General features: G+C 33.5%; 6 protein-coding genes and 1 long non-coding RNA gene across 8 annotated transcripts; 5 read left to right on the top strand and 2 right to left on the bottom strand.

Annotated features, from left to right (window-relative positions):
- The first annotated feature begins 5,147 nt into the window (after positions 1-5,147).
- LOC123654365 (iron-sulfur cluster assembly 1 homolog, mitochondrial) lies at positions 5,148-7,093 on the top strand. Of its 2 annotated transcripts, none has more exons than XM_045590274.1 (3): positions 5,148-5,257; positions 5,466-5,757; positions 6,676-7,093. In XM_045590274.1, exons 2-3 carry the CDS (start codon positions 5,466-5,468, stop codon positions 6,777-6,779), a joined length of 396 nt encoding a protein of 131 aa, XP_045446230.1. In that variant the 5' UTR covers positions 5,148-5,257; the 3' UTR covers positions 6,780-7,093. The 2 variants fall into 2 exon arrangements, with proteins under 2 accessions (XP_045446230.1, XP_045446229.1); XM_045590273.1 differs by having other exon boundaries at positions 5,148-5,266.
- Positions 7,094-9,342: 2,249 nt separating this feature from the next.
- LOC123654363 (polyadenylate-binding protein-interacting protein 1) lies at positions 9,343-14,578 on the top strand. Its single transcript, XM_045590271.1, has 8 exons — positions 9,343-9,475; positions 9,804-10,015; positions 10,214-10,366; positions 10,576-10,794; positions 12,143-12,247; positions 12,567-12,756; positions 13,642-13,771; positions 14,124-14,578. Exons 1-8 carry the CDS (start codon positions 9,364-9,366, stop codon positions 14,221-14,223), a joined length of 1,221 nt encoding a protein of 406 aa, XP_045446227.1. The 5' UTR covers positions 9,343-9,363; the 3' UTR covers positions 14,224-14,578.
- A 394-nt stretch (positions 14,579-14,972) lies between these two features.
- Positions 14,973-17,835, top strand: LOC123654364. The gene is made up of 2 exons (XR_006743230.1): positions 14,973-15,331; positions 16,648-17,835. It is a non-coding gene; the product is annotated as an uncharacterized LOC123654364 (long non-coding RNA).
- LOC123654362 (D-2-hydroxyglutarate dehydrogenase, mitochondrial) lies at positions 17,832-25,527 on the bottom strand. Its single transcript, XM_045590270.1, has 9 exons — positions 25,304-25,527; positions 24,762-24,909; positions 24,381-24,578; positions 23,928-24,121; positions 23,037-23,205; positions 20,720-20,849; positions 19,164-19,320; positions 18,637-18,799; positions 17,832-18,240 (listed from the first exon to the last, which is right to left on the bottom strand). Exons 1-9 carry the CDS (start codon positions 25,400-25,402, stop codon positions 17,978-17,980), a joined length of 1,521 nt encoding a protein of 506 aa, XP_045446226.1. The 5' UTR covers positions 25,403-25,527; the 3' UTR covers positions 17,832-17,977.
- A 3,001-nt stretch (positions 25,528-28,528) lies between these two features.
- Positions 28,529-30,777, top strand: LOC123654361 (ribosome biogenesis protein BRX1 homolog). Its single transcript, XM_045590269.1, has 5 exons — positions 28,529-28,770; positions 28,889-29,165; positions 29,516-29,799; positions 29,880-30,117; positions 30,542-30,777. Exons 1-5 carry the CDS (start codon positions 28,648-28,650, stop codon positions 30,745-30,747), a joined length of 1,128 nt encoding a protein of 375 aa, XP_045446225.1. The 5' UTR covers positions 28,529-28,647; the 3' UTR covers positions 30,748-30,777.
- A 1,490-nt stretch (positions 30,778-32,267) lies between these two features.
- Positions 32,268-48,676, bottom strand: LOC123654359 (choline transporter-like 1). Its single transcript, XM_045590268.1, has 12 exons — positions 48,365-48,676; positions 47,749-48,283; positions 47,394-47,566; positions 47,065-47,124; positions 46,818-46,985; positions 46,600-46,735; positions 45,937-46,072; positions 41,257-41,397; positions 40,874-41,036; positions 39,882-40,103; positions 37,390-37,520; positions 32,268-32,514 (listed from the first exon to the last, which is right to left on the bottom strand). Exons 1-12 carry the CDS (start codon positions 48,467-48,469, stop codon positions 32,511-32,513), a joined length of 1,974 nt encoding a protein of 657 aa, XP_045446224.1. The 5' UTR covers positions 48,470-48,676; the 3' UTR covers positions 32,268-32,510.
- A 3,685-nt stretch (positions 48,677-52,361) lies between these two features.
- LOC123654652 (39S ribosomal protein L55, mitochondrial) lies at positions 52,362-54,147 on the top strand. Its single transcript, XM_045590545.1, has 2 exons — positions 52,362-52,741; positions 53,947-54,147. Exons 1-2 carry the CDS (start codon positions 52,547-52,549, stop codon positions 54,088-54,090), a joined length of 339 nt encoding a protein of 112 aa, XP_045446501.1. The 5' UTR covers positions 52,362-52,546; the 3' UTR covers positions 54,091-54,147.
- Positions 54,148-55,807: the final 1,660 nt, after the last annotated feature.

The following is a 55,807-nucleotide window of genomic DNA, read 5'->3' as shown; positions in this document are numbered from 1 at the left end:
CTCTTTTTTATCTAATCCGGAACTAGACTTGTGTAAATATAAAACTACTGTATCAACGTACAACATTACTAGAATCAGCTTGGTTAAAGGCGTACCAGTAGACTGGTCTATGCAGGAACTAGTTGAGTTCTTAGAACGTCCCTCTGGTTGTGGACAGGTTATCAAGGCCAGACGTCTTAATAAAAAAACAATAAGCGAAGGTACTGTTACTTGGGTACCTACTCCATCTGTTGTCCTGACTTTCAGGGGGCAAATGTTCCCTCAAAAAATATATTCCTACCATACGTCCCTTCCCGTAGAAATTTATAAGTTCCCGACAATCCAATGTCTCAGCTGCTGTCGTTATGGTCACATAAAAACTCAGTGTAGGTCAAAGCCTAGGTGCTATAAATGTGCTCAGCCCCATACTGGTGATTCATATGAGGTTTCTGAAGACAATGCGACATGTTTACACTGTTCAGGCAAACATTTTACTATCAATAAGTTCTGTCCAGAGTTTTCTCGTCAGCAATCTATCATCAACATTATATATCGTCATATCGAGGTGAAGTGTAAAAAGCTTTTCCGTAAGAAGAAAAAAAGTAGCTGGATTAAGTTCTGTGAGTCCCTTACCCGCAGATCTCCCGCACACATAGTTTGATTGAATCTTAAAAAAATTCGTCGATCCATCAATTCCGCTAATCCCACATCCAATGATCCAGTGGCATGGCTTAACGATTTCACATACAAACTCGCCCCTCATTATTTCGCTTTCAAGGACAGCTTTCCAACTCCCATAACTCCGTCTGTTTCTAATAGTATGGACGCACCATTTTCTTTCGCTGAATTACAATGCGCATTGAACGGTCCTAAAGACTCTACTCCCAAAACTTTCTGAATATCATTAATGCTTGTTTCACGACAGGATTCGTCCCGCAACCTTGGAAGTCACAAACAATTATCCTAATTCTGAAACCAGGCAAAGACCCACTAAATTCTAATTAATATAGACCCAATGCTTTATCATCCACTTTGTGCAAAATTACTGAACATCTTATCAAAAATCGACTGGAATGGATAGTGGAAAGCAGAATAATTCTCTCGCCCTTTCAATTTGGCTTTAGAAAGGGTTTGAGCACCAAAGATAGTTTGAGTATTCTATCAACAGACATTCGAACTGCTTTTGCAAAAGGTGAGTTTCTGGTAGGTATTTTTCTTGACATCAGTTCTGCATATGACAATGTACTTCTTCCGGTGCTCAGGCAGAAAATGCTACAACTGAGTATTCTTCCGAGGATAGTGCATTTATAGCCTGTTGTCATGCCGAACCATAGTGGTTAAACACCAACACCACTCTTTTCACCCCAGACTTATTTGGAAAGGTCTACCCCAGGGCTCAGTCCTTAGTCCTCTGCTGTACAGCATTTACACTCACGATCTTGAACTGTCTGTTAATAGCTTTTGTAATATCCTTCAATACGCGGACGATATCGTCTGGTATCGTAAATCAAATTCCCAGGATGATACTACTTTTCGGCTAAATTCTGCTTTGCACTACCTAGACCAGTGGCTTTCGAACCATGGCTTATCCCTTTCCGTCCCTAAAAGTCACGGAGTTGTGTTCACAAAAAAGAGGAATATCCCGTCCTTTGACTTGTATATTAGGGGTCAAAGCATTCACTTCACAGATAAGGTCAAATTTTTAGGCATAGTTTTCGATTTCAGACTGAGCGGATTTTCTCATGTAGATTACATTATTAAAAAATGCGAAAGAAACATTAATACCCTTAGAGCAGTATCAAGTGGTTGGTGGGAGGCCCATCCTTACACTTTAAAATTAATTTACTATGCAATAGTACGAAGTCATATTGATTATGGAACATTTATCTTAGACCCCTTTAACAAGATTGACTCAGAAAAGTTAAATAGAATTCAATATAAATGCCTAAGAATTATTGTTGGTGCAATGAAATCTACACCAACAAATGCCTTACAAGTAGAGTGCGTTGACCCTCCTTTACATCTCAAAAGGAAATATCTGTGCGATCGTTATGTCATTTAAACTCTCCAAATATCTGCCCATCCCCTATGGTCGTGACTAAACGAGCTATCCCTTCTTTGCTCTAATAGTATGAGAACTCTCCAATCCTGCCTATTAGTCAGCTTTCTTAATTTCACCAGATTACCCTATCCTCTATCATCATATCCCTCTAACCCTCTTTTTAACACTTCCTATCAAGCTTTAGTATATCCCTCTCCCGTCATCACAGATCTTGGTCTAGTTAAAGGTGCATCCGATACAAAAACAAAGTTTCAAGAAAAGACTTATCAACATTGGTCAGGCTATCTTCACATCTATACAGATGCATCAAAGCTCTCCCCAGATAGTTGTGTTGGTGCTGCCTGCTGGATTCCCATATATAAAATTGTGCTACAATTTAAATGTCCTCCTCAATCGTCAGTGTTCACAAGAGAAGCTGTGGCACTGTTGGAGACAATTTTGTTTTTCGATTTCCCATAATATTCCAAAATCTTTAATTTTTAGTGACTCACTAAGTTCCCTGTTAGCGATTAAAGCTAACCCGTTTCGTAGTAAATTTAGAATTTCTATCGTTTTAAAGATAAGGGAGGCTTTACTCTCATGCTATCATTAAGGCTTAGAAGTTATACTGGTATGTATCATATCCCTGGCTATTCTGCTATTCCAGATAATGAGACTCTTGTGCCAAGTCAGCGGTTCAATTTGACTCATCGGAACATTTTTTAAACTTAAGTCAAGACCTGCGAGCACTGGCGAAAACTCATCTGGACAAATCCTCGGACTTCATCATGGGTTGAGTCAACATCAGTTAAGGGCAAACACTATTCTGACATTCAGCCTAATATTCCAAGGCGCCCTTGGTTTTTCCTTCATAGACATGCCGACCGCTGGGTAACATCAACAATTTGTTGCGTGCGCCTTGGTCCCTCATGTACTCCAGTGCATTTAGCAAAAATTAGGGTGCGTGATTAATTACTGTGTGAATGTGGCCTCGACGAAGGTTCAGCACCCCATATCCTGTTCAACTGTCCCAAACTCCCTTACCCAATTTGCTTATTAATGCTTGTATTTAGTCCTCATTGTACATTCTTGAGTAGATATATTAAACGTAATAGAATTAAATTGTAAATATATTAGGTGATTGTTCTAGCATAGTGTAGTTGTAAATAAATTATTAATAATATTCTTGTTTATGTATATAGTATATTTAGTGCTTGTATTGTTTTATGTTCATAGTTTGATCTATACTACCTACTATTTTAGCAATCTTCAAAATTCTACTGAGGTTGTTACCTCTAATTCACCGACCAATCTTTCCATCTTACGTGACATTGGCGAAATCATCTGTGCTATTCGGCACTAGTGAAAGCCATTAACTCTAAATTCATTCATGTTATTGGAAAGCAATTAGAAATATTCTCAGACTTTATACCTAGTGATAGAATAAATAAAAACCATAGACAATAGTGTCCTCTGATTTTTTTAGAGCTTAATACTGTTTAGAAACACTAAAATGGAAGTAAATAATATGTAATTTACAATTGTGTTACGCTATCGAAAAGACAACCACAAAATTATATTTACAACAATACGTGAATAAATAATATATACACTTCAGCCTATCGCAGTTCACTGCTGGACATAGGCCTCCCCAAGTTCGTGCCAGACATCCCGGTCTTCCGCAATTCTCATCCAGCCTACACCGGCAATCTTACGTAGATCGTCGGTCCAACGGGCCGGAGGACGTCCAACACTGCGTTTGCCAAGACGCGGTCTCCACTCTAGAACCCGTCTACTCCAACGGCCATCAGTCCTGCGACACAGATGACCAGGCCACTGCCACTTCAACTTGCTAATTCTGTGGGCTATGTCGGTTACTTTCGTTCTCTCGCGGATAGTCTCATTTCTAATCCTATCTTTGAGAGAAATCCCAAGCATTGCCCGTTCCATTGCACATTGAGCGACCCTAACCAGTCCCTTCGTCAGTGTCCACGTCTCGGCTGCGTATGTTAATAAAGCAGGACGCATTGTTCGAAGACTTTTGTCTTCAAATAATATATAATACAATAATAATAATAAATAATACTCGTCGAGCGCACGCAAGCCTGCAACTTGGGACACCGACGATCCACGGACACCATTGTTGCGCCATTATTCGGAGTGTATCCCAGACTTCGAAGAAGATAAGATTAGTGCAGCTCTCGGGCAGTTTAAAAACGGAAGAGCCCCGGGTGTTGACGGAGTTACGACTGAGCTCCTTAAAGCCGTAGACCGACCTGACCTAAAAGCCTTGGCAAAACTCTTTAACGCCATCATCCATTGAGGTACCACGAGATTCCATTGAGGTGGTCCATATTGTGGCAGTATTATTCTTTAAGAGAGGCGATAAGTCTCTATTGAAAAATTACAGACCGATCTCACTTCTGAGCCACCTCTATAATCTGTTTTCGAGGGTTGTTACGAATCGTCTCGCCAGAAGATTCGACGAATTACAACCACCAGAGCAAGCTTCAAAATGGCTACAGAACCGTAGACCACATCCATACTGTTCGGCAGATTGTTCAAAAGGCAAAAGAATATAATCAGCACTGTGTATGGCATTTATGGACTACGTGAAAACCTTCGACTCTGTCGAGACCTGGGCTGTCCTGGACTCTCTGCAGAGATGTCATATCGACTGGCGATATATCGAGGTACTGAGATTTATGTACGACGCGGCGACGATGAGCGTTCATATCCAGGACCAGAGTACAAGACCCATTTTCCTCCAACGTGGGTTAAGGACAGGGAGATGTAATATCACCGAAACTGTTTACCACTGCGCTGGAGGATGTCTTTAGGACTTTGGATGGGAGGGAACGAGGCATCAACGTCTACGGCGAATATATCTCTTACCTTTGTTTCGCCGATGATATCGTCATATTTGCGGAGACGTTGGATGAGCTAGCCCAAATGCTGGCCCGGCCTAAACGAGTCCTCCCGACGTGTCGATCTCGGTATGAACTTGGACAAAACGAAAGTTATGTTTATCAACCAAGTCGTTCCGAGATCGGTGTCGGTCGATGGTACCTTTACAGTAGTGTGGGTGTGTACTATTACAATGTACTCTGAATGTCACGTTTATGGTCAGTTTGACATTGACAAAAAAATCATTATTGAAAAGCTTATATGACAATTTTGACAATCACATCGTAATCGTAATAAAATAAAAAGTTACATATAGATCCACAATAGAAGGTGAAAATTGTGCGTAAAAAATTGTAAAAAAAAAAATAAAAAGTACTTTTACAATAAACATAACATAATAAAATTAAAATGTTTGTTCTTTGATATAATCTATCTTAGAAAACATTACTATTTTTTTATTTATTTGAGAGAAAAAAATTAGAAATGTAAAGCTCACTGCAATTTCAATTACATGGTTATAGTTATTATTTTCTCTTAGATGGCCACGAAAACTATAGCAAGTGCGACTGTGCGGGCAGTGAAGAAACGTATGTTGCCTTCTAGAACAGCTTTAATATTAACCCCATCAGCAGTACAAAAAGTCAAAGAAATTATGTCAAAAGAAGAGGCCAAGGGATTCATTGGCTTAAAAGTAGGAGTTAGACAAAGAGGTTGCAATGGACTCTCATATACACTAGACTATGCTTCTGCTAAAGGAAAACTTGATGAAGAAGTGAAGCAGGATGGTGTTACTATCATAATTGATAAAAAGGCACAGTTAACATTATTAGGTAAAACGTTCTTCATGAAATAAGTAGATGGATTTCAAATAGGTTCCAATTTTTTTAACATAATAGCTGCAAATAATTTTTAAAATATTGACTATATTAAAAATCCTGTAATTCATCCAATTTTAAATTTGGATTTGTAAATAAGTAATATACTGTAAATTTTATTTGAAGTCATAAATTTTTCAACTAATTTTTATAAATTAGAAACATATTTCTTATAAAAATAATAATATAAAATATATTTATAGATTAATGTTTTAGGCCTTATTATATATTTTGTCTGTCTGAAAATAATTTAAAATAATCTCAGAAGAGAACTTTATGATAAATACATAAAAATATTTCCTGCATTCAAAAATAATATATATAGTACACTAGCTGTACTCGTGACTTAATCCGTGTGGAATAGTGACTGAACAGCATTTTTGGATATATCTTTTGGTTTATTTTGGATTATAAACACCATCGTGTGGGTATTTACATGTTCAACATAATTTTTTTATTCGCCATAACTTTTTTATTTATGAGCCGATTGACATAAAACAAACACTTAAGGTTTATTGAAGCTTACCATAATATATGAATGAAAAACCCATCTATATCGGATAAGCTGTTTATGAGATTAGCATGCACAAACGCATAGACAAAAAGACAAAAATTCTAGCAATCATTGTTTTGGGTGATATTTGAATTGATAAAGGTCAGACAGTGATCCATTAAATTTTTATTACATATATGTATTGATGAAGAGTAGGAAGTAGAATTTTTTTTTAGTTTTTTAATTATTGTTAGTCTTGGTATATTGCAACTGGTGATTAATTAAGTAACAAGTAATTTAAATAAATTATATTTATAACAAGCATATACATATATATACAATACTTTACAATAATAATAAATAATTTAATTTCATTACAGGAACTGAAATGGATTTTGTAGAAGACAAGCTTTCAGCAGAGTTTGTTTTTAATAATCCAAATATTAAAGGTACCTGTGGTTGTGGGGAATCCTTCAGTATATAACCAAAATAGATGTATGAGTACATACATAATTAAAAAATCTTGCTCCTTGCATTATTCTGAGTATTTAAAAAATAAGTAGTGATAAAAAAAAACTTACATACAAAAAAATAGTATGGCTATTTTTGTACATAGATTTCATTTCTCCTTGCAAATAGAGCAGTGTTAGAAAAATTACTGTATAATGTATAGATAGTTGTAAAAATTTCTTAGTGATAAGTTGTCTCATATACTTTGATCATTGTAAACATAATTTCTTGTTGAATTGGTTTTGTCTTTAGTTTAACACAGTTGAAAATAAAATTATTTAAGCCAAACAAAGCCTTATTATTAAGTGCATTGGATTACATTAGGTAGCTACAATCTGTCTGCATCTGCAGTTTTAGTCGCTTTTCAGTACTGTAAAATTATAGGCCTGTTTCACAAATTGCTAATTTATTTCACACATAAATAACAAATAGACTATCAGAGATATATAAATTGAGTTCATCTACAGGAACTTTAGTTGCAATATTTCTCTCATCTAATAAACCATAACTTTGAATTTCAAATGTTGCAAGTGGAAATATCTAACAGAACAAGCAATGTTTGATGGGGAAATATAGTTGCAACTTGATTATTATGCACAGAATATTATTCATACATCTTGTACTCTGCATCAACAAATAGGCTAAAGTAAAAAGATTTGCAAAGACAACAACAGTTGATGTTTAAAACAAAAAAAAATTTTGGTCCAAAACGAAAGTTATGATTAAACTACAACTGTTTTTACAGTAAAACTACTTTTTAATGACATGTGAAAATTCCATCTAGCACTATTGTTCCGATTTCCACAATTGAGCGCGATTATGTGTCTCAAGCAGACTGTACGGTACTACACAAACAAGAAAATGCAGGTGTATGCATGCTCCTTGGACCCGTCCAAAGCTTTTGACCTTGTCTTGTGTAAAGTTCTATGGCATAAACTTAGGACAGAAATGAGTCTAAGGCCGGAGCTGTTATCGTTGTTGCAGTACTGGTACTGTAACCAGTCAAATGTCATTAAAGTGGGAAACGCTATGAGTGACCCCTACAAGCTTAACTGTGGAGAGGAAGGAGGTGGAAGGCTGTTCAACCTTTTTATCAACCAGCTGCCTTGGCAGAGCCGGTGTTGGATGCTCGGTTGATGGTGTCTTTATAAACAACATCAGCTATGCGGATGACATGGTTCTGCTTAGTCCCTCGGTCAGTGGCCTCCGGAAGCTACTCAAAATCTGTGAGGAGCCATGTTTGTGGAGGCTCGTGTGGATGACTTCTACGCGATCTTCCGAAAACGTATATCGTCTATGATGAGCCGGCTGGCGAATATTGACGTGCAAACTCGACAGCCCACTCTGGAGGAGCTGGAATGGTGCACACACATATACAAACAAGCGTGTGTGTACTTAGCCTTTTTTAGAAAATTTAGCTTTAGTTACCTAGTTCATAAGTTCATGTTATTTTATTTTTATTTTCTTTATTCTCTGTTTTTGTCTACTAACACCATTTTTGAATTGTTTGATTTTTGATTTTATTTTTACTTTATTTATTTTTATTTTTACTTTATTTATTTTTACTTATTGATTTTCTAATTTTGTTTCGTTGTACTAACCCAATATAGACTTAAAATTAGTCTGAAAAAAAGTATTATTATTATTATTATTGTTCCGGTAAGCTCATTGTTCCGTTACGCTCATTGTAAGTTTGCGCCGTATCTATCTTTCTTCCACTCGATTGGCCTATGCGTTCGAGGTGATTCGAGGCACGGTCGTATATTCCCTACTACTATTAGTATACATGTTCGAGGTTGTGTTCGAGGGGATGTTTTGTTATGATGTTGTCACGCTAAACTAACGTCCGTAAAATGGTCCGTAAACCAACTTTACAGACTTTTTTTGAGTTTATGTATTTATTTACTTTTTTTTTGAGTTTATTTACCAGACAACCAATTTTTATTTTTTCTCTAAATTGTCAGGCATCATCCGGTAACAATTTTACTATATTAAAGCAAATCACTGGTATTAATATAAGATTTGATCTGAATTTAAAGAAATATCTTTTAATGTATGTTATATAGCTACTTGTCGTAATTACTAATTAGTATTTTTTTTAAAAAGTCACAAAAATTTTGTCAAATCAAATTTCCCGCTCAATTTTGGTTGTAAATTTGCATTTATTCTTATCGTTTTATGAAAGTATAAAACAATATACCCACTATATTTTTACAAAAAAAATTGAAATAGCACTTTATGGTATCAGATTGCTGTCATTTTATTTTATGTTATTTAAAACATAAGATTCTGTATAATAATATAGCGAAAATTCTAAAAATATAATAATCATATTTATTCTGTGTTAATGACGTTGTTGTCTCCCTCGCTCAAATAAAACATGGAGGTGGTGTCGTGAAACGTTGTTGAAGTTATTTGCTTTTGTTTACGTGTCGAAATCAACGAACAAACACTGTGAAATAATACGAAGTATCTTCTTATACAGTTTATGGAAGTTATAAGGAAATTTATCATCATATTTTTTTCATTGAGAACTTATATTACATACTTTTCTTGAAATGAATAACGGGGAGGTTGGAGGATCTAGAGGTAGAGGCCGTGGTTGGAATAATCCCGATAAGCCACCCCGTGAACTTCGCCGGCCCAAGAATGTAAACGAGGAAAGCAAAGGTAAAAGTCTTTCATTATTATTATACGGTTTTATTTAACTGAGTAAAATGTTTCCTATCAATGTCGCTCATCATTAAGCAGTACGTAGGTTTATTACTAATTAGGTACATCTTGCGGTGAAAGTTTCAAGAATTTTCATTGGTGACGTCGGCGTAGTTTGACAGAAAGCAACCGGTTGTGTTACTAATAATATTATTAAAAATGTAAATATTCATTCATTTAAATTTACAAAATGCGGCTTTACATGTTGTTCCCTAACTTATTTCTTTTTTTGAGGAAATAAATTTGTAGAGAATTAAAAAAATAATATATATTAATTTTTTAACAGTTGAACTCTCAAAGTCAAAACTGTCAGCAGAAGCCAAGGAATGGTATCCTCCAAATTATGTTCCTCAACCTCCAGTGGTATACTCAGAGCCCTATAGAGTGCAGCGGTTTTCTTCTGTTCAAGACAGAATCCGACAAGCACAAGAGCAAGATTCTTATAATTTTGATGAGATGTCATACTCACTTGAAGAATCTGATAATATGGATTTAAGGGTGCTTAATTATTGTATTTATTATATTTATAGTTTGTATTATATTTGTAGATACCAAATATAGTTTAACAAAAAAAACTCTCCTTATGTCAATAAATATTTTCTTTTGTTAATTTAATATAAAAAAAAACATGTAATTTTCTTGTTTTTGTGAACATTTTTAGTTTATCCATTAATTAATATTTATTTTGTTGAACAGGAGAATATTGCCAACCTGATTACAGTTATGTGTGAGATAACAGTTGACCCGGGCAAATTTGACACTTTGTGTGGAGCACTCGTCGATTCATTTATATATACTCTAAATGATGTGAACTATACTCGACCCCTTGTTGAAGCTATTGTAAACCAGGTAAGTCTAAACGTAAAATATGTCCATTACATTAACATTATTTTAATTGCTCATTCTTTCTGTTAGATCACTCAAAAAACTTAAAAATATGATTCATAAAAAAATGTTTAAAGCAGTTATATAATAATTATGCATCATATTAATAAACTTTCATTTATTTTAATATACAAGAGATTTATATAAATTTTGATGATGAAATATTTTTATAGTCAATTGCCGAAGCCAATTTCCGTTACAATGGTGCCCGTCTATGCTCCATGTATGATTCAGTGGTACCACAAGAAGACTCCACTTTCCGTGCTTGTCTTCTCGAGCGTTGTTCTACAGAAGAGAACAAAATAATAAGTGGAATAGAAACGTCTGAAGAGAATATGCGGGGATTTGCTATGTTCTTAGCAGAAATATACACGCAACTTGAAGACAACCAGGTATAATACATATCATAATACACAAGTCACAACAATTATACTGTCCTAGTTTCCTGGTAATTTTCATACGCCTCTGTTGTAACAAACGGTGTCAAGATGTGGACATTGACGAATGGACTATTCCACAAGTTTAAAGTCGCTCAACACGCAACCCGTTCCGGTTTATGTTTTGGGGTCTCTCTCAAAGATAGGATTAGAATTGAAACTATCCGCGAGAACGAAAGTACACGACATAGCCCACAGAATTAGCAAGTGGAAGTGGCAGTGGGCTGGTCATGTGTGTCCCATGATCAATAGCCGCTGTGCGGCAAAATGGACCAGATGTGTCCTGGAGTAGAGACCGCATGTCGACAAACGCAGTGTGGGATGCTCTCCAGTCCGCTGGACCGACGATGTAAGATTGGCGGTAAAGACTGACGTGAACTTGGGAAGCATATGTTCAGCAGTAAGCTGCGATATGCTGAACTGACTGAGCGATTCTTTTTAAATTAAGATATAAAAAAGTCTTAATCACTTACTAGTCAATAAAACATTATATATATAAGAATATATTATGTACTTCATATATTCAAAAATTTGGTTAGCTTCTTATATGGTCTCTAAGCCTAAGAAATAAATTTAAATTTTGTTATTTATTCAAATAATGTCCATTTATTTATAAATATGTCCGTCTGTATGTGTCTTTGTCTATTTTTCATAAAGTATACATACTATATATCAATATCCATCTTTAAACTAAGGTACTATGATGTAACATTCGTTATGTGCATCCATCACATTCTCTGGTAATTAAATTTGCATTACTGTACAGAACAGACAAAATTAAATTATCTTTTATTCGAAATATTTTTACATGTAGTCAACATCAATTAATCTGTAAGTTATTCTTCATGTTCATTATGAAACATTAAAGGATATATTAACTTTAAACTGAAATTTTACATAAGAATATATATTAAACACAATTGAAACATGAATATTTACAAATGTGCACAATTTACATTTACATTTCTAAAGTTACAGTGTATTCATTATGCAAGCAACAGTCTATTTAAATTTTAAGTTTGTTCCTGTTATTGTTTCGACATTCCTGTAAAAAAAAAAAAAACTGTACTATGCAGCAATTTTATTTATTAAATCCACTGAGATAGGAAGATACTTTATTGTATATTACTTTCAAAGGTTAACTTTAATATAAATAATTTGTTGTTGGGAGTGTGACAATACTGTGTGATTGAATGAAGGTGGCTTATAATAATGGAATAAAATAGCTATACATTATAAGAAGTTCTGTTACAAGAACTTAACATGTGGTGCAAATTAACTAGTTTATAATACTATTTTACAGAGAGGCAGAATAAGATCATTGGGAGAAAGCCTTTGTAAAGTTTTGTTACATTTACTGGATACAGATAAGGAAGTTAATATAAAGGCAGTCTGTCAGTTGTTGAAAGTAAGTAAATACTATCTACTATATATACTATATAGAAAGCTATCAAATTAGTCAATATACTTATTAATAAGGCTAAAAGTTATTGTAGTTATCGCCACACGGACATCAGGCAACTATAGTAATAAAAAAGTCAGGTTTAATCTTTAAGTAAAAGAAAGAATGAGTATAAATAGATAAAAGCTTCACCCTCAACGACCTTTAGTATGATTCTCTCTCTTGTCGGGAGTCCAGAAACACAAATACACGCACAAATTCCCAGACCACGACAAACAGTTGCATGTAAAGTAGGAGTTTAAGAGAGCCGTATCCCTCGTTTCAGCTTTCGGGGATCGCGCTGGACGCGGACTGCCCGACGAGCATGCAGGCGGCGTTCGAGCGGCTCAAGTACCGCTCGCAGCTGCCGTGCGTGCGGCGCGTGCTGGCGCTGCGCGCGGCGCGCTGGGGGCTCGCCGAGCCCGAGCCCGAGCCCGTGCGCGCGCCCGACACGCGCCGCCACGCGCCGCCCGCCGGTACCACCACATGCACACGCTACACGCTACACTCGCAGGCGCGCACTCGTAGTCACGCTAACGCAGCTCACGCGCACGCAGACACGCACACACGTATACGCTCACACTCGCACGCGTAGTCCCACGCAAACGCAATACACGCGCACGCTGACACGCACACACATACGTACGAAAGCAAAAATAACGTTTGGCCCGCTGTGTTCTGTCCTAGAATTCATACCTTATTAAATGTTATGGATTCATTTCTCATGCGGATTATCTGATAATTTTGGATAGCTTAGATTAATTAGTTTTACTATCTGTAAATATTTAGTTCTTAAGTTGTGAATTGTAAATATGTATAATGTTAAATAAACCATTAGTTTAATAAGGATTTATCAAAGTAAGAGAAAGAAAGGTTGTGTGACAGGATATGTTAGTTCGACTGAATAAAAAGAAGAAAAAATTTAGACTACCACTGTCCAATATTATCTAAAACTTTTATATTGGTTTCGGTTATGGAGCTCTTTAACATTCCTAATAACATACCCAACAACACGACACTAGTTAGGTTGAATGTAGTACTAATAGAGGTATACTTTTTCTTGATTTTGATTTATATTCTGTATAGACACCAAACACATCCTTGCTACATGATATGATGCGAGTCATATATGGGCACAATTACCAGATTTAGTCTTTTATGCAAAAAATAAATCAAGTTTTTTGTTAATATTATATTTTCAAAACAGAAGTTTTAATAGATCACATTGTTTTAAGTTTCAAACCACTACACTCCTTACTAATTGGCATCAAGAATTTGAATGTTTATCATAATATACAAATTATGTATATATAGTAAACATAAGGAAACTCTCATCAGTTTTAGAATGTCTATTTAAACAGTGACAAATTCGGAGCCGGATGGCATTGTTGGCGGATACCTGGCGGACGGACAGTCTCTAACATTAGAGGAGTGTAACTTCTTGCAGAGCAACTTGCCGACCAAGCCCGCATCACTTGATGATGACATCCTGTAAGTTTTCAAATATGTCATTAATAGCTTATAAACTAATAATATTCAAGCTCAAATTATAGATGCTTATGTAGACTTACACTACTAAAACAGGTACACCTGTTTTATTTTCATTCACTTCAAGTTGTTTGGAAAGTAAAAATATTTGTTTTTGTAAAAGGAAGAAAATTAAAACAAGCATACAAGTTCCAACAAAAAACAATTCTATTACGATTGTAAAATCAGCTTCGTGCAAAAGAGACGGAATTATTGTTCGTTATACATATTCGTACACGCGCATTATATTAGTCTGACCTCTGACGCTGAGTTTTTATAAAACTATGTGGTCATCTAACGCTATAACGTACCGTAGAGAGGAGTTGGAGAATGAGGCGTGGGATACCGGTATGGACGCGGAGATGCAGGCGGGATACTTGGAGTTCCTCAAGATGTCGAACCAAATCAAGCGATAACCGACGTGCCCTACGATTCCGGAACAGACCAGATTGCGTCTTTGTACTAGGACAATTGTGAAAACTTGAAAAAAATATATAAAATCTTGCAAAACGATAAAAAAGAATTTCAGTGAAAGCTTATTATAAATTGCATCTATTACATAAAACAATAGTTTTTCCATGCCGCTGTATAAGCAATATTAAATTTAACGTAAGTTATACAGTAATGGTACCATTTTATCACAATAAATTATTCATATTTTAAAAGAATTTTACCTAGATACTTAAAATATTAAGTAAGAAATGTTAAGTGTTTGTCTAAATGACGTCATCATTCGTTCTCTGTAGCTCGAATATAATTATAATGCTTTCACTTAAGTGTTTTTTTTAATGAATTTTTGGACATAATGTGGTCTGTGAGCCTGGAAAAGTGTTTGCTTTACAATGTGACTATGTAGTAGTGTATAGTTGAACGTATTTTTAATATTACTAATTTGTAATCAAGCATGCAGTTACAGTACATATGGTTATAGACTAAATGTAAACAAGTACGCATGTAATGTTTCTTTTCTTAATTCAGAAAACTAAACTGTTAATGGAGTGAAACTTAAAAATTACTTTGACACCTTAAAATAAAAAATAAAATAAAACGCATACATTTTACTTTAAAATCAATAACACTTTAGTTCTCTTATTAAATACAAATTTCATAAAACATTATTTCTTAGTAGGCTTAATATTAAGAAATACAATTTTCAAAATGGTTTTTTGTTTAGTCTAAATGTATTATGAAATCTATTGAATATAATTTTGTTTAAATTGTAATTAATTCACTGGATATAATGTGAGGTGAAATTATAAAATTAACGTTGTCTATATACATTACATACATATTCCATAATCAATAATAAGAAATAAAAGCGGTGCTCTTATCACAAAACGCAATATGATAGGCCTTGACAAATATTTTGCGAAAAATATAATTAGAAATAATTAAATATTACACTTAGAACGTAATTTATACATTTTTAAAAGTCCATAATATCTCATTGAATTTTACTACCTAAAGTATGGCCATTTTTTCCGACGTTTATATATAGCATCATGTTTGGTTTGTTAGGTTCTTGTTTAACCCTTAATTACTCGCACAAAGAATATTACATTACTGCTCGCATGGGGTCACGGGTGACCCCAAATAGTATGAGTAGTTTTTAATATATTTTGAAATATATAAGTAAATGAAACGATTTTATTATTAAAGTGCTATGTTTATTTTATAATATCTATAAGTAATAACATGACTTACTAATTAATTATACAAAAACAAGTTAAAATAAAATTAATATCAATAATCAACAATTTGTACTTAGGTATACAAAGATCATAGTAAATACTCGTATTTTTTTGGAACTCTCCAAATCACTCTCGTTACACTGTTGTCAGTATATGTCAGAATGATCATAGCACACAAATCTTATACATTTCTTGCATTTTGTTGGTACTTTGCGATCGCATTTCCTTGGGCAGCTGTTGCAACGTTCACGTTTTGCAATGGTTGGCGGGACGCGATTTTCCAACTCGTGCTCTTCCATCAGACGTTTTTTTACCTTCTTAGGAGTTGCTCTGACTTCAAGTCGTAGTTTTTGGTTATTATGTATAAGTTCAACAGACAATTGCTGCAAGAAATTACGCCTCATGTGAGTACGTGATTTTCCGGTATTTACTCGATGTACAATGAGTGCATTTATGCCTGAAACATCTATCAGGTGGAAGGAAATGGCTAACGGCCACCGTTTGGTTCACCTCCCTACGTTGAATGTACCACATAAGTGATCATTGGTGTCCACTCCTCCATTAGTGCTGTTGTAAAATGTTATTATTTCAGGTTTCAGCTTGTCAGTTGAGGCTGGGTCGATATGAGCTACATGATGCATGGAAGATATCAACACAACAGCTTTATTTGGTTTTTGAACATAAGAAACCTGACCCTCCAATTTCTTCTTCATCAGAACCTCCTTCATTCTCTACCAACCATTGCGCAAATCGCTGTTCTCTCCTATCCATGACTAACTCTGACAAAAAGACAAAACTCGTAGTAAAACGGAATTTTTTGATGATTTCATTGTATAAAGATGTAAAAAACATATTTATAACAAACATTTATTCACTGAACATACAATAACACAAATATAATTCATAATACACAAAAAAAATACATAAAATAAAAAACTTACCTCTTCCAAAAAAGTAACGTAATTACTCGCACGGGGTCAGCGCTGAAGAGTGCAGCGACGCATCCTTCCACTCCTGTGATTTGGTTGCTAGTAAAATACAAACTTAGACGCACGTTATGAAGCTAGCGAGGGCGCGGGAGAAATTGGGCCGAGCCAAGTGCTTCATTTTTTAATCCGAAAATGCTTTGACCCCATGCGAGTAATTAAGGGTTAAAGATGTTTAAAACACACTTATTTTTATTTAATCCATCTCCTATAATGATGTTTAGTTCCCACCTTTGCCATAGAAATAAGCATTTTCTTCATTCTTGTTTACATTTTGTCTAAAATGCTAAAATTGTTTAGTGATCTCATTACTTTTCCATTTATTTTGTCTAATTTATAAACGCCATACTCTATATATCGAATATCTTCCTCACAACATAGAATTTTCGTGTAACTCAAATGACACTAACATATCCTAAATATTTCAAATGTATTGGCATGAAATTTCAATAACATTACTTATTATTATTTTAATAATGAGAAATCAGCACAAATTGTTTTAAACAAGATTTAAATCAAACTCTTTATTTTTATTTCATGGCAGAACAAAACATTCCGGTACACATAAACATGCATTTTTATGTTATGATTACTACTTATATGTAATTATTTTGCAGTGGCTCGCTAATACTCAAGAAATATTTGTATTATTTATAAAGAAAGGAGTAAAGAGTATACTTAATCTGGTCACGAATTATGGGTGTTTTTAAAACATGCGAAAAGAATTGTTTAGATGATTAAGGCCCGATCCGTATTACAGTGCTGATCTCAGTTCGTTCTTAGTCCGATTTCGACCCGGTAAAATATTGTTTAACGAGAAGCTATGAATTGTAGTAGTAGAATGCTTCCTAATCCTAACAGTCAAGTTCCGATCAAATCAAAGTCCAGCAACGATCCGTCTATTGTGTCTTGTTTACTGGATCCAGATCGAACCGAGAACGAACAGAGAATCAGCACTGTAATGTGGATCAGGCGTAAGTTTTATTGAAATGAGAACAATTTTTTTTGTTATTAAGGTCAACATTATGCCAAATTGTTACATTATTATTTGTCATTACATAATAATGCGTGGATGTTAATGGTTGGGATAGAGTAATCATGTCATGAACTTAGTGAGACCGTTAGCTGTAGCAAGTGATTGTGAGAAATTCTATGACCAGGATACTTTACGTAATTATTATTATTATTATTGTCATAATAAAACAATTTTTAAACCTTTTTATGCAATACCAGTTTTATTTATTTAAAGTGATTAGGCGGAATGTTTATAATATTCAATTGTAGTTTTGTTGCAGTGATATTATGAATGTTATAAGAATAAATGGATATTTTAATAAAAGTCATTTAAATATATTATAGTTTTATTTATGATTTTACAAAATAGACTAATTTCTATACCTCATTTTCCAACAATAACAGTTTGTTTAGTGTGAGCTTTAGATACGGATATTGTTTAAATATAACAAAAAAGAAGTGTAATGTAAGCATAAATATTAAGTAACTACATCAGGCAACACTTTGTAAGGGTTCAGTATACCATTGGGATCCATAGATTTCTTTAGATCCTTCATAAGATTTAGTGCTGTCTTGTCCTTACTGTAGTGTATGAATTGTGGCTTTCTAAAACCTATACCATGCTCTGCACTAATCGATCCTCCGACTTTTGCGACTTCTTCAAAGATAAATGGCTCCAACTTTGCCGTTATCTCTTTACTATATTCCGGCACTATCACGTTTATATGAATGTTTCCGTCACCTGTAAACAACATGTAATTTGATAAATAAAATATTTAGTTACTTTTTCTAGTGTGAAATAATCATTTATTTCTCATTTGATATGAACACCGGACAGATTGAGAGAATAAATAAAAAGATTTTATACTCTGCGTTTTCATAGTAGTCAACTAACAGTACTCGGAATAAAGTAAGCAGTCATGCCGCTTTGTATGTTGTATGCATATCATTCACAAAGACAAAAATCAGATAAAAACACATGACCACATACATACACACACACTCATGCACGCAGCCACACGCATGTACGCACACACGAACATGCGCACTCACACAGACAAATGCACACACAGCGCCGCCGCCGTCCAACGAGTGGTAAAGCACTCATGCTTGAGTAGCAAGAGCAACGCATACTCACCGACGTGCCCGTAGCCGTAGACGCGCGCGGGGTGCGAGAACCGCTCCCGTAATGTGTGCACGAGTGCGTAGTAGCGACTCAGAGGCAGCGACACGTCGTACTTGAACACGTAGCCGCCCGCCAGCCCCGCGCCCGCTATGCTCTCGCGGATGTGCCAGATGTTCTGCGAACGCGTACTTGTCTATTATTATAGTTGGGACGCAATGTTGTGACTTGCAATGGAAGTGTTATGGACCAGCATAAATACAAGCTACATGGGGGCGATATAAAAAATTATATTACGTATTTAAATTCCTTATTATTCACATAGTTTACAGTGCAATCTGATAAATGCCTAATAGCACAGTATATTGCAAATTAAAACAATAACAAGTATATTGCAAAGCAATTGCTATTGTGTAATTAGAAAATTAGTTTGTTAGATTAGATTAAGTTGTGTTTTTAATTATTGATTCTATTTTTGAAATGAAATTGGGCATTTTTCAAACTGCGTTAATTTTTTTATAATGGCGTCGTAGGTATATAACCTTCATTTTCGTAAGTTCCGACGTAACGGTTCCGTCCAATATGAGCCCCCTCTCCATTCCTTGTGTTAAGAACCGTGACAACTTCTCGTTGTCGTGAGCCTCGTTGCTTCCGTGCGTCTCCAACAGCACGTAAAACGGGTACTCTGCTATCGGATTTCTGTTCCAAAATTATTCTAATTATCATTATTTCTAATTACCATATTAGTAAATAAATCAATCATCAGCCAATTCTGTTCTGTCTAGACTGTCGCGTCTGTTTAATGAGATGTGTAAAAGATATAGATATATTTCGTAAACTCAAAATCTCAATTAAAAAATATTTTAATCAAAATTTATAAAAAGTAGGTATATTAGGAATCATTATAACCGAAATAAATGTAATAGGTACATACAAGTTATATGTCTTCATGTGTATGTTGTTGTGTTTGTTATATAACTACTACAAAGTTTTATTATCTATACAAATGAATAAAATTGAAATGTCTGTTTGTAATTATATATAAAAATTATGTTACAATGGCCATTTGTCTACGTTTGGACTCACTGTACTTATTCTACGTCTTGTTGTTGGTCTGTGATGTTTAATGTGATGGGTCACGTATCTTTTATGTTACTATCCTATTAACTTTAATTTTGTTTTGTTTTTCAAGTCATTTTAATATCGGCTCTCAACACTGCCTTTTTGTAACAGTACTAAGATGTATAGATATGAAAACCTATTATTGGCCATATTATTGTTTATTATGTTAAAATTTATATAGTATATACGAATTGTAACGCTGTCGGTTTTCAAATAAAAAAAATATTTTCTAACACACACGGTCGTCTATTCCCACGGTGAGGAACTTAATGCTTGTTATAGGTTACAGTCGAGTATTATTATGCTTCCTTTTTTTTAAATTCAATTCTCATAGGAAAAAACATGAGTATAAATAAACACAAATATCACACCCAGGCTCAGGCGGGAATCGAACCAACAACCCCCTGAACAGAAAGCAGGGCTGTAATCTGCGCCAAGCCGCCAACGGACTAGTCTAGTAGTAGTGGTGGTCATTATACATTATACAGAGCCATGTAAAATAACGTATAGATTTATTTTAAGTTTCTTTTAAAAATTTCACTAAAGGTCTATTTCACCGGTCGTGGATAATGCTATCTGACGGATCACGGTATCTAACAGATAAAAGTTAAAGTAAACTATCCTTTTGCCATCGATTTTCACAATATTTATGAGATATTGCTATTTGCGAATGTTAATCTAAAAGTTGTAGTTTATTAATTGAGGAAAACAGGTCCTTAGGACAGGCATCAGGACGCCTATTCTTCCTCTTGCTATTAAAGTCTGTTCGTTACTTATGTGCATGATAAACTTTATCCACAACCGATGAAACCTGCCCCAAAAAGAAAAAAAAATAACGAGCAAATGTTAATTTAGATAAATACTGCTTATCAAAATTACAAACATGAATGTTATATGAGAGATAAGGAAATATTCAACAAGCGAAAATATCCTAAAAGAAATTGAACATATGTTCTTATAAATTTATTTTACTTACGCCAGTTTGAAGCTGTCGAGAGTTGCGCTAATTGAGTCGTTGTCCGCCATTTCGAACGCAGAAAGTATTTCTCCTAAAGATGACTTTGCGTTTTGATATAATTTTAGAACATTTTCGAAACTCTCTACCCCTGTAATTAAATTAAATATCTTCTGTTAATTCCACTTTCTCTGTATGACCTAAGATAAGTATAAAAGATATTATGAAGTAAGTATAAAAGAACTAATCAACATAAACAAATATTTGTATTGTACGTCGGATGTTAATGTGTTTTTCGTGTTTTCGATCTTATATTAAGAGACGGCTGTTTGTTTTTTTTTTTGTTATGTATTGTTTTCGTTTACCCTTTTTAAGGAAAATTTATGGAAAGTTAAATTACATGTCATGTATTTTTTTTATTTATTTATTTTGTTTCAGACATAGTCCATAATATCTTAATGTTAGTATTACAAAAACAACTTATATCTAATATTAGTAAATCTATATAAATATATATAGAAGCAAAGAAAAATATCAAATAACAAATAAAATTAATAAAAGCAAAATTAATAGTTAGGGACACGACCCTCGTCAGTCAGAATGTAGCCGTATCCAGTGGAGCAGTATTGCCGAGTCCCAGCAGTCCGCCAGTGTACTCAGAATATCGTTCGAGCTGGTTCCCAGCCTCCGGAGCATGGATGCACACCTTTTACGAATAATGGCATTAAAGCTATCAACGCGCCTCGTAGTAAACATTTCAGAGGCACTGCAGTAACGCGGCAACTCGAGCAGCACTCTGCATTGTTGTACTGGACTCTCAGGACGTTGTACGCACACTGCGTATACCTGACCCAAAGGCTGCAGGTGTAGAAGGACTGGCAATATGCCTTAAACAGAGTTACCTTCACACTGTCAGTACACCTTGTAAACCTTCGGCCCAGCATGTTGCAGCCGAGCAGTCCGTTCATATACAGGTTAAATAAACGAGGCGAGGTCAAGCCCCCTTGTCTCACCCCACACCCGTACATTTCTGAGTGCGTGCCCGCCCACTTCACAACATTCCGTTGGTTGTAGTACCAGTATTCTAGGACAGATGCAACCTCGCAGGGTACATCAGTCTCCTCCCTTAACTTTGTCCAGAGCACATCATATCGTATTGTGTCAAAAGTCTACTATGTTATTTATATATGTATATTGTTAAGTGTTAGTTAACTGCATCTCAACTTCAAAAGTCTCTTATAAGCATTTTTTGTGTATCAGAATGTACTGATTGTGACTGTTGTTTCCTTTTTTGTCAACGATATCTCCATAATACCAATTTATTAACTTTAGGGAAACCTGTTATTGGCTATATTATTTGTTATATACTTTATGATAAGAATAGTATATAAGCTGTTGGTTTTCTGAATAAAAAAATAAATAAATAAATAAATAAATACAATGTCTACAAAAAAAAGCCTTTGATAAATCCAGCAAACAGGCATAAACTGGAGTTTTCCTAGCTATATAGTAGGTACTGTACAGTCTGCTTGAGGCATAGGATGGCACTCTCTGTAGAAAGACGCGGTCTAAAACCAAATTGAGAATCCTGAAGCTTAATATGCTATATCACGGGGTTCGTGAAACCCAGCAACGCTCGCAGGACGGCTATTTGACTTTGGATTCAATTTATTTGTTCTCTTCCAAAATTTACTAAAATTTTTACTCGCGTGATGTTGCGCTATTATACCTAACTTTATTTGATTTTCATTTTCTATCCGTCTGCTTTCCTTCATTTCGTCATAAACCGATCCCCCTTAGGCTTACCCGTAAGAAGCCAATTTTGATAGAATAAACGTGCCGTCCTGTGAGCGTCACTGACATGCATATTCCATCCCGTTACAGATCTATGTTTTCGAAAGGTAGGACTCACATAGAAGTTCACAGCCGCCTCTCGAAGTATCTGCACTATGTTATCATACATTCGTTTTAAATCGTGTCTATGTTTAATGTCACTACAGAAACCATCGGCGCATTCGCAAAAATGCGCAGGAAACACTATCTTTCTAAGTTCATGCTGACAAAATTTAGAGTAAGTATTTACTGGTCTGTTCTGAGCTTCTTTCACCCCAAATAACTTTATTAACCCATAATTTAATGTTTAAACACAATTTTTTTTTTAGTAATTTCATCCGTGTTCATATTTAATGCTTCATATGCCTCGTAAGGTGTATTTCGTTTTAAACCACATAATCTCCACCGATCAATTGACACCAACGCAATTGATATTACCGCACAGTTTATCGCATTGGAAAAGCTCTTAAGCTCTTAGCTTTAGGCAGTAAAATGGTTTACCTACCAAAGTACCCAAGCGATACAGATTTGGGTAACACGGGGCAGTGAATAGCGACTTTTGTGACAACACCCAAAGTTCCTTCAGACCCTATGAACAGATGCTTCAAGTGGTAACCCGTGTTGTCCTTCTTAAGGGTTCGAAGACAGTTAACAACTGTTCCATCTGCTTTGACCTGCAATTGTTTGACTTATTTATTCAAATATATGAATATTTTAACATACGATGCATATGGAATTAATATGATTACGTTAAAAAATATCCCTAATTGGAGGTGATCTGTAGATTACGTTTCTATTTTGTATACACTTATTTAAAGGTTGACGACGCGTTGGCGCAACGGTCACAGCACTGCTTAGTGGCTGTTGTGCTGACTGTTGCTGGTTCGATCTCCGCACATGATAAACATTTGTGATTGGCGATACAGATGTTTGCCGTGGTCTGGGTGTTTGTGCAGTCCTTTTGAGTCTCCCCACCTGTCTCGGAGAGCACGTTAAGCTGTCGGTCCTGGTTATCATGTACACCTGATAGCGATCGTTACTCATAGTAGGGAATATATCCACCACCCGTATTGGAGCAGCGTGGTGAATTAAGCTCTGTTCCTTCTCCTACATGGGGAAAGAGGCCTATACCCAGCTGTGGGATATTACAGGCTGAAGCGAAAATTTTAAGGGACTTTATTTATTTCATAGTGTTTTCCTAACACTAACAGTATGTATACCATAGCCATGGTCCACGCCATGGGTGTATTTATAATCGCGAAAGTTTGTACACGTTTCAGAATTTTACATTGTTATCTTTTGGGCGGTTTGATGAGTAGGTAATATAAGACAAATAGTAACAAACGGCCACTAATGTTGTTGAATGTAGGAGACATTTACCCGTAAATACACTTACGGCTTCCAGTCCTAAGACAGACCCGTGCAGGTTGCCGTATCTGAGCAATCTGAGACCTCCTGCGTTGGTGCTAACGTTCCCACCGATCTGACACGAGCCCTTAGCGCCGAGGTCTAGCGGCATTATTAAGTTGTGATCGCGAACATAATTATCTAGATTTTCTAGTACACAACCGGCTTCACAAACTAAGGCACCTGTGGATAATCGAGAAAATTTAACTAAAGTTGACTGTAAACGTACACCAATATCAGCGCCAAGTGGAAATCGAACCTGGATAGTCTGCCTTAATGGAGTTTTTCTCATTAAAAAGGTTGTCAGAATTAATCAATTCATCTAATATGAAATCCATTAACCATATATAATTGTACATTTTAGTGGTTTTTTTTTCAATTTACGACTATAAATTCGTAGAATAAGAGAAACGTAAATAATATTTGATCACCTTCTTTTTACCTGATATATCATCTAGGCTTATAATGTTGTTCATAAGACCAAAATTTAAAACAATTTCGTCGAAGACTGGAACTGAACCTCCGACCAACCCCGTGTTTCCACCTTGTGGACATATCGCTAAATGTTTTTCGTTACAGTACGAAAGGATTTGAGATACTTCTTCCGTAGTCTTTGGTTTTAAAACTAGCTGCGACTGTCCTGTCCAATAAAGATATACCGTAATATGCAACAGTGTTTAATTTTCTACACTCTAATTATCGTACATAAATAATTTGTTTCATAAATAATTTGTTTAAACAAATAATTTTCAAATAAAACTAATTGTATATTTATTTTAATTAGCATGTTTTTAAAACAAACTCTTTTTTAAAATTCACCAACCTCTACAATTTTTAATCCAATCTATATTAAAAGGTAGAACATCGGATTCTTCGGTAAGGACTCTATCTTCACTTAAAACAGATTTAAAGTAATCTACGTCCGTGGAGTTTAAGACGCCAAATTTTTTTCTTTTTACATCATACTTTTCCTATAAATTAAGACCCCAATCAGTTAAATATACAAAATAACTACTTGTATAAGTATTTCATTTTTTACATTGATAAATATTATTTATTCAATAATTGTAATATGACATTAATTTATCTTAAATTTTAATTTGATTTCAAATTAAAAAAATAAATATTGTTTATTTACTTAAGTAGATATATATACCTATATATAAAGTTTTACATTAAACTTTCGTTTTAAATAAAATTGTTATGTAGGTACTCGTAGCTACGATTACCTAGGTACCTATTTATCATGAGATTTTTTAGAAATACATTCGTTTTTAAATAGAGAACAAATAATAATTTAATATGTTACATTGCTTCAACTTAACACATATCTGTAAATATATAAAAATATATCATATCACTTACAGATGAAAATTGTGGTAGAAAGGTTGTCGAGTACTTAGCTTGTGAAAAAACATTAATCCTTTTAACGTTTGAAGTAAGGATTGTTATCAATTTTATCATTATGAAACAGCACAACGAAATTCAACATGCGCGAGTATTTATCTCAACTACGTAGTTGTATTGATGTAATTGTTATTGCTCAAGGCGCAAGTGTTTACAACACGAAATAAAAAAAATAATAATTTTCTTATTCTGGGGTTTACAAGCGCGTTTGTCTATATATATTATCATGGACGTAATGTTAGTATATTACGTCCATGATATACAAAAAATATATAAATTAGTACGTTTTTTCATGATGTGTCGTATTCGTCCGGGAGTCAGGTACAAAATTAGTCAATTATATCCTCTCATTCGAAAATTCGTAAAATGCATTAGGGATTTATATTATAAATATTCGCGACCGTCAACTGCGAGTCCGTGGCTGGCAGTGGAAGCCTCCCACGCAGAAAAAAAAAGTTTTTTTTAGTAATTTTTTAAAGGTTTGTCGGAAGTCATTTCCTCCCACTTTAAAGTTTGTCGGATTATAGTTTACTTAATATCTTGAAGAAAAAAATACCTTGAAAGGTTCCTTGAAAAAGTTTTAACGTTAGGTTAGTTTAAGTTTTACCAGCTGACGAACTATCCACCGACATACAACCAGCTAACGTTAATTTTCATTCATAGTAGCATATAAACTATCACCAGGTTAATTTTTAGCTGAAAGGAAATCATTAAAAATATAATGTTTTTTTTTCATGTTCAAGCAGCCAGCTGACTTATAATCCACCATGTTGTAGTCAGCTGACTTTATTTTTCTTTCAAAATATTAGGTAAACTATAATCATTTCGAAATATAATATATCTAATTGTTAGTTAAACGGAAATAAAAATAATATCGAAACTGTAAATAAACTAAAAATATTTTATTTGATAAATAAGAATTTATAGGTGTAAAATTGCAAAATATGTGACTTCACACTTGGCAGGGGTTCTCATAAATATGAAATACTAGCTTCTACGCGTGACTTCGTCCGCGTGGAACAAAGGCGCGCGCAATACTTGATCATTATTTTGCTGCGATATTATTTTAAAACTGCGATATCTCCTGAGATACTCATTGAAATCGAATTATGTAAAAGGCTATTTTGTTTTAAATTAAATACTTGTGATGAATAATGTATTTATTAAGATAAGGATTAATATCATGTTTATAAAAACATCTTTGCAAATAATGCATAATTTTAGAACAAACTTGGTTAGCATAAAAAAGGTTATAGTGAGCCAACCTTAAAAGATAGATATATGCTGTCGCGGACTTTTTTTAGAACTTTTTAAGAGGATCAATTCTATCATACATGATTTTTGCGAAACTTTAACTGTTTTCAGCGCACGCAGCGGAAGCTCTCAAAAGGAAAAAAGAACCCTCGATTTTGAAACATTCTTCATTGGTGCTCCGCTCCTTTTGGTCTTAGCGTGATGATATATAGCCTTTAAACTTCCTCGATAAATGGGCTATCCAACACAAAAATAATTTTTCAAAACAAAACCAGTTGTTTCTGAGATTAGCGCGTTCAAACAAACAAACAAATAAACAAACAAACATACAAACTCTTCAGCTTTATAATATTAGTATAGATATGGTCTCAATAATGTAAAAAAAAAAAACGAGAAGTTTGTGTGACTTAATTTATAGATGGTCCCTAATACCACACTATGTTGTATCTCCCTTTTCCACTTGCGTATATTTTGCTATTTACAAAAAAAATATCAAAAATATTCTTGTGTAAAAAGATTATGAACAAAATATAAGTTGTTCCCATTCATATTTAAGCCGAGGTGAATTGGAACGAGAAAAGGGGATGTTAGAGATAATAGAGGAAAATGCTGAATTGGCAAACAATTAAAATGAAGTTTAGTACATAAGGTACTACTACACCGTTGTAAAACAGTTTTATAAATATTACTAGCTGACCTAATAAACGTTGTTTTGTCATATATATATTATTAATCCCCTTATTCCCCCCATTCGTAAGCTAGGGGTATGAAAAAGATTGATTTTCACACAAAATTTCATAAAAATCGGTGCAACCATTTCAGAGGACTATGGTAACTAACACTGTGACCCAAGTATTTTCTAAATAAGATGTTTTTATTAATTTCACTACACGAACTACTTGTAGTTTTAAAGTCTTGGAACGAATTTTTTATAACCTGCTTCTTGTAATATTCTGTTCATAGACCATAATTTCGAAGTATATTACTTATTCTGAAAGTAATAATTAGCTGTTTATTACGTATGTACATATTGAAATATACAATAAAAGAAAGTAAAAAGATAGTCAAAATTATTCGTTAGAATAAGTAAATATTTAGAAGTGAAAACTTATTCTAATGCAAATTTTACCTTTCTAAGTAACCTTTAAAAACCTTTATGCATCCCTATTTATTTATTCTTGGCGTGCCTAGTATTTTCTATTTTTCCCTTACCGGACCTTTTGACCTCGTATCTAATCAAAATATATATTTATTTGTTATTGATAACTAATTTTGTAATCATCATCATCATCATTTCAGCTTATGTCCACTGCTGGACATAAGCCTTCACAAGTTCGCTCCAAATATGGCGCGAGCTCATGTGTTTTGCCCATAGTCACCACGCTGGGCAGGCGGGTTGGTGACCGCAGGGCTGGCTTTGTCTCACCTAAGACACTGCTGCCCGTCTTCGGCCCGTGTATTTCAAAGCCAGTATTTAGATGGTTATCCCGCCATCGGTCGGCTTTATAAGTTCCAAGGTGATAGTGGAACTATGCTATCCCTTAGTCACCTCTTACGACACCCACGGGAAGAGAAGGGGTGGTTATATTCTTTGATTTAATGAATATTTTGTAGATATTAATTAAATTCGGAGTCACTTAAAACACAATTTATTCAAGTAGGTATGTTTATACGTTTTTTTACACCATTTTATTACAAACTGGTATAGCGTTATTATAGTCAAAATAAGATATTGTACTATACGGTAAAATTAATCATAGTAATTTCGAAGGTTTTAATTTAATGAAAAATTAATCATTGCCGAATTTCATTCCCGGTTTCGTCCCTATTCATATCGCAATTTCTATTAACCCCGTATTACGCTCCGTGTATACTTTCTGAGTTGTCTATGAGCATGTCGAAGTTTTTACTCTTTGGTTTAACGTTAAGTTAAAGTTGTCATTGTCAATTGTCACGTTCTTTATTTCAAAGTCAAACTTTAATCTGTTTATATTTAACACGTGCTTTCAATTGAAATAAGTTATTAAAGTACGAAAAAGATATTTAGAATGGCTAAAATAAAAGTTAAAAAAATTAAGAAACAGGATAATCATGTAAAAGATAGCTGTAAAGAAGAAAATGTAGTTGCGCTACCGCCCGTTCGTATGTCTGACGACCCTGCACCTAAACAGGTATAATTTTTTTTTACAAATTTATTGATAAATAAAACGCTGATGCTAAAAATAATATGTTACTGTGTAATAAAACAGTATTAAATAGTGTATTGGAGTTTTTGCATTAATTTTATAGGTAAAATGGATCAACAGGCAAAGAGTACTGGTTTTTGCTGCACGCGGTATTAATCATCGTCATCGGCATTTAATGGAGGATTTAAAAAGAATTATGCCCCATCATAAAAGCGAATCCAAAATGGAAAGGAGTAAAAATTTATATGTCGTAAATGAAATTAGCGAAATGAAAAATTGCAATAAATGTATACTCTTTGAAGGAAGGAAAATGAGAGACTTGTATATTTGGCTTTCTAATATTCCTAACGGACCCAGCGCCAAGTTTTTGGTTGAAAATAGTAAGCATTATTTGTAGTTATTTTGTTATTGTTCTGTAGTGTTGTTTAAACAAAAAAAAAAAAAGTTTGCTTTAGACCGTATGACTGAAGTAAAACTTCATCAATTGCCCCTACAGTAATATATGAAACATAGCTATCTTCACTAACTTATATCTCCCTCTCAACTTTCGTTCGCCTTGCCTGTTCACACTTTTGTAATGCTTTCATCACGTGTTCACCAGCTTACTCCCCAAGTCACGCATGCATCAAGAATTTATCCTTCAAATATAATAAATAATTTAACCAAACATAACTTTTATATACTAATATTTGTAAAATAAGATTTTGCTCTGACTCAATTTTATTTTTAGTTTACACAATGGGTGAATTAAAAATGACTGGAAACTGTTTGAGAGGCTCTAGGCCTTTGTTATCTTTTGATCCGCAATTTACTAAGTATCCTCATTATAGCCTTTTAAAGGAATTACTTACCCAAATATTTGGAGTTCCAAAACACCACCCTAAGAGCCAACCGTTCTTTGACCATGTGTATACATTCATGATTTTGGACAATAGGATTTGGTTCAGAAATTATCAAATATTGTCTGAAGATGGAGGTTTAGCTGAAATTGGACCCAGATTTGTGTTAAACCCTGTAAGTATTAAATCAGACAATTCTAGTATAAAGACTCACTGTATCTGTTCATAAATAGTAAAGAATGGTATGTTTCTCAGGTGAAAATATTCTCGGGATCATTTGGTGGAGCAACATTATGGGAGAATGCTAAATATATAAGTCCAGCAAAGCTGAGGCAAGCATATAATAAGAAGGCTGCGAATAAATATGAAAGAAGAATTGAGAAGAAAGTGATGAACGAAGCCACTAGACCAGAGACTGGTTATCCTGATATAGAAGGCTCGGATTTCTTTAAAGGTGATCCCCTAAAGAAAGCTGAAGATGTTCTATTAGAAGGTACTGTATTTGTTGTTGAAGAGAATGTAATATTTTATAGTTTACTTGTGATTTCCCATGGTTTCACTCCCTTAAATTTTTAATTTAATTGCACATAAGGCCTTTTTTATATTTGCTAAATTTATAAACAAAGAAATGACAGAAACACTTTCTTTTTTGTTTTGTATTTTAATGTCACAGAAACCATATTATGTCTCTATTTTAGGCGAATATTAAAATTTAAAAACATTAACGAAAACTGATCAATTCTCTGAAAGTTTAGAATATTAATTGTTTTAAGTTCCAATAACTCTCAGTGATGTATCAGTCTCTGGCTAGAAATGTTATTTTATAAGTATAATTTTTTTAATTTTTATTGGACTACAACTAACTCTATTGAAATATGTACTATAGCTTATATTATTTATCAAACTTTTGTTTTTAGAAGAGATTAAGCAAGAAAAAGATTCAACAGCTAATGAAGGTGAAAATGAAATTCAAACTAATCCAAAAGCATTCAGTATGAAACTAACTAAAAGTAGACCTGATAAAACAATAAGACGCAAGCAACTTAAAGCAAAAAGTAAGGCAATATCAGATCAAATAAAGAAAAGGAAGAAAGTAATTAAGAAAAAAATTTTGAAAAAATGATTTGGAACAATAAAAGTCATCATATTATCACTCTTGGTTTTATTTAGATCAAAGCAACATTACAATTTAGATATGCTGATAATCCACTCGTCCATCCACTTACCAAATTATATTTTATTTATTAAAAAAATAATCCATACGTTTCTGTTATCTGATGCTAGACGCATATTATTATTAAATAGCTTCTTTTATTTATTTAATGGAAGATAAATTTTGAGGTAGTAAAATAGGGAAGAAGCTTTGTCACATTTGATTTATTAAAATTTATTATGTGTAGATAGATATCATTCTTTAAAAAAATAATCTCGTTTTAGTCTAGACTAGCATAATATAACTTATTAACCTAATTTTTAAAATAAAAAAAGTGAGCTCAAAAAAAGAAAGTATAAAAAATGTAAATTTACAATCTAAGGCAAAATGCTGCCACCTACAAATTGTTAAAAATTACAGAGTACTGTAGTATCCGATTTTTTATATATTCGTATATAGGACGGCATTTCATTTACAACTCGGTATTATTATAGCAAATACAGTGTAGCCTTAATGTAACAATTTCCTGAGAGCAGATGTTTCATTTGTAGAAATATTTGTTTTTGGTCTGGGAATATGTCCTTATGGGTAAACAAACCGTGCCTTGGAGAGCATGTGAAGCTGTCATATAGTTTTTATCACAGATACCTGAGCGATTATTACGTGGATAACGATTTTATCTGTCAACCTTTTGAATTCAATCGTTAGAGAATTTTTATAGAAAGTATTTACCCCTTTTAATGATTTTTTTCTGTACCAGAACTTATTAAGTAGATAAGTATCTTCATAATGTTGAGTTTTAAAAAAGTTTTCTCACCATGTTAAAACAAATTGTCAATAAAAACTGTACAACAAATCTCATTGCAACAACCTATTACATATTTCCTAAATCCCTTCAACTTTGTTATATTAAGATTGCACTGTACTTGTTTCATAGCCTCTAACTGTGCTTATTGTATATCATCATAATTTTCAACCAATGGACGTCCACTGTTGGACATGGTCTTTTGCAAAGTTTTCCACCTTTTTCGTATGTCAAATGTATATTATCAGTTCAAATAATATATTTAGTTTTCTTTTTTATCATTCCTGATATGTTTAAGTATCTGTTTTGTTATATTTTTTTTTTATTATTAAAATACAATAAGCTACAGTTGATTTAGAGGACCAAATGGTGTCACAATAAAATAAAATATTATGCATACTTACTAAAGCTACTAAAATACACGATACATGGAATGACACGTGAGAATCAAAAAATGCAATGGTATTATTATTGTTATAAAGTTATTTTGCGTAACTTGTACATTGACATTATTAAAAAAGGTTAATAATAAATAGATGCACTTTTGTTGAGATTACATTAATATCAATTTAAATACAATGAGATTTTAAACATTTTGTTATCCTAATTTAACAAACTTTTTCTTTCAATTTCATCTTAAACTTAAATTATTAATAAATTGTGTAAAAAAAAAAACATTGATTTAAGAAGACAACCTTAGATTAGAAGCACACAATGTATAGCAAAAATTCATAATTCAAAATTCATTAACGTATACTTAAATTATTAATAAATTGTGTAAAAAAAAAACATTGATTTAAGAAGACAACCTTAGATTAGAAGCACACAATATATAGCAAAAATTCATAATTCAAAATTCATTAACGTTAATGTAAATCTTAAAAATGTATAATATTTTAAATCAAACATGTCACATTAGAAAATGTATTTATCTGAAACAAAAAAAAAGTGCCTATTATTATTTCAAACTTTTATAATGAATAAGTTGACCCAGTGGTCAGAACACAGGAAAATTAACAGAATGGTCAGGGTTCTTAATATACATGATACCGTTGCTTAATTTAAGTGTTTATTTCAAAATTCATCTTTTGTTGGATTGTAAAGATAAGAAATCATTAGAAAATCTGCATAACTTGAGAGGCATGCTTGCTTACCTGTAATAGAGCGGAGTGTAGAAATAAGCTCCCAATCTTTCTCCATAAAAGAAAAGTTCATGACAGTAGTAGAACATATGAATATGTAATGTAACTAGTACTTTTATAAATAATTGTTTGCTCGCGAACGAAAAAAGAAACCGATTTCAATTACATCGACAAGCAATACAACGTAGGTAGATATAGTCAAGTAAATGCGCATTATTAGAGAAAGTTTAAAAAGTACTTGTCAGATCTGAAACGGATTTAAACGGAACTACTTGACAAGCATCAGATTACGATTAAAAAAATAATCATCGAAATCGTTCCACCCAGTAAGAAGTTTTGAGATAACACACAAAAAATAATAAATATTAGTAATAGTAAGTAGTAGTCATTGAGAACCTCCCCCTGTTTTGAAGTCGGTTAAAAATATACCTTACCTGATTTAATACTTTTCGAAAACTTTCTACAAATTACACATAACCATAACAGTGAACGCAAAAAATATTTAAAATGCGAAACAGACATTTTTACCTACAATGAAAATCTCCTAATATCATAAAGTAAAGAATCAGCAGAATCTAGCAAAATAGGAATATAAAATAGAAATTGGTTTAGTCAGTAGCTGTAGTCACACAATTACATAGAGATATTAAGACAAACAAATATTAAGAATCTGTAAATGCAATATATAGATCACGCCCCGCGTAAAAAAAATAATAAAGACATGACTATTGTATAGGCATAGCAGAATAGAAAGAATTAATGTGAGGATAGTATTGTATTACAAAAAAATATAGATTTAAAATGACCTACCTTTAGGATAAGCCACCTCTGATTGTGTGTTATGTAATTTAAATAATTTTAAGACGCTGTAATACATAAGTAACTTTAAACTTTTTTTTTTATTATTATTAATTCGATTAATAAATTATCGTTTAATTAATTTTACTAGTACGCAGCCTGGCCAAGTGCGATGGTAAATTGGAATCATTCACGATACATGCGAATTTTTTTATCGTTTCTTCAGTGATTTTTTGTATGAATTAGATATTTAAAGGACATCGATAACTATGCGCGACGTTCGTTTAGCACAGCTAAGAAAAGATACTAAATACTTAGTTAAATCATTACTATTTTACATAGCCCTAAAAAATCACAAAGTGGTAAATTATTACTGACTTTCGAATACAATTAAAGAAGTGAATATGAAAACGAATTCTTTTTCTCGTAATGTTAACATTCTAAATTATAGCCGCACTTACGCGCTGATTCGACATTGTAATTTAAAGGCGTGTTTACATGCTCACGAAAGGTATCATGCAAAATGAGTCTATCAAAGTAGTTCGTTTATTTACACAAGGTCATATTTAAAAATGGGCTAGAATTTTTTTCACGCGGAACGTGATCTATTACACCTACAGAACCCCCTATTTGAAGAAACGCATATATGAGTCAAGCACCTTATATTCTTTTGAATTTGTCTATAATGGTATTTACCAATCACGCAACTTATTGCATGAAATTGGACAAGATTTTCACAATTGTATTTTTTTAGAGATGACCGAGTGATGAGATTTGTCAATTTATTTTCATGTACACTTATAAAAAAAATGTATATCACTCGGTATTTACTAAAAATATTAAGCAATTGCCTAGCTTAGCAACAGACAACCTGAAAAAATGTAGCCTAAAACCAGGTGATTGGTGTATCTTGATATACCGACTGTAAATTATAAATTTAATAAAACAGATTACTAAATGATTGCATGCAAAGTTAAGAAAAAGCCAGTAGATCATAAACAGAAACCCGTAGAGCCAACACTGCTTTGTTAGATCCTAAATAAAAAACGTTTAAAAATGCCTAACATCGATAAAAATTATAAAGTATTAGTAATAATCTCATACATTCTTACATATTAATAATTTTAGTAGTAACACCATTACATAAAAGCCATAGCCTGCGATAAATAATGTTAGTACGATTTCTTAGAAGTTGTTCAATTATACAGGGTTATTTGTAAAACACCAGCATCCTTGCAGGACAAGATAGCTAACATCATAAGTAACAACATTTGTTCTACGACTTTTGATAATTTATTAGATTTTATTTTCATACAAAAAAAAATATTAATTTAATTTTCCGTTTGAATGTTATAAACTCTACGCGCATCCCAAATATTAGGTAAACAGTTACTACTTGCGGGTGTGAATGCGAGGGGGGAAGGAAGGGCCGCTAGCGCCCTTGAACTTGAACTATTTCGCTAGCCGAAGCAGTCGGCGCGGCGACTTTGATGCGCCCGCGTCATATGATTTTGTCTGCCACTCGTATTTCTTTTACTCGTATCGATCGATGTATTGTATCTGTACTAAAGTTATTTTATAACCATGACGTACCGCTATTCTAATGTCGAATACACGGAAATGGTGAGGATGCTGGCTAGGTGTGATGACAATGTATCGGAAGCCTGTCGGCAATATGCAGCTAGCTATCTGAACTTACCTACACCGAGCCGTGAGACAATGTTACCGGTCGATGGATTGGATATTACACCAATGGACTTTTATTTATGGGGACACATTAAAACAATGGTGTGATCGCGAAATTACGAGCGGTGACATGCTCATTGACAAAATAATTTGTGCGTTCAATCAAATTAAAACTAATTCGGAAGTGTTAGTACGTGTTAGTGAACAGCTGATTTTTAGGTGTGGTCTGTGTGTTGGTTGTGATGGTGACTATTTTGAACGCTATCTACGCGATGTAGAGGTAATAGGAATTTATTTTGTAAATATTATTTTATTGTCAATTATTTTTTATATTTTAATTATTGTAAACATGCTAATTCCACTTTTTAAATACGCCTGCATTACACAATGAAAAGTGAATTATACCTAGCTACCAATATTGAATATTAAATTGTTTTAATTAAACTTAGTAAACGTTAAAGAATAATAATTAGCTACGTTAATAATTTTCACATATTTTGGATTTTCAATATTCAGATAGCTAATCTACATACACATCCGTGTTGCTCTTTGTACATACACATTTACCTAGTCACTGCGACATACATACTGTGATACTGCCTACAAACCCACCAAGCAATTTATATTATTAACTAGATTTATTTTATTAACTAGAATTATCGAGCAGAGTAAGTGTTATTTATTATTATTATTAGCAGTGCAAGTGCGCGCGAGCGTCGCGTCGTCCTTTCGACAATGAATGAATCAATGAAACATAGACTTACAAATGTCAGGACAGTACAATAAAAACTTAAAAAATCATTTTAAATTAATGTATTGAGTTATGTCAAAAGTCGTAGAACAAATGTTGTTGTACATAATATAAGCTATCTTGTCCTGCGAGGTTGCTGGTGTTTTACAAGTAACCCTGTATATATAACTAAGTCGGCAAACAAGAATACGGCTCACCTGATGGTAAGCGATGACCTTACGTAGCTTATAGACGCCTGCAACATCAGAAACATGGCAAGCGCGTTGCCGACTCGATTCCCAATTCCCCCCAAGATTTTTGGTCCCTTACTCATCAACAGGGACACAACAATGCTTGATAGCAGTATTATTTAGTGATCTTCTGTAAGGTCGAGGGACTTTCCCAGTCGGTCTACTCCAGTTTTTGAGCAGGAAATTTCCTATTGTGCCTTATCTCCGTTAAATGCGAAAATACAAATGCGAAAGCAATATTTGAAAATCAAAATCATGAAATGACGGCCCAGTGGCCTAAAATTATGACACATCATATTCATAGTCGCAGACGACTGCAGAAGAGAGATTAGTCTTGGGCAGCAACTGGTTGGGCCGTAATTCACAGATACCTAATTTAAGGCTGGGCCTTTCGGGTCTTTGGCCGTAACGTAATTCACTGGTATCGATCTGATCTTAATCTGATTTTATCACAGTTTACAAAGTTTTTTAGATGCCCGACGTATTGGATACTTTACAGCAAACATGGTCAAGGGAGGATTGGACCCTGGGCCTTTATACTAACAATGAGTTTAGAATACTTACCAGATTATAATAAATAAACCAAACGGAACCAGATTACAACAAATAAACCAAACGTAACCAGATTACAACAAATAACAGGATCCCATAAATACTACTGTATTTTATAATTATCAATTAATTTTTGCAGATATACTTTGGAAGGAACTAATTAGAAAATTTAGAAAGAATTAATGATCCTTATTTATATGTGTGTGATATGTGTGTATGACACAGAAAAAAAAGTGTTTGGGAATCGTATAGAGCCCAGATTCAACACGCATGTTCGAAATTCAATGGATCGCGGGCACAAAGAATCGTTTTTTGACATAGAAACCGGGCACAAGCCATCAAAATCCTATCTATTAAGGTAGCGCACAGCAGCACAGCAGGAAACATATCGTGCTCAAACTTTGACGTAGCCCGCCCGCGTCGTGTTTCAACTTCACAGATGAGCACAGCTAAATAACACTGCTCTCAAGTAGTGTATTTTCCTGTGGTGAGTGAGGTGGCCAGACCTGTCTACCGTTCATCAGACGGACTGTACCCATGTTTTCCACCTTTGTAATAAAAAAACGAAACTCCTGAACAATTTCTAATAAATCGTCGCATACAAAAGCATACCTCGCCAACATGCACAAGAGAGTTGAGAGCTAGTACTTCTGGTCAAGTTCTCGCAGTTCAACGTCCCTCGACCCGCCGAGCTCCGCCAAACGGGAACTCTTCCAGCGACCCTCTGCGTTCATATTACGATCTTCACATACACACAGGAAAAGTGAGTCCACCACCATCTGCAACGGTACAAATCAAAAATTACTTTATTCAAGTAGGCTTCAAAAGCTCTTTTAGAATAATAATAATAATCTTTGTTTCAGGACTAGCACATATAGTGTTAGTCCAAATGTTACTTAGAATCTAATGTTAGTACACATTTTTATATTTACAATTTATATGATTCGTCATATCACACGGAGTTTCATCTAATGTTGCAGCATTGGACTCTCCCATCTATCTATAAATATTTTCAGAAAACTATTGTGATGCCGCAGAAAAGCTTTGAAGCCATGATAGCTTTAAAGTCATCAACGCGCCTTTCCGTGAACATCACTGAGGCGCGGCAGCCCCAACAGTATCCTGAACGCATTATTGTATTACACGCGGAGGTCGCTGTAAGTACGCAAGCTATAGCTGGTCCACAGACTGCACGTATAAAATGATGGGCAGAAGGCTTTAAATAAAGTTATTTTGACATCTTCCGTACAACGTGCAAATTTGCGAGCCAGCATGTTGCAGCGAACTGACAGCGACCTTCGCTCCCTGTCTATATCCTTATTATCTCCTAAGTTCTCGGTTACCCAATGCCCCAAGTACTTAAAGCTGGTCACCATAAGTAGCGGTGATCCGTACAGCGATATCTCAGGTAAGTTTGTATAGCCTTTTTGCGCCAGCCTTTAAAAACCATGACTTCGCTCTTCTTGGCATTGTACCAGAGTCCTTATGACTCAGCACACACTTCATTTCATTGACTCCATTTGAACTAATTTTAAAGCATTTAAATTTTTATTAGTCTTCTTACATATTATTATTATATTTTGATTAATTAATTATAGCTAAAAGGAAAGATACTGAACGAAGAACTACCGACGATTCGGAATATAGATTCTACATAGAAGAATCGACAAGACACTGCACACTTAAAAAAGTGTTTTAGTAAAATTATCAACTTTAACTTTAATATCTGGCAATTCTAAAATCGTTTGCGGGGTATTATTATTCATGGTACATACTCATTTATATAGCAACACACAGCCTAGCGGGGTTTTAAGTTCTTTTATATTCAAAGATTTAGATTTGAAGTAACGCAGTCGCAGTCACCGTAAATAATTTTACATCCTTCTCTTTTTCAAGCCAATATCAAATAACGACACATAATACAGAAAATATATAAGAGAACTAAATTAAAGGAACTTTTCAATATATTTAGCTTAATACACCGCTTGCTGTAGCTACTAATCTTTCAACTACACAAATTCATATAACTACAATAGTTAGAAACGTTAGACTTGCACGGTAAAATATTTACGGTACACACACACACACAATAAGTTTAGTCAATTCGTATTAAGAACATAGTGATTAATCGTTGTCCCTCAGCTTAGCCACGACACTTGACCTATAAAAAAAACGAGTGTGCTTTACACCACACGACTGAAATAAAACTTCTTTAGCAATAGGCCTGCACTGTCTTAGATATACGAAACGTAACTGGCGATGAAAGAAAGAGAGAAATAAAATGTGTGTTCACACCTCTGTCTCTCTCTTGCTCCGTTCACCTTGCCCGATCACACTTTTCGTAACGCTCTCGTCACGCATTCACCAGCTTACTCCAGTGGCGTAGCGTAGTTTTCGGCTGGCCGGGGTGGAAAAAACTTTTGCCGCCCTCTTATTTAGATATTTCAATTTAATGTATACTATACATTACATACATTTAGGTATAAAGAACTTTTCGGCAAGATCAATTATCATTATTTTGCATTGTACAGGTTATATTTTTATTAAAAAAGATTATAAAGCCCTTACATCCTGTATGTAATAGAAGTCGTTCTCGCTGATTATTAGTCATAAGCGGGGAATTCCCACAAGTATAGACGTTGCCAGTCGCTACAAAATATCGCATTAAAAAAAGGGATTCCCGACTTTGCCACAAAATAAGTAATAAAAAATTCCGTGCTCTTTTTAATCGGTCCGAATTCGTAGTGACGATTAAAATAATAAAAAATGGTTCAAATATATACAAAATATCTTCATTATTTAAGTATTGTTAACTTTTGTCGCCCCCTAAAATGTACCGTCCGGGGCGGACCGCCCCTGCCATGCAACTACGCTACGCCACTGGCTTACTCCCAAAGTCAAGCGTACGTAAAGAAGTTTTACTCGTCGTAAATTAGAAAGCTTTCATTGTTAAACTAATACAAGTTTTAAGCTTTCACGGTCGCTATGAACTTTTGGTTGTAGGGGACTTAATGCGATTATTATTTTGAATCTTCCGATACAATACTACGCAAAAATCATAGTCAAAGTAACGTAACGATTAATCATTGTTATAATCATACAAAGTATCTATGACATATAAACAAAAAAAAACAACAAACCTCGTACAAAGACAGTATACAGTGCGCGATGAAAAACGAGAAAATGCATATAACGAGGGTGGGTACTGCAAAGAAGTGCAAGTCGGTGTTCCTTTTCAGAAGTAGCAAGCCAATGATGCCCGTGATTGCAGTTACTATGCACTTGCCGAGGAACAAGATAAAATCGCCCACGCTGTTGATAGTCGCCACTTGCAAAGCGTTGTTCACTATCGTACTGAAAGCCTGGAAAATTGTTACTACTAAATTTGACTGAGTTGTTGAAAAATTCTTAATATTCACGTTTAATTTTTATAATTTGTCCCGACTTACGTTATAGATCTAAATGTTTGATAACCCTTAATTTTAATTAATAGTTATTGTGTTTATTTATGTTTGTTATGTTTAATTTATATAGTCTAATATAATTTTCCACGTATACAAAACAAATATACTTTTTTAATATTCTTTGTACTATAAGTAACAAGAGATATTAGAGCGGTGTATGTATAATAACATAATATTTTTCATTACACGTATTATTTTAGTATACGTATTATTTTGCGGCTACCAGCGTACCAGTCACCGGGTGACCTTATTTCCATTCAAAGAGATGACCTAATAGAGGATTACGCGCTACCTACACGCCACAATGAACAATTTATAAAAATGACTCACGCTCGTTTTAATAATAAAATATTTCTATACAATCGTTTTGAAGCTAATATCATTATTATTTTAGAAAATAAAAAGTTATTGAGGTACAGCACAGTAGACATCTGAAGCAGCCCGTCTAGGGAAGTACCCCAACCGTACAGAAGATCACAGCTCAATAATATTACTCGCAAGTAGTGGTGTTCCTGTAGTTTGTAAGGTGAGCAAAGCACTTGGTGAGGGTCGGTAACACTCTTGCGACGCTTGTGTTGCAGGCGTGTATAGGCTACGGTAACCGCTTGCCATCAATTGGAACACATTCTTTATTGCTACCTTATTGGTAAAACAAAATAAAATGTTACCTTTCCCGCTGCTTTGCAAAAATTGCACCTCTCGATTGCTATGATTGTATACGCGTTATGGTTTAAATATCGTATAAACTTTTCCAGACAGTAAAAGCAGCAAATACCACATTTTAAGCCACATTTTGCGCAATCGGAACCCTTTTCAGCTCTTGAGGACAACCTAAAAAAATCATGAAAAACAATAAAATTTAAAAACAGTAAAATTAAAATGATTTTTTTTAAATGTATAATATTATAAAATTTAAATAGATGAACATTACATATATAAACTTTATTTAACTTTGATTATTGTTTTTCGGAAATATTTTAATAAAAATAAAAAATAACGTTTATATATGGATATAAGCAAGAAGCATTAAAAACACATTCTGTATACTTACTTTGCGTGTAAATAAGTAAGAATAAGTCGAGGAACTTTGAACAGTGTAATCAAAAATGATCCTTTAGCTACTGATCCCAAGTGATACTTTAAAAGCTTTCCAATCGAATACAACACTGGAGACGGATGAGCGTTTGTTTCTCTGTAACAAATTTCTTATATAAGTATATATATGTAGTGGCCATGCTTTCTGCTACGGCAGGTTGGACTCCCATGACGAGTCTAAACACAGGCGTTAAGTCAGGGTATTTTAGAAACGGAAGCTCGTGTCTCTATTATTTGGTAAAATATAATGGATTTATATCCATTATATAACAACTATAAAACTACACCTGGGAACTAATTACGCCTTTTTTTGTTTCTTTTTAGGACAAATATAAGTAAATACTCGTAGGAAACACTTATCAATTTGTGACGGTACCATAATATAATTTGTTCAGTATTAATTTTTATGTTTTTATTTCATTGTGAATAGGTTAAGTTTAAAAACATATTAATTAAACATTATTGTTCTTAAATAATATTATTAAAAACAATGACAAATAAATACCTATAAGTAACATTGTTAATAAAGCAAAACTTATGATAATTAAGAACAATTATTTCCATGAAAATAGACGTCTCGTTGGCGCAACTGTCACAGCACTGGTTTGTGGCTGTTGCGCTGGCGGTTGCAGGTTCGATCCTCGCACATTACAAACATTTGTATTGGCTCTACAGATGTTTGCCGTGGTCTGGGTGTTTGAGCAGTCCTTGTGGGTCTCCCCACCGTGCCTCGGAGAGCAAATTATGCCGTCGGTCCCGGTTGTTATCATGTACACCTGATAGTGATCGCTACTCATAGTATGGAATATATCCGCCAACCCGCATTGGAGGAGAGTGGTGGTTAAAGCTCTGTTCCTTCTCCTACATGGGGAAAGGGGTCTATGCCCAGCAGTGAGATATTGCAGGCTGATGCGTTTTCCATGAAAGTAATAAATTATAAGACGCCATACATTCGGGTTTTTATTGCACGCCTCGCAAGGAGGCTGGTGCTTTATTCTCATAAAATGAAAACTACGGGAAGCGCTTATACTATAAAATATACACTTTTGTACAGAATACACATCGAACTATAAATTAAAATATCATTTGAAGTCTTTTTTGATTACTATTATAATAAAAGATTCGAATAAAAAATATTATGTTGGACGTCAATATTTTGGATGTAGTGTATAAAAAATAACGCGAGAACCACTTAAAGAAATGAACTGTTTTGTTTATTATGTCAGGAAACTATTAGAAGGATTATGGAAGATTATTGAATATAAAATATTATATATATATATAAAAAAAATTAATTATCATTTAACTCAATGTGTCATGGGGGATTATTTTTTTTTTATTGTCTTTGAACTATAATGAATATACGACTATATTATTATCTTTGAAGTAGTAAATCAATTGCTAACCATACGAAAAGTAAGTTAGAAATTGTATTTTTATGAGTGGTAAACTCAATAATTAATTGCTAAAATTATTCAAAAACGGGATTTTTACTATGTTTTTTATTTTCATTTTGGGGAGCTCGACATTTCGACATTAGCTACGAACGTCTCGGTAACAAGACATTCGTAGATTAACAAGTTATAACAACCAGATATTCGTTGTTTAATTTTAGTAATAAAAATAACCACGTAACTTTAAAATCAACAATTAATTACATAATAAATACAACTTGGAGGAGTGCACTTTTAGATTTTCCAAATTCTTCTCATAATGTCATGTTCCATTTTATAATAATTTAAAATAACAAAATTCCACCTATTAAAAACTAATTATTTAAAAAGCATAGTTATGTTATGTCGATGTATGTACACGTGCCAAAATGGCTTCGTATTATTGAAAACTGTTCGGGTGTTAGCGACGAAAAATTAATTAACATCGACGATCGCGGGTTTGTTTCTATCTCCGACTAATATTTTTTACTTATTTTTTAACCAACTTTCAAAAAAGGAGGAGGTTCTCAATTCGACTGTATTTTTTTTTTTTTTTATGTATGAAGAACTTTTGACTGGGTGGAGCGATTTCGACAATTTTTCTTTTAATCGAAAGGTGGTGTGTGCCAATTGGTCCCATTTAAATTCATTTGAGATCTAACAACTACTTTTCGAGCTATATCTAATAATGCGTTTTTACTTGACGCTTTTTTCGTCGACCTACGTTGTATTATACCGCATAACTTTCTACTGGATGTACCGATTTTGATAATTCTTTTTTTGTTGGAAAGAAAACATCTCAAGTTTAGTACCATGATAAGGAAATCAGGATCTGATGATGGGATCCTAGAAAAATCGAGGGGAAACTCTTGAAAATCCACAATAACTTTTTACTTGGTGTACCGATTTTGATAATTCTTTTTTTGTTGGAAAGAAGATATTCCTAGTTTAGTACCATGATAAGGAAACCAGGATCTGATGATGGAATCCCAGAGAAATCGAGGGAACTTCTTGAAAATCCGCAATAAATTTTTATTAGGTGTACCGATTTTAATGATGTTTAATTTAATCGAAAGCCGATGTTTATCATGTGGTCACATTTAAATTTCATCGAGATCTGATAACTACTTTTTGAGTAATCTTTGATAATGCGTTGTTACTTGACTATTTTTTCGTCGATTTACGTTGTATTATACGATGATATATATATACGATGTAATTGAAGTCGGTTTTTTTTTCGTTTGCGAGCAAACACAATTATTTTTTGTCCTATTAGCACATAAAACTGTCGGTCCGATGGTTATCGTCAGCAAACAAAACAGATAACAATCTTTACTTATGCTAATAAAATTGGCCAAAAATGAAAATTATTTAGTACTAGCTTCCCGGACACACTCCGTTCTGTCAAAAGTTAATAATATAATGGCAATATTTTTTTTAAGTATTATAACTTTCCGTGGGCCTTATGGAGCATACAAAAAATAAATTAGCCGAATAAGTCTAGCCATTCTCGAGTTATGCGCTTAGCAAAATTCATTTTTATTTAAATAGATTCTAATACTATAGCGTGGCGAATTAAAGTTTAATTATTTTTCTATATTGAATAGATAGACTAAGGACATCTTTAAGACGTGTTAAAGCCTCTGTCTGTGAGTCTTTACATGTCTGGTTTAAGTACAAATTGAATTACTGTTATTTAACATAATTAAACTGCAAAACAATGAGCCATAGAAAAGTGAACAACATAATAAGCAATTTTAACCAGTTGTAATTATTATTTGTGTTTGCTCGCTAACGAAAAAAACGGCTTCAATGATATCGAAAAGTAATATAACGTAGGTACTTACACGAAAAAATAGTCAAGTAAATACGCATAATCAAAGACTACTCAAAAAGTAGTCATTAGACCCCGATCAAATTTAAATGGGCCTACATGACAAGCATCAGTTTTCGATTAAAACAAGAATCATCAAAATTGGTACACCCAGTGAAAAGTTATGCGGTATAATACAATATAGTTCGACGAAAAAATAGTGAAGTAAATACGCATTATGAAATATAACTCAAAAAGTACTTGTCTGATCTCAATTATTCGAATTCGATTAAAATTTTTATCGAAGTCAAAACTTCTGAGGTAGGTAGCATACATAGAACAAAAAAACAATAGAATCGAATTGGGAACCTCTTTTTTGAAAGTCATAATTATAATTATAGGAGCTCATCATTATTTTCTAGTGTTCAGTAATGATAATTCAATTAAGCATTATATGTCCCAAATGAAAGTGTTTATAAAGATCATCCCGGCCTTTTAAAATGAATAGCACTTTACAGGATATGTATTATATTATTCATAACCACATTTATTCAAAACAAATGGATCTATTTATGCCAGCTATTAACTAAAACATAGGCATTTATTTAGGAACAGGTGAATAAAATAAATATTTATATTGTATTTAATATTAACCGACTTCAAAAGAAGAAGGTTCTCAATTTAACAGTTTTTGTTTTTACATAAAACACTGATGGTTTGTGGGTTCGATGGATATTTGTACTTGTAAAAATATTTCTTTCCGGTTTGAATGTCTATCCTCGTGGGTCTCCCCACCGTGTCTTGGAGAGCACGTTAAGCCATCGGTCCCAGTTGTTATCATAAATACCTGATAGTGATCGTTACTGATAGTATGGAATATATCAGCCGACCCACAGTGGAGCAACGTGTTGGAATAAGCTCCAATCCTTCTCCTACACGGACATAGAGCTAATGCAGCAAGCAGTGGGATGTTACAGGCTGAATGCATATGCGAATGTGTGTTGCCTCATATTCTTTTACTGGGTGTACTGATTTACATGATTCTTATTTTATTCGAAAGCTTGTGCTTCTCCTGTGCAATTTTATTTTGAGAGTGAGATCTGAGGAGTAGTTTTAATTTTATCTCTAATAATATGCATTGTACTATGCTATTTTTTATTCTTTTCTTAATTTTAGGGACTTTTGCGGGACCTACATGAAAACGCCAGTCCCATTGCAATTACATAATCATCACAACACGCACAAAAAAACTGAAATAAAAATACCTCAATTACGTACTAAGATCTAATTAAATGTACTTGTCGATGAAAGTTAAAGTTGTTTTTTTTTTTTGCTAAGAAGAAACCCATTTATGTTAGTTTTAAAGGTAGTAGTAGGTAAATAAACATACCTAAAGTACCAGTGTGAGACAGCTCCAGCGATGGTCATCTGCTGGCATCCAAGTATGAACTCACTGCCCCACACGAGGCAAATGAGACACATCCACCACATGCTCTTGACCCACATCGGGTTAAACTCTATTGGGTCTAGAACAAAGGCTATTAGATTATATTATTACTATAAAAAAAACACTATTCTGTAGCTATTTACTATTAAAATAAGCTGTATAAACTTCCTTTTCATTAAACTATATATTATTATACTACAAATTATGTTTAAGACAATTGTTGTAATATTAAAGGGGCGATTTAAATGTGCAGACAAAAGTTTGATACCTGTACATAACATGTTTAAGTAGGTAAAGGCTATTCAGGTGTTTATAGCAGCATAAGCGTTTGTGTAATTGTGTTATGTTTTCAGTCCCTTGACGCAATATTCACTTTGTTATCAGTTTTAAATTCCATTTTGGTGGTCATTAAATAAAAGAAAGTCTAAAAGCTACTGTTACTCTTATTTGAAGGTGAGTTAAATATAAGGTAGTATCTAATGTATTTATTTGTATTAATGACAATACTATTACTAATGTGATGTAAAATTTTCTAATATGGAGTTTTAAGTTTGTTGCAGTAAAAATCAATAAAAAGCCCAAAAGAGAAATGCTTTTTTAACTTACTTTTAAAAGTAGCACTATTGTTTATACTTTGAGCTTGAACTGCTGCATTATCAATGTGATCTGGCATTGCAGTTCCATTAAAAAAGAAATTTGTCTTGTATGGTATACCAGGATAATTAGCTGTTGCTAAACAAACCTGCAATTATTGTAATAGAACAATATAGTTTCTTACTATTGAAATAATATTTTTGAAATATCTTTGATAAATTATATCTTACCACAACTAAAGACCAAAATGTTAAAAATAATATCAAGAAGAAAAACGTTATGATAGGCTGTAGAAATAGTGCTGGAATAGATCCAAGGCAGTGTGCTGTTTCTCTGAATAGTGCCGCCAAAAACGATACTCGGGAACGCATGACCCATACTAACAGCAGGATTATTACCTAGAAAACACATAATTGTTAGATTAAATAGGAAATCACCCCTTTTATTATTTTTAATTATAACAAAATTAATACTCACTGTTATTATTGTGGCAATGATTGAATACCACAAAAATGCCGTTTCGTTTTTTAGGCTCTCCTGAAATACATATAAACTACAACTATTACAAACTCATAGCTACATATAACTTACTTACACACAAGGTGTTAATTAGGCTTTATGAAATATACTATATTAAATATTATAAAAATAAAAGTAATTCAATTTAATTACTCCATTAAACTATAATAAAATAACATACTGTATTATATTTACAAATTACTGTACATATATTATGTTAAATTTACAGACTACTTAACAAAAACAATATTATATTATGAATAGAAACAAAACTCTTATGCACTTACAGCTAAGAAAATAGTTGTGTCAGAGAAATTTCTTTGTTTTGTCCTTAATTCATGGTATGTATACCACAAGAGGGCAGTACCAGCTACACTGGCTATCGACACTATTATCATAAATATCCAAGACACCAAAGATGCCAACAAGTGGAGAATGGATACCATTATTAAAGAACAAACTGAAAAATAAAATCTTTGTAACAATAGTTTAAAAAAAATGCTTTAAATAGTATTCAAAAATTTATAATTAATATTATTTAAATGCTGCAATATCAATACTAATCATTTATACATTTCTACATTTAAAAAAATTATATACCATATAATTTAAGCACATATTATAAAGTAAGGTCTTACTTACTAAATGCAACTATAACACAAATGATCATCTCTTTCCAAGATGAATATACATCAGACAACATTTGTTCAATAGTATCCCAACTGTTTAGCAAGTCATAGAAATCTGTAAAAACCTTTTCAGCTATGTCTGTGGCTGATTTCGGGAAACATCTATTTAAAAGTGGAAAGGAGTCGTAAACGGGCAATGTAGGGCATGGCCCTATGAAATTATGGAGTTCCTGTTTACTTGTTACATTGTTTAAATTTATGTCATATCTGCACAAATTAGAACCAGTTTCTTTGTAAAAATTTTGTATATCTGTGAAAGACTCCATCTTCTTGTTTGGACATTGCTTCACACATATTTTGAGAGATCTACGCAGTTGTTTTACATCCATGAAAAATAAGTAGCTTTTGTCTGCAGTGCTGATGCCTGCCAGTGGAAAATTAAGCAACTTCTTATTGCTCGATACGCCACAAGTATTTCCAAATGAATCGAAACCATTTATTAATCTTTGCGGGTTCCCATACACAAAAGATATACAAGCAATTATTATCTAAAAATATTAAACAGAGATGTATAAATTGATTCATTTTACTTCATAAAAAAAGTAACAAAAATATTTTTTATGACATACCATTATTATCCAGAAAATAACATAAATAACTAGCCACAATACATCAGTACAGCCTTTTCGAGGGGTTTCATTTTGTGGGGAAATTTCACTTTGTGTACAACCCATTTTGAGGCAGACGTACGTTTATTTTATGTAGATACAATTTCCATTACCGCACAGAACCGATTTCGAATCTACCCACGGGACCCACGCCCACAGTTTACAAAATGCCGATTAAAAACACTAACAACTATGACTTAAAAACTGTAAATAAGCAATCAACAAGTGAGATTTAAATTTATTTGAAATCACGGCTATTGTATGTGCGATAATTGTAATATTAAATGAAGTTAAACTTGTTATTAAAATATTAACTCATCAAATAAAATCAACAACTTATACGACTTAATACAAATTTTAAGTTTAATATTTCTGTAAGTATTACTATACTCTGTGGTTTAATAATAAATAATAAATATATCATAGATAAATTGATCTACCATAGACAAAATCATTGTCTTTGTTTTTAATTCTTCCTAGTCCCAGTTAGATCTTTTAATTTTCTATATATATTTATTATACAGGTCTTAGTGTTGTATTAGAGTTGGTCATATTAGGTACAGGACAAGTTTTGTATCATAATGGCAATTTTCCAATTGTAAGCTGTGTGGCTATCACAGTAAAGAATATAACCACTCCCCCTCTTCCCGTGGGTGTCGTAAGAGGCGACTAAGGGATGACACAGTTCCACTACCATCTTGGAACTTAAAATGCCGCCCGATGTCGGGATAACCATCCAACTGCTCGCTTTGAAATACACAGGCCAAAGACGGACAGCAGTGTCTTCGGTGCGACAAAGCCAGCCCTGCGGTCACTAACCCACCTGCCCAGCGTGGTGACTTTGGGCAAAACACATGAGTTCACGCCATTTTTGGCACGAACTTGTTGAGGCCTAGGTCCAACAGTGGACTGCAATAGGCTAAAATGGTGTATAATTGTAAGCCAGTCATGACCCAAGAGTCAACTTTAAAAAAACGAGTATGATTTAGACCACATGACTGAAGTAAAAATTTCTATCTTCAATAACTTATATCTATCTTTCAATTTCCGTTAACCTAGCCCGATCACACGTTTCGTAACGCTCTCATCACGCATTCACTAGCTTACTCCCCAAGTTAAGCGTAAAAAGATTTACTTCAAAATTTTATGAATTGTGATGGCTTAGAATATAAGTACGAGAATAGCTTTTAAGTAATATACTTTTCATTATTACAGTGTAGGTACATATTCATCGGTACAGTATTAGATATACCTAACTACCCCGAAGTCGCCCAAAAAGAGTATTTTTTATGTTCTAAATTATTATATTACGTATTCTTAAAATACTGAATTTTTTACTGAACTTATGAATGGTTACAAAGTCTCAAACGTCGCAAAGCAGCGTGACCAGATTTAGTAGATTTCTACATTTTTTGTAGATTTCGAGGTACCTACCGGTATCTAGTACCTAGTTAAAAATTATTTGGTATATATTGGTAGAATTCACGTTTTTCAACTATTCTGGTACTTTTTTCCATCATACAGCAAACCTCACGAAAAAATGCGGGGTATTCCTCTTTTCATTGAATGGATTGTTACTATTTCTTTCTAATATTAATTATTCGAGAGGGAAAGCTGTTAGGGGAATTCCAGATGTATTGAATAAAATTGATTAGGTAGGTTTATCTTTAATTTTTATTCTTTTCGTAACCATTCGTGCCATGAGCCAGTGATAAAAAGTTACTGATTTATCGGTGGAACCCGATTTTGGTGAAAAAATACCGATAAAACGATTTTAGCGAGTAAATTTCCCGATTTACTCCATTTAAGCACATGAAACTTAAATAATACGAGTTTCAAGGTTTGTAACACTGTTTGTACCTAAATTTAACTGTACATAAATGGTAATTCCCGGAGGCATTTTATATTGGACTCTTAAACAAGCCAATCTAAGCTGTCTTTCATAGGTACTAAGGATTGAATATTACTGTCCTTGGAATGTAGAGGCTTTCCACAGTAATCAATTGCGAGTGAAACACAAAATCAATAAAAATTAAAATAGGTTAAAGATTCTAAGAAATAAGGCTTATAAATCAAATTAACCCTAGAAAGATATTTCACTGTACACTAAAGATAACCATACGTCGATTAGACGTGCGAATGATTGAGTATTTTGGATTATGCACATACTAGGTTTATGAATGTGATATTATATAGTAATATACGTAACTGTATTCTGACTAAATGAAAAACATTAGAGTTTATTTATATTTTTATATCTTTCCGGCAGTTTTCTAATATACTATGTAAACTTTTCAAAATCAACTTTTTGTAATCTCTACAGTATAAAAAAACCTTAATAAATATCGCTTTTTATTTATTTTGGCCTCAAGGGTACTTAGGACAGGCGCTAGACTTGTGCTCGCCACAAATGGGATTTTTGCAGCTGTCGCACATTGTATTTGTCATCTTTCTAATTTTCGGTGGACAAAAAGCACAATATTTTCTTTTCTTTGGCTAAAGTACACCTTCATGTTGTATGGGCGGTTCAGCTTGTTTTTTGGCAATATACCTCAATTTTTTTCTTTTATATTCGTCGGCAAAGTATGTATTTGCTGCCTTCCCATCAATGGAATCATAAATAGATTAGGACATTGTCGCATATATAGAATAGGACATTATCGCAGTTTATAATGTATGCGTTTATAAATGACATATTCAAGATCCCATAAAATAAACATGAACTACCTATTTGTTTTATCAGTTATCTCTTTTCTGAATACGAACAATCAAATATTTCATCCGTGGTCAAATGATTATCCTTCATAGCAGCTGTCTTAGTATCAGTATGCTGAAGAGAACCCCAATTTCTTCACAAGTTGTAGTTTTAAAGGTGGCTTTTACATCAGGACTTTAAATCTTCAGCTGGATTTCATCGTTGGTCTATTTTGTTATCGGCTCTACAATATCATAATAAATATACTGAAACATTTTAACGTATCATAAAGGCATTTATTCATTAATTTGGACCCCTAGATGTACGTATAGTATTAGCAGACGATACTCTGCCACTTGTTCTGCACTTTGTGGCCGTCCAATGACGATCATTTTTGCCGCTAAGGACGCTGCATGGTATGACAATATTGGCTCGAGTTTCAGGGTAATTTTCAAAAACAACTCAGTATCTAATGGGTTTACCACTGGTGGAGCACTCACGTCATAGTCTTAGGTATCACTCTGTACTACATCTTCTAGTAAATTGTCGTCGATTTCACTATCCGATCCCTGAATCTCGTCATTGCGCGTTTCATGTAATAACCGACTGATTTCTGCACCGTCTACACGATTTTATGACGTCATTGTGTATTTTTTATCGTGGGCTATAACAAGTAAAAAAACTAATAATAAACATGTACTTTTATTCTGAGAAAAGTAGCAATAACATATATTTTCAAAAATCAAAAAACTGACACTAAAGATAACCATACGTCTCTTCGACGTATGGTAGGTAAATATTGACGAAATTACTTCACTTACCGGAGCGATACGGGTGTGTCATGCATGCTCCAACAGCTGACTGAGTTGACAGGAAAAGTCACGGTTAGTTTAGTGACGCGAAAAACAAAAGAATTATATTGATTTTTCAAAATCGATTACGTTGATTCAATGTAGGTTATGTATCTAGGGTTAATGGACTTAAAACAGCTTTATGTGTACAATGTTACCCAACATAGAAAGAAAAATCATAATTCGATCACAATTTAAGAAGTCCTATATTTCTGTAGATTTAAATTTTAAGTAATAAACATTGATTTGTCTAATTTATGGTGTTTTCTTTGTTCATTATATTGTTTTATCGTTATAATCAAGAGAACAATTATGCTTTTTCTTTGTAACACAACAGTGAAAAATATAATAGATTTTTAGTAATTTTTCTTTCCTTTTTGGCAGAATTTAGTAGTTTTTAACCTCTACAAGCAGTAGATTCGTTACATGAAATCTGGTTACACTGTTGTGATGTGTCAAGATCAAAATGGGAAATGACAGTTAATGAACGAAGAATTAGCAATTAGCTTATAGCTTAATAGTTAATACCTACTTTTATGTACTCTTTGTTCACTAAAATTTTCATTAAATATAACTTGGATTTTTTATTAATAAATAATGAATTTTAAAAAAATATTATCACTTAATACTTTTGTATCAAATGTACACATCAAACGAAATTTGAATTGTAATGTCTCTAGTATAACCAAAATTCACAGAGAAATATATACAAAGACATATCCCACCAAAGTTGTTTTACCTAACGGAGCTTCGATAAATATACGATACTATGAACCTAGACAAATAATCAGAGTAAGTACTTTCCAAGTAAAATATGTGGGTGTCGTAAGAGGCAATTAAGGTATAACACAGTTCCACTACCACCTTGAAATTTAAACAGCCGACCGATGGCGTAATAATCATCCAAGTGTTGGCTTTGAAATACACAAGCCGAAGACGGGCAGCAGCATCTTCGGAGCGACAAAGCCAGTCCTGCGGTCACCAACCCGCCTGCTCAGCGTGGTGACTATGGGAAAACACATGAGTTCACGCCGTTTTTGGCATGAACTCGAAAAGGCCTATGTCCAGCAGTGGACTGCGATAGGCTGAAGTGAGGATGAGTGAAGATAAGTAAAATATGATTTTAAAAAAATGTAACAGCTACACTCCCTTTGTGTTCTTTATTCAAAAATAGGAACAATACTGAATTTTATGTTTAATAATTTTACCACCATTAAGTCTAGCAAGCTGTAATTATCCGCTATGTCAAATCTAAGCTAGCACTACTTAGTTTTATGCTTCAAAAAATCTTACATATCTGCATATGTAGATACTGCCAGCTTCCAGTACCAGTAGGTTGGCTCAATTGTGTGACAGTAAAGGCCAATGCATATGAAACGTGTTTTTTTTTATCGGTAGGAAGGGGACATGAAGTTTTGTAAATATGTGTAGCACATCCGGTCCCGATTGTGATCCGTCCTGTCTGTTACTCCGCTACGTATGTATAGTGGCTCCATTTGTTCTGGAGGGCTGAAGTATCCCCATAGTATCACGATCCCATCTCGCTTCACTTAGGCGGAGGTCTGCTCACACGTGGATGGTTTTTATTCAGTAAGAGTCTGACTCCCCTCTGGTGCCCTCACCGGAGGATGTCCATGAGTATTTTCCCCACGTTAAAAAAAAAAGAAAAGGGAAGCATGTGCATTTACCTACTGTTACTGAGCTATTTAAATGGTGTGTATGCATTAAAAATCCCCATCAGTGCTTACTACCTAAGCTCCGTCTCCGTCCCATCCACGTTCCAACGCCATACTATGCACGTCACATATGCAGCAGCCTTAACAGTTGTAGTAGAAGATAGGCAAAAAATAAAATACAGCATTATGTTTACTACTTTTTTCTTCATTAAGTAGTTCATAGTAGTTGTTTACTTGGTGATAATACTGGTCTTTCTTTAGATTATGTTATTAAATTTGGTAATAATAAAAATTTTTAAACTGTATTTTTTATCGTTTCAGTTACCATTAGATTTAAGCACATTATCTGAAGAAGAAAGAAAAATTAGACTAGAAAAGAGAAAACCTAAAAGAAAAGTTAAAATAACCGACACAGTTGAAGACAACTTTAATGCTAAGAAATATTTAAAATATCTTAAAAAGTAACTTGTATTATAATAATTTGAGTATGTAAATGAATTGTAGATTTAAAATAATATAATAGAACTTTGTTAATTGTTTTATTGGATTAGTGCTTAAGCTATTATCCACTGATCCTTTTTTTAACCAACTTCCGAAAAAGGAGATTTTTTTTTAAATGTGTGTTACTTCAGAACTTTTGACTGGTTGGACCAATTTCAATGACTTTAATCGAATGGTGTTGCGTGTCATCTGGTCCCATTTTAAATTTAAATGAGATCTGACAAGTACTTTTCGAGTTGTATCTAATATTGCGTATTTACTCGACTATTTTTTCGTCAACAGTATAATTTTTTACTAGATTTACTGATTTTGATGATTCTTATTTTAATCGAAAGCTAATGCTTGTCATTTAAATTAGATTGAGATCTGATTACTATATTTAGAGTAATTTTTGATAATGCGTATTTGACTGTTTTTTCGTCTACTTATTTTGCATTACTTGTCGATGTAATTGAAGTCTGTTTTTTTTCGTTTGCGAACAAACAAAATTGTTGTAAGCTTATAATAATAATTAATAATGCTCCTTATTGTACACCATTAAAAAAACATAAAATGAAAGATGTACGAAGGCGGTATTGTCACTGAAAAAGCAATCTCTTACAGACAACCTTTGGTTTTAGGACATGAAACAGAAATTACAATCTGAGTAAACAATATTTTATTTCAAAAGTATTTGCGGTCATTTAATGACTGGCATGGCACGCTGTTATCAATGTATTAACCTATTCATAAATGTATGTTTTACATTTATAAATCTGTGTTTTAAATTTAACTGAAATTTGCATTTAGCATAAAAATATAATTCACTGAGTAACGACTATCTATCGCTCGTTGCAGGTGGAACCGCGCAAGACTAGTTTTAATAGACTAAGTATATCAATCAGTGATAAATTGATAATGTACCATCGTGCTGGTGAAAGAATTTTTAAAATAAACCTTTTTTACACACGCTTGATTTCGGGTGTAAGGTAGTGAATGCGTGATGAGAGCGTTATGAAAAGTGTGATTGGGCGAGGCGAACGGTAGTTGAGAGATAGATAGGTTAGTAAAGATAGACTAGAGAGTTTTACTTCGGTCGCGTGGTCTAAAGCAGATTTTATTTCTCATATTTTTTTCATACTACGTGCCTTATATCGTTTCATAAGGAGTAAACTCCTAAAATTAAAGTTGTTTTTTTAAGTCTGCTAAAGAAGTAGGTACCTACTTACAGTCTATAAAAAAAATACACTATACTCTACGATGTTGATTGATTGATTAATTTACCCCATAGAGTAGAATAAATATTATAAGGATTTACCCTATATTACATTACTTGGTCTATGGATTAATTGGTTTAATGGCTTTCAGCTCTACGATGTTTCAAATATTTGCCTTTTTGCTTATTAAAAGTTTGCCATAGTAAAATCATGTCAAAGTCTGTTCATACCCATTCATACCTACCCTATATTACATTACTTGGTCTATGTCTAGGATGAAGTATGCATGATTGAGTATACTTCAACCTACCCCACCCCAGCCTGCAAAATAATGATATTTGTATTCAAAAGAATACTAATTGATAGATTTTGAATTGCTCAATTCAACTACGTTGTCCTTTTAAATTGCTCACCTCAAATTATTTAATTAAAAATCAATTTTTTTTTTAAATCAAATATTTTCAAACTCCTATATCTTTTGATGT

This window comes from Melitaea cinxia, chromosome 6 (assembly GCF_905220565.1).
Source record: "Melitaea cinxia chromosome 6, ilMelCinx1.1, whole genome shotgun sequence".
Taxonomy (NCBI): domain Eukaryota; kingdom Metazoa; phylum Arthropoda; class Insecta; order Lepidoptera; family Nymphalidae; genus Melitaea; species Melitaea cinxia.
The sequence above is the reverse complement of the archived record's forward strand: the minus strand, read 5'-3'. Positions and strand labels throughout refer to the sequence as shown.

Bases quoted from the DNA above. Each gene is read 5' to 3' on its own strand.
- LOC123654365 (XM_045590274.1), top strand. From the start codon at position 5,466: ATGGCCACGAAAACTATAGCAAGTGCGACTGTGCGGGCAGTGAAGAAA. The intron at 5,758-6,675 runs GTAAAACGTTCT...ATTTCATTACAG, and splicing joins GGCACAGTTAACATTATTAG to GAACTGAAATGGATTTTGTA.
- LOC123654363 (XM_045590271.1), top strand. From the start codon at position 9,364: ATGAATAACGGGGAGGTTGGAGGATCTAGAGGTAGAGGCCGTGGTTGG. The intron at 10,795-12,142 runs GTATAATACATA...ACTATTTTACAG, and splicing joins CGCAACTTGAAGACAACCAG to AGAGGCAGAATAAGATCATT. The intron at 12,248-12,566 runs GTAAGTAAATAC...CCCTCGTTTCAG, and splicing joins CAGTCTGTCAGTTGTTGAAA to CTTTCGGGGATCGCGCTGGA.
- LOC123654362 (XM_045590270.1), bottom strand. From the start codon at position 25,402: ATGATAAAATTGATAACAATCCTTACTTCAAACGTTAAAAGGATTAAT. The intron at 24,122-24,380 runs GTAAAAAGAAGG...GATTATCCACAG, and splicing joins AAGCCTAGATGATATATCAG to GTGCCTTAGTTTGTGAAGCC. The intron at 19,321-20,719 runs GTAAGTAAAATA...ATTTTGGAACAG, and splicing joins CTCGACAGCTTCAAACTGGC to AAATCCGATAGCAGAGTACC.
- LOC123654361 (XM_045590269.1), top strand. From the start codon at position 28,648: ATGGCTAAAATAAAAGTTAAAAAAATTAAGAAACAGGATAATCATGTA. The intron at 29,166-29,515 runs GTAAGCATTATT...TTTTATTTTTAG, and splicing joins CAAGTTTTTGGTTGAAAATA to TTTACACAATGGGTGAATTA. The intron at 30,118-30,541 runs GTACTGTATTTG...TTTTGTTTTTAG, and splicing joins TGAAGATGTTCTATTAGAAG to AAGAGATTAAGCAAGAAAAA.
- LOC123654359 (XM_045590268.1), bottom strand. From the start codon at position 48,469: ATGGGTTGTACACAAAGTGAAATTTCCCCACAAAATGAAACCCCTCGA. The intron at 47,125-47,393 runs GTAAGTGCATAA...TATGTATTTCAG, and splicing joins ACACAACTATTTTCTTAGCT to GAGAGCCTAAAAAACGAAAC. The intron at 40,104-40,873 runs GTAACATTTTAT...ACAATTTTCCAG, and splicing joins TTTGCAAAGCAGCGGGAAAG to GCTTTCAGTACGATAGTGAA.
- LOC123654652 (XM_045590545.1), top strand. From the start codon at position 52,547: ATGAATTTTAAAAAAATATTATCACTTAATACTTTTGTATCAAATGTA. The intron at 52,742-53,946 runs GTAAGTACTTTC...TTATCGTTTCAG, and splicing joins AACCTAGACAAATAATCAGA to TTACCATTAGATTTAAGCAC.